The sequence below is a fragment of the Dreissena polymorpha genome, chromosome 6 (assembly GCF_020536995.1).
Source record: "Dreissena polymorpha isolate Duluth1 chromosome 6, UMN_Dpol_1.0, whole genome shotgun sequence".
Taxonomy (NCBI): domain Eukaryota; kingdom Metazoa; phylum Mollusca; class Bivalvia; order Myida; family Dreissenidae; genus Dreissena; species Dreissena polymorpha.
The window spans coordinates 61,547,661-61,619,749 of record NC_068360.1 but is presented as its reverse complement, the minus strand read 5'-3'; the positions used below and the strand labels follow the sequence as shown (position 1 = coordinate 61,619,749).

Here is a 72,089-nt window from a genome sequence, read left to right as displayed (position 1 = left end):
ATAATCACCCAAAACCGTTCGAAACCACAAAGTGCATTCGGATTGAATTTTCCCGGGGTGTCCAAATGTAATGTTAGCTTTCGTATTTTTACCTTTTTTAAATTGTGTCTTTAAAATAAGAACTTTTTACTCAAGTGTTCAATGATAATGCTAGTGAATGGTTTTCGAACCACATATAAGAAATCAACAAAATTGTTGTATTTTTAATAAACGTTCCGTCGAGATGACGGCCGTCTATGAATTTGTGTTTACATGTTTGTTCATTAAGTGTTTTTGTGTGATAAGTTGCATCGCTATAACATATGACAATTGTGACTTGTAATAGGGGGTGACCATTTTCTAAAGCAGCGTCAAGCATTTCAACCAACAATTGTGAACGATTCATAAAATATTGAACCAACTGCTACAATGTTTATCGCAACAATATATATATCTTTGGGGAATGCATTTAATGTTTGCGAAATATGTGACTGAGAATTATGGACATAGAAACATCAACTGAAAATATATATAAAGCACTCAATTTTCTAAGATAAAAAAAACAGTTTAAAACTTAAATACATATAGGACAAGTACAAGTGTTAGTAGTAGAAGAAAAATTAGTTTTAGTAGTAGAAGAAGTAGCAGTAGTAGTAGTAGTAGTAGTAGTAGTAGTAGTAGTAGTAGTAGTAGTAGTATTAGTAGTAGTAGTAGTAGTAGTAGTAGTAGCAGCAGTAGTAGTAGTAGTGGTAGAAGTAGTAGTAGTAGTAGTAGTAGTAGTAGTAGTATTAGTAGTAGTAGTAGTAGAAGTAGTACTAGAAGAAGTAGTAGTAGTAGTAGTAGTAGTAGTAGTAGTAGTAGTAGTAGTAGTAGTAGTAGTAGTAGTAGTAGTAGTAGTAGTAGTAGTAGTAGTAGCAGCAGCAGCAGCAGCAGCAGCAGCAGCAGCAGCAGCAGAAGCAGCAGCAGCAGTAGTAGTAGTAGTAGTAGTAGTAGTAGTAGTAGTAGTAGTAGTAGTAGTAGTAGTAGTAGTAGTAGTAGTAGTAATAGTAGTAGTAGTAGTAGTAGTAGTAGTAGTAGTAGTAGTAGTAGTAGTAGAAGAAGAAGTAGAAGAAGTAGTAGTAGAAGAAGTGGTAGTAATGGCAGTGGTAGTAGTAGTAGTAGTACTAGTAGTAGTAGTAGTAGTAGTAGTAGTAGTAGTAGTAGTAGTAGTAATAGTAGTAGAAGTAGCAGTAGTAGCAGTAGTTGTAGTAGTATTAGTTGTTGTTATTGTTGTTTTTGTTGTTGTTGCTGTTGTTTTTGTAGTAGTAGTAGTAGTAGTAGTAGTAGTAGTAGTAGTACTAGTAGTAGTAGTAGAACAAGTAGTAGTTGTTGTAGACCTTTCTACAGATAAACCGATCACTAGAGAGCTAAGGAATAAAAGCAGTCAACAATGTAGAACTAATTAATAAAGCCCGCCAGTTCACTTATATATGAAATACTAGCCTTCCCAGTCAGAAATTGAATCTCTTTTTACGACATTAAAAATTATTAACGCATCATCCCATTTTCCTATAGACTGTTTTGTATTTGAACTAATTTGGTTTTAGCATTAATTAGCCGCCATAAAATGACAGTTCGAAAAGAACGCTGCCAATTCAAGCAAGATTCTGTTTTTGAAAGACTAATCCGCTTACCGACAATTTAATAGGGTGCATGGGCCGCAACATTGTCGCATCAGACGCGACCCTGTTTGCGGAATGACAATATAAGATACTGATCACGCTTAGAGGGGATTTACCACCAGCCCGTGGAGCTAGTAGCTACGGATTTGGTTGTGGAAGACAGTGACCCTATACACCATACATTACGAGTTCGTGAACATACATCGATACCTATTTTAGAAGGAGCTTAAATTGCAACCAAATCGATAACAATCTTATTGAGCTGTCGTCGTCGATCAACCTAGCTTAATGCAATGTATCTGACTTCGTTGTTCTTTTCCTTTTAGTTCCTCCCTCTTTTTAGCATTAGTAATTTCTAAAAATGTTTCACTCGAAAAAAATTGGTTATCGTAAAAGTGTTTATCAGGGTACTTCTCATTCGGCGAAAGGTGAGAAAATAACCTCACTCATATTTATGAGTAAATTTACTATTCTGTATAAGCAACCGATTTGGAAAGCATCATCCTAATAATCATCCTAATCTTCGTCTTTACATCGCCAATTTACTTGTTAGTCAAGCCAGTTTTCTTTCTTATAAATAATGACACACAGACAAATTAAGCATGGGTGTTTGTACATGAGAGAACGTTCTACACAAAAACATGCAAAAACATTGCTCCACTCTAACGTCTTAACAGTTAAACGGTAATAAACCGTTATGGCCCTTCTCAGTCTGTGCGCAATCAAACGCTAGCATGGGAACACGATCGGGTTAGGTTTTAACAGTTTAAGTTCGTGTTATGCCAGTTAAAAAGCCACTTAAATTAAGTTTTGCTTTACTTATTAAAAATATAATCAACAGCACGCATACATTAATATACTCGGTCACCATTCACGCTGTTGTAACTGGATTAAATGTTTTAACGTGCAGAATAATGAACGTTATGTTATGTTATATAATAAAACATGAAAATGATAAACCTGTATCGATTAAATGGTAAAAATATTTGTCGAACTTTTGAATGACAGGAGACACGTTTGAAAAAAGAAAGACGACGTTCCCTTAAAAAATAAGCACGAGGAAATATTATATAAGGTACAATGGGCAACTTTATTTCGACAGGGTCTTTTAGAAGATATAATATCTATTATTATGTTGAAAAAGTGCGATTAATAGAATACGTTGAATAGGAATATTAAGTCATACTGTGTTGTTAATGCGTCTACAGGTATATGTGAAACAGTTTACCTAATTCCCCTCTAGTTATTTATAATGACAATACTACACTGGACATGATCCACAATACCGGACATACTGGTGCCTAATTTAACGTTTAAATAAAATCGTAAATAATGATCGAGTACCAGCACAACTGTTAATCATAACTTATGCATAAAACACTTGAAAACGCTAGACAGAAAGTTTCGTTCGTGAACGTTATAAATGCCACAAAAATCCTCCATTTATTATATACTTCCTATTTAATTTAATATTCAGTTTCGATAAAATCTTGTTGTAATTATCACCACACTTTTAAAAGCGTGGTGAAATTATATTGATCTCCGCTTTTCTGTCCGTCCGTTCGGCCACTATCTCCTCCTACACTATTAGTACTAGAACCTTGAAACATACCCACATGGTAGCTATGAGCATATGTGCGACGGTGACGGCGACGGAATTTAGATCTGACCCCTAGGTCAAAAGTTATGGGTAAATAAATGGGTAAAATGGGTTTTAAAAAACTCATTTTACTAACAACATGCGACGCACATGATTATAACTTTTGACCAAGGGGTCAGATCAAAATTCCAAATAGTGAACCGTCGCACATATGCTCATAGCTACCATGTGTGTAAGCTTCAAGGTTCTAGTGCTAATAGTGTAGGAGGAGAACCACGTCCACCCAAAACTGTAAAATGTGTAAAAAAAAACAATCTCATTTTTCTAACAACACGCGACGCACATGATAATTACTTTTGACCCAGAGGTCAGATCAAAATGTCAAATAGTGAACCGTCGCACATATGCTCATAGCTACAATGTGTGTAAGTTTCAAGGTTCTAGTGCTAATAGTGTAGGAGGAGATAGTGGACAACCACGCTCACTCACAATTTTGTTTTAACATAACTTCTTCATTTATTCACAAGTTGACTTCAAATTAATACGGAACTTCTCTTATGACAACACGGTCTATCTCGACCATCCATTTTTACATTACCTACCCCAGGGCCATTAATAAAGGTAAAGGCAGATTGGTTCCCGTCCTCTTTCAAATTTATCAAGAGGTCCACAGGTATTACTTCCCCGTATACCCACATTTTGTTTTGTACCTAAAAATTTTCGTACCCAAATTTTTTCGTACTAAATTTTTTGTTCATACCAACATTTTTTTTCGAACCTAATATTGTTCGTACCAAATTTTTTTTTCGTACCAAATTTTTTTTTCGTAACCAAATTTTATCGTACCCCAATATTTTTCGTTCCCAATTATTTTTCGATACCAAATTGTTTTCGTACCCAATTTTGTTCGTACCCGAATTTGTTCGTATCCCAATTAATTTTCGTACCCAACTTTTTTTCGTAACAATTTTTTTTTTCGTACCCATTTTTTTCATACCCAATTTTTTAACATAACTTTTTCATTTATTCACCAATTGACTTCAAATTAAGTCTTAACATCTCTTATGACAACACGGTCTATCTCGACCATCCATATCCACAATACCCATCCAACACAGGCAACTTATAACATCTTTGCGGCGTGGGGATACGCGTCGGCCTCTGCCGCGCCACTTCTAGTTTCATCTGTATTGGCAATTGTTATCAGAATAGCAATATAACATTAATAAGTAACTTATATTTCCTAGTGTGTTAAAACCATCTGAATTTTGCGTTTCTGTACATTTGCATACTTAGTAATTGTAATGCATTTTCTTTTACCAACAAATACTTAAAATACTTGGGGACGAAATGAAGCAATTTCCAATTTCCAAATAACTGGTTTATTCAAAATCGTTAATAAAAGACGACATCTACATATATAGTAATACAGACCAATATAAAACATAAAACTCATAGAACCTGAATTAATTTCATCTCCCTTTTTTACCATAAACTACTTTTGCAAAGTAAAAGCATTATCACACGGATAAATACGATCAACATATGAAACGAGAACTACTTTTTCTAAATGGTAGCCGTTTACTTATTTAAAAAAAATCTTATTGAATGACATCAAAACACTTAAGGGCACTGTTGTTCTACAATGTTTTATACTTTCCTGTATTATAGTCATAATTATGACACTCTATCATACTTATTATTTAAAAGTTGTTTTGCTTCTGGGGTTTTTTTGGGGGATGGGGGTAAAAATTGTCACTTTTGTTAAAATGAAGCCATTCTGGGAGGAAAAGTGTTCGTCACACAAACACTGAAACACAAGAACGTTTGGGTTATATGCATCTAGATTGTGAGATGTGTTTTTAGAATTTCTATACTAGATTCAGATATATGTACTTGTTCCACCTGATGTTCGATTTGCGCGTAAATCTTATCATTTTCATGACACAAAGCTGATAACAGTTAAAAGTCCTGATCACTGAACGTTCATAAAAACTCCTAACATACATCTAAAGTTACATTGCATATATACACTAAATACAGAAATATAAAGTAATTACACGCAACACTTAACATGAAGCACAAAATGTTGTGATTACATGTGATTAAACGCAACATTTTGCTATTGACCTCACACAAAGACTTCGGACGCATCAGTGAAGTTTTAATTGAATACATGTCGTACACAATGGGACATAGTTCTACTCTACTGTAGGTAAGCATCCTGGATCAAAGTCAGTGACATTAAGCTATAATACCAAACAAATGTGTGAATTATGAATTTGGATACTTGCAATAGAATCATTTACATAGGGATGTTGCACGCTCACCTTAACCCAAGCTTTTCACTGACGAAGAATTCGACGGCGACATGGGATAATTAGTGGTAAAATTTGGTAAATAGTAAGGCTCAAAACTCTGGAAACTTTCTTACGCACACCCGCTTTTATTTTATGACGTCGCTTTTATGAAGATGTGCCTAAAAATCATATGGCAATTATGTTTACCTTATTAACGAATACAATATTGCACTTCAAAAACAATTAGTTTAAACATCGGGTGGTGCATGATATGTCAAAATTCGGAAGTATGTTTTTGCTTCGATTCTTGTTTAAAAAAAAATTTATCGAATTTAATCAATGCAGTACAGGGAAGAAAATAAACGTGAATAGTGAAACTATCATAAGTTGATAAAACATCGTTAAAAACAAAAGATCAGTAAATCTTAAAATTATTCACTTTTAACATTTTAAGTGTGGATTGCATCAGTCATCAGTAATTAAGATATTACTTAAATTGTCACGAGAATAAACTCTGTATTAAATTGGTTCAATAACTAGGAAGGACTATGCCATGGATATAGCGTTTGTAAGTTCTGTGCATGCACGTGTAACTTCCAAAACAGGGAGACGGTGTTTCATTTGATCATTGTATTTATTCGCCATATGCATTGTACAGTTTAATACAAACATCGCTGAAATACTTAGAAATTAGAGTACACATGTTACAATAATGCATGCCATTGCTACAAAAATACAACACAAAAATACTAAATTAGTATTATAAAACGATTCGACCAATTTCAACGAGCTTTTATTTCTATTAGTTAAATGCGTTCTTTGGATAACTGCAGAGGCTATTTTGCAGCTACTTCGGAGACCATGAATTGTAGGGGTTACCATTCTACGTCTAAAGTTATAAATATATCGTTTTATTGTGAGACATAAAATGTTATACTTTTAAGATTGTTACCAACTGATCCCAATATAAATATTTTACAATAAAAATTGAAATTGTTATCAATGTTTTAATAGCAGATGTGATGTGATGTAAAGACATTTGTATGACATTGCAACTCCAAAATAAATGAACAAGAGTCTCTGTTTCTGTTTTACAGAAAGTAAATTTGTCAGAGTCACTAATTTTCATTTTCTTTAACATATTATTTGTGGCTAGTATGTTGTGAGTCAGTCTCATTTGAAACCATTGGTTATATGAATCTTTTGAGATTTTAAATACCCATGCATGAAGACTTGCCCATTCTGAGCTTTCTATTCTGAAAAGGCTGTTCGATTTTACTTGGCCTGTTTGATTGTCATTGTTCAAAGATTGTTCAGGGCTTTATTTTTTAAGTATAAGCATTCTCTAAAAAGCTTTCAATGTCAATATATTTGTATTTCTGCAGGATTAGCGTATAAGTTCTTATAAATAATTATGTTTCTTTTAAAATTTTTGATTGTTCATATATAACATTGCCTTCATGCGTTTCTAAGAACGGTATTGTTTTGTTTGTGCAGTTGTACTTTTCTAAATTGCAAAAAAAATGTGTTGGGTTTTCTCCATTTTCTATCCAATCAGCTCTTGAACGAATTATACTTCCTTTAGTTTTTTCTTAACTTTTATAAATTGTTGTTCATTTTGGAGATTTATCAATACCGTTTCATTATCCTGATTCAAATTATTCTCAAGATTTTTTTTTTTAATTAACTCATGTTCTCTATGAAATTGGCATTTTCTTAGATGAATAAGAAATTGTAGAGCCTCTGATTTCCACTAAAAGTGTTTCTAAGAAAAGCTGATCGTTAATTTGAAATTCTATATTCTCATTACAGACTGATAAAATATTTTCGAAATTATACACTGGTAGAGCATATTGTATTTTAAGTTGTTATATTTTATCATAAATGTAAGTAAGATAGTCTTGGTCTAAAAGATGAAAGTTGTTAAATGTCCAAAGCCCTTTACCATGTGGAATATTTTCAAAGTCCAAAGTTAAATTTATAACTGAATGGTCAGAACGATAACTAATACCAATTTTACAATCTCTGATATGGCGTACGTTATCATGCGTAACCAAGAAACAAGAGGGCCAAGATGGCCCTAATTCGCTCACCTGAGAGTATTCGGTTCATTCAATCTTTACCAAATTCAAACTTGACCTAGATATTGTCAAGACAAACATCCTGGTCAAGTTTCATCATTATTTCATCTGCGAGTCATCATCAATGTACCTATAAAGTTTCATTATCTTAGGCGTAAGTATTCTTGAGTTATCATCCGGAAACCATTTATCTAAGTTGAGTCACCGTGACCTTGATAGCCATTGTGTGAATACGTTTTTTGGCACTGTGACCTTGACCTTTGACCTAATGACTTGATAATCAATAGGGTTCATTTGCGAGTCATGATCAATATACCTATGAAGTTTCATGAACCTAGGCATAAGCGTTGATGAGTTATCATCCAGAAACCATTTTACTATTTCAGGTCACCGTGACCTTTACCTTTGACCTAGTGACTTGAAAATAAAAAGGGGGTTATCTTCGAGTCATGATCAATGTACCTATGAAGTTTTATAATCCTAGGCATAAGCGTTCTTGAGTTATCATCTGGAAACCATTTTACTATTTCGGGTCAGCGTGACCTTTACCTTTGACCTAGTGACCTGAAAATCAATAGGAATCATCTACGAGTCATGATTAATGTACCTCTGAAGTTTCATGATCCTAGGCCTAAGCGTTATTGAGTTATCATCCGGAAACCATTTTACTATTTCGGGTCATCATGACCTTGACCTTTGACCTAGTGAACTTGAAAATTATTTGCAAGTCATGATCAATGTATCTATGAATTTTCATGATCCTAGGCATAAGCGTTCTTGAGTTATCATCCGGAAACCATTTTACTGCTTTGGGTCACCGTGACCTTGACCTTTGACCTAGTGAACTGAAAATCAAAAGGGATCATCTGCGAGTCATAATCAATGTATCTATGAAGTTTCATGATCCTAGGCATAAGTGTTCTTGAGTTATCATCCGGAAACCATTTTACTATTTCGGGTCATCGTGATCTTGACCTTTGACCTAGTGACCTGAAAATCAATAGGTGTCATCTGGTAGTCATGATCAATGTACCTTTGAAGTTTCATGATCCTTGGCATAAGCGCTCTTGAGTTATCATCCGGAAACATCTGGTGGACGGACGGACCGACATGAGCAAAACAATATACCCCCTCTTCTTCGACAGCGGGGGGGGGGGCATAATGAGAAAACTTCCCCCCTCCCAGCAGCCATGTTATTCAACTGACCGGAACCATTTTTTAACTAAACTCTCGTATCAAGGAAACAAATGTTCTGAGCAAATTTCATGAAAATTGGGCGAAAAAAGTGACTTCTACTGTGTTCACATGTTTTCACTATATACATATAGTGAAAAATGCCCCGCCCACTGGCGGCCATGTTTTTCACCGATTCCGACCATTTTCAAACTCGTCCGAGATATCAATAAAACCAATGTTTTGACAAACTTTCATGATGATTGGGCACAAATTGTGACTTCTAGAGTGTTAACAAGGTTTCTCTATAGCCAAATAGGGAAAACTGCCACTATATACATGTAGAGAAAAATGCCTAGTTTTATTACCGATCTCGACCATTTTCGAACTCGTCCGAGACATCAATTGAACCAATGTTTTGACCAAATTTCATGATGATTGGGCAAAAATTGTGACTTCAAGAGTGTTTACAAGGTTTCTCTATAGCCATATTAGGAAAACTTCCCCGTCCACTGGCGGCCATGTTTTTCAACGGATCGGAACCACTTTTAGGATTAACCAAGATATGATTAAGACAAACATTTTGACAAAGTTACATGAAGATTGGACATGAAATGTGACTTCTACAGTGTTTACAAGGTTTTCTTTTTTTGACCTAGTGACCTAGTTTTTTCACCCGGCACAACCCAGTTTCGAACTCGGCCGAGATTTTATTGGGACAAAGCTTCTGACTTAGTTTCATGAAGATGGGACAACAAAAGTGGCCTCTAGAGTGTTTACGAGCAAATGTTAACGGACGGACGGACGGACATTCGACGGACAAAGACCGGTCACAAAAGCTCACCTGAGTAATCAGGTGAGCTAAAAAGATGCAATGATTATAATGCGCACATGTCAGATGGATAACAAAGTTATAAGGTGTTCAAAACATCTACATGATAAATTCCATTTTTGATTGTTTTAATAAGAAAATTATGTGACCTAGTGACCTGAAAATCAATAGGGGTCATCTGCAAGTCATGATCAATGTACCTATAAAGTATCATGATCCTAAGCATAAACGTTCTTGAGTTATCATCCAGAAACCATTTTACTATTTCGGGTCACCTTGACATTGACCTTTGACCTAGTGACTTGAAAATCAATAGGGGTCATCTGCAAGTCATGATCAATGTACCTATGAACTTTCATGATCTTAGGCATAAGCGTTCTTGAGCTTTCATCCGGAAACCATTTTACCGTTTCGGGTAACCGTGACCTTAAACTTTGATCTAGTGACCTGAAAATCAATAGGGATCATCTGTCACTCACAATCAATGTACCTATGAAGTTTCATGATCCTAGGCATAAGCGTTCTTGAGTTATCATCCAGAAACCATTTTACTCATTCGGGTAACCGTGACCTTGACCTTTGACCTAGTGACCTCAAAATCAATAAGGGTCATCTGTAAGTCATGATCAATGTACCTATGGGGTTTCATGATCCTAGGTGTAAGCGTTCTTGAGTAATCATCCGGAAACCATTTTACTATTTCGGGTAACCGTGACCTTAACCTTTGATCTAGTGACCTCAAAATCAATAGGGGTCATCTGCGAGTCATGATCAATGTACCTATGAAGTTTCATGATCCTAGGCCTAAGCGTTCTTGACTTATCATTCGGAAACTATCTGGTGGACAGACATACGGACCGACATGACAAAACAATATACCCCCTCTTCTTCGAAGGGGGGCATAAAAAAGTGACTTCCATAGTGTTCGATCACAAGGTTTGACCGAAACCATTTTTTAACTCAACTCTCGTATCAAAGAAACAAATGTTCTGACCAAATTTCATGAAAATTGGGCAAAAAATGTGACTTCTAGAGTGTTAACATGTTTTCAAAATATACATATAGAGAAAAATGTCCCGCCCACTGGCGGCCATGTTTTTTCACCGATCCGAACAATTGTCGAACTCGTCCAAGATATCAATAAAACCAATGTTTTGACCAACTTTCATGATGATTGGACACAAATTGTGACTTCTAGAGTGTTTACAATGTTTCTCTATAGCCAAATAGGGAAAACTGCCACTATGTACATAAAGAGAAAATTGCCCCGCCCACTGGCGGCCATGTTTTTTCACCGATCTAGACCATTTTCGAACTCGTCTGAGATATCAATTAAATCAATGTTTTGACCACCATTTATGATGATTGGGCAAAAATTGTGACTTCTAGAGTGTTTACAAAGTTTCTCTATAGCCAAATAAGGAAAACTTCCCGCCCACTGGCGGCCATGTTTTTCAACAGACAGGAACCACTTTTGAACTCAATCAAGATATCATTAAGACAAACATTTTGACAAAGTTACATGAAGATTGAACATAAAATGTGACTTCTACAGTGTTTACAAGGTTTTCCTTTTTTTGACCTAGTGACCTTGTTTTTTACCCGGCACAACCCAGTTTCGCACTCGGTCGAGATTTTATTGGGGCAAAGCTTTTGACCAAGTTTCATGAAGATGGGACAAGAAAAGTGGCCTCTAGAGAGTTTACAAGCAAATGTTAACGGACGGACGGACATAAGACGGACAAAGACCGGTCAGAAAAGCTCACCTGAGCAATCAGGTGAGCTAAAAATTAAGCATGGCCTGTTGCAAAGGATTCGCTCAACGCCAGGAAAATTGCTTTCGTTCCACATGTATATCTCTGTACGGATCATGTAATTTTTTATCATTGATAAAGTTTATTAACGTGTTTGTTGCGTTTACATTATTATTATTTGATTTGTAAGTACAATAATCAAGATTTGTATTAAACACTTAATTAACATCAACACACCAAATTAATGATTCGTTCCCAATATTTTAAATAAGAGAAAATATTTTTTTGAAAGAAAGTGGGGCTGTCATTATTTGGTCCATACACATTAATAAGAGTAAATTGTTTCCCCTGTAAATAAAGGTTTAAGATAATATAGTAACCAATCTCATATGAAAAAATTTGGTTGACCTTCACAGCTTATCCTTTTAAAACTAGAATCCCAACCACTCGAAAATTAGATTTCGAAAAACTGAGAAAGGCTTCTGCATTCCACATCGAATATAAAAAAATTTCCATGTCTGATGTGAAGTGCAAATATTGTAAACAAAATATATGCGCATTCGTTTCTTTAAAAAAATGAAAAACATCTGGTATTTTCTGGTGGAGAAGCCTCTGCTATTATATGAGATAATGTTTTAATTATTCATAATTGCTAATACTACACAATAAAACCACTTGTATAAGAAAATTAAAACTAACGATGTAGCACTAACATGTGCATAAGTTCGTAAAACCTTCATAAGCTTAACACACAGCATGGCAAACATACACAAATAAACAGAAAACAATATAAACAATGGCAAAATAGTGTGGAATATAACATATGTAGTGTAGAAACAGTGAAGGATAATATGCCCTAAATATAACATTAATATTTGGTATCGCAGGTTTTCAAAATTTATTTTAGAAATTTGTTGATATTCATCATAATTTGGAAACGTTTATATGTGTATTCTTTATTTGAGTTTAAGTAATAGAGTTTACTTAAGCATTATTACCTAATTGGTATATACAAATTAACACTATTTTCATGACAGAGAAATAAAAGCAATACAATTACATTTATTTTAAGAATTGTTACCTAAAATTAGTGTTCATATTTTGCTTACTATTATTGTTGAGAAACAACATATAAACAATACACAGACATAAAAAAGCACATTGTACATTTTGTATACATCAGAACTTTAAAAAATACAATGATATTATTTACATCTATTGGTGTGTCGAATGCTGTTTGACAAGTATATATACAACACAATATCAATGTAAGCTTTAATACTATCAAAACATTGAAAAGCTTTATTTTGTTTAGTGTGGTATTTTTTTTAAGTGCTCCGATAGTTTTAGCAAAGAGTAAACTATCACTGTAATTGTTTTCTTAAATAAATTAATTTACTCCACAATGGTAAACACATTTTCTAAACCATTTAAAATGACCTTTGTACTCAAGCCTATCTTTTTTGCGATAGCAAGGGGTGTGTCGGGGAGCATGCAACTTTGTTTTTGCCAGAAGCCTAAAATTTACGTCTTATACGTATATAATAAAACCATAGATTTCATTATATATGTATGGCATAAAATTCCAATGCTAAACCAACGTTTCAAACTTTAGATTCTATGATCACGAGTGAATTAAAATCGATAATCCACCAAATCCAACACATTTTCTTTTTATTTTATGCCTTTTTTCACAGTTTATATACATTGTTCAAGAGTTTTCTAAAGAATTTCGCTGGGATAATGACGTCATTTCGTCAAAAAATGACGTCATTTCACAGTAAACAGTGAAAATTATCGATAATTTTCACTGATAATTTTCACTGTTTGAAACAGTGAAATTATAAGTTTTAATCCACTGATATTTCTCTATAAACCACCGGAAAGCATAAAATAAATGACTTTATTTATAATCAACAAATCAATCTTGTACTAGTTTTTGCATCGTGGACTTTATGGCTTATTGAAAGCGTCAAAGAGCTTTCAAACCTTTAGTATTTGACATTTTGGCATAGTCAATGACACGAACACAATGAATAAGGTACAACGAAACTCATCAAGTTTATATTTGTAGCTGTTTTGGCATAATTCAGTGTTGATGTTTCGTCAGAAAGCTTTCACTAACCCCTCAATCAAATAAAATACACACCTCGTTTGATAGCAATTCATTTTTACGACTATATAATGTAATGAAGTTAACTGTTCAATCCTGTCTTGTAATCATCATAACATGTATCTGATGATTACGGGCAGGCTACATTACGAACGTTAAAAAGTAATTAAATCTTAAATGTGAAATGTGTATACACTTTTGAAAACGTTCATTATTTTATTGCGACTTGTCCCTTGTCTTGATGAAACACTGATAAAACATGTGGTCAATGTATGACCAAATTCGTTCTTGATCAATTGCATGTATTGTCCTTACCACTTTCAGCACGTGTTCGTCGGACATCTTTCAATTCTTCATTAATCAAATCAAGTCGTTTTTTCATTTCCTCAACATGCATCTTTATATTTGCATGTGTTTGGTGTGAATCTCCAAGTGAACTATATTCTTCTCCAGTGCGCAACTGTAAGTTAATAAAAAAAGGTAGTAAAAGTACATTAGTTTCATCGATATCAAATTCGGTAGGTTTGCGTGATTGCATAATTATCATAAGCTTAACAGCAATATAGAACTTAACTATAACATTAAAATATTAAAACTATACGATAATGTATGTGAAACGATAAAATAGTTCAAAGCAACTTCAGACATCAAATTTACTATGCTCCGCGCTAAAAGTATGAGATTTTTATAATGATACGCAATCGAACATACTCATACTTACCTCCAGCAGTGTCTTCTCTGCTTGTTCGATAACTGCATGAAAATATAATAAATTGTACTTATATATTATTATAATTTATGATAACCCCATGTAGCTACAAGAAGCTACTGTTGCTACAAGAATACTTTACAGAGGCATTATGCTCACACCGCATCGGTATGTAGTAATTATTTAAGTGTGAATACGATAAATAAGCCGTTGACAAAAAGCTATTTGTAATGGCTGCTTCTTGTCCTTCCAATTTGAAACAATTACTAGGGTCGACACGTGTACAAATTAAACCTGTCGAAATATGCGAGGGAAGATTTTTTGAACAGGATTAATGATAAATATTGTTTTCTTCTCTGTTTATTCCTACATATCAATGTAATTGGACTGACGATTCAATATAGAACATTTGATGGATGACACTTTAACACTTAGGCATTAAGATTAACATAAAAAATATTCTAAACTAAAAAAACATGTGTACCAAGATGACAAAATCTAATACGATTTGTTCACAAGTTCCCTAAAAATACTTGAACGAATTGATGACAATAAACAACCAGTGGGTTAACGATAGAAAGCTTTTTAAAATTTTATATTTTCAATTACTTGTTAGATGTAATTAATATATGTTAGCAGCAACTGTCCTTAAAATTTTCCCGATATATATATAAACACACACTGTATTCTTAAAATTTAATACATTTAAATCAAATTTAGAAAGTAAAAAAGCAGTCCCTAGTCAGGCTAATGAGATATAATTGGGACATATTTCACCAAAAATGTTCAATATCTCATCACTTAGCTTTAAACACAGAAATATAAATTTGAAGAGTTCAAACACAGAGTTCAATAACTATGATTACCTTTGCGCATCTCTCGTTCAGTCGACCCCGTTTCCTAGATCAAAGAACATCAAGAGTTGAAACTTAATCCAAAATAACGGTACATGTTATCCAGATCAGTGAAGCGTGTACTTATACAAACGTTAGCTGGAGCTTTAAGTTTGTGACCCGATCAAAACAATTTGCAACGAGTAAAGCTGAGGTATAGAGCGAATATGTTTACGATTTAAACTCTTATAACTTTCTTACTGATGTGGCTTGAAAATGTGCGGCATTTCAACAATTATACCCAGTAATAAAGTGTATAAAACGATAAAATGGCAACATTCTTCCAAATTAATATTTTGACACACTGTCTGTATTTGATTTCGTTACATTCCACATTGACGGCTGTAAAACAAACTTCATGAATTGTTTCGATATGACACTTAACGATGTTATTACATAATAATGAATCGATATTTGTTTTTACTCACCCTCGAACAAAAAGGTTTATATTGAATGTTCCCAGCTCGCTTTTTTTTTCAATAACTTATAATGTGGATAAGAGCAAGTATCAGTTTTCATTGATTATGTAATACCAAGTATAATCATAAATAAGCATACAAATTATATTGTTCAAAGACAATTACCTGTTGTAGGAAATGCGTGTGTGGTTCAGCATCTGAATTTTCCATGCCAGATGTGGTCTGGTACAACAGATGTTTGTAGATTCAAATGCTCGTTTTTATTATTGTTTTGCATATATATTCATACGACACATGAACACTAAAATGGTGTTCGTGTGTCGTATGAATAGATATAATCGCGGGAATTAATTGTGGCCACAAATAAATAAAAACGAGCATTTTGTATCTACAAAAATCTATGTAATCATACCTCATTTAGCGTTGAAAATTTGGCTTTTGCTATAAGGAACACTGATGTTTAAGGTGTTAACTTTATTTTACGAAATACTTACCGAAATTTTCGTAGATTTTGAGCGTTATAGAGACTTTAAAACAAGGGCGCGGTATAAATTGCAGCTTCTCAATCAACATGGATATTATTTTAAAGGGGCCTTTTCACGTTTCGGTAAATTGACAAAATTAAAAAGAAATGTTTTGGATTCGCAAATTTTCATTGTAGTTATGATATTTGTGAGGAAACAGTAATACTGAACATTAACCATGCTCTAAAATATCCATATTATACATCTTTTGGACGATTTAAAAACCTAAACATTATAAAGCGTTGCAACGCGAAACGATTGAATAACTTGGAGGGTTTTTTGTTGTCGTTATATTTTGTGATTCTACGAAATTTGCTTATATATAGTATACCATTCATCACTCATCGTATGAGCGCGGATGGCTGAGTGGTCAAAGCAAAAGGCTTTAACTCCATGGGTCAGTGGTTCGAGCCCAGTTGAGGGTTACTTTTTTCTTTATTTATTTTATTATTTTTTTACTGGAGCTTTTAAGATCCAATGTTTACATTTATCAATATAAAGCATTTAATGACAAACTTCAATATATTCCAAAATCTGTGAAAAGGCCCCTTTAAAACGCAGTCAATATAGAGGAAAAAGGACAAACGCATTAGGTTACACAGTTGTTTTAAGATTTGACATTCTCAATAGTTTGTGGACGCATTTGACCCAGATTACTCAGCCTATATTTTGGAAAGATAACCAAATTTCATCACAATTGAGTAATAAAAGTGGAGTCTGCAGACCTATTGTTTTTGACAAATGAGACCCAGAAAAGTCTGAGAATTTTTTTTTCAAGATTCTGTCATTAAAATTGCCTGTAGAGGGGAATAAGATCTTACCTGCTTACCTTGTTTACGCACGTCACCCAGATCCCAAGGTGGCCAAAATATGGTCTAAATAAGCAGTATGACCATGTTTTTGAAAGATTAATATGTCCTCTAAAGTGGGTACGAGCTTAAAATTGGCGACGCACACAGCGCACCGCACGGTGCACAATGACGTGCATAGGGCTATCATAATAGATCACATGCAGCATTTCGTCACTACGTGTTAAGGTTACTTCAGAATGATTATAATTAGCGTAAGCCTCTCATGTAACGATGCCACCTGTTGTCCGGAAAATACGGCACATTAAAGAAAATCAAAGTGACGCCGGAGAGCAGCCAATTTGAACTCAGAAGCATTATTTGAACAAACTTTGTAGATGAACACTTTGTTATGTTACATGCCACATATTAAATCACTAAGACTTGAATTTCAGAAGATTGTTTAAGTTTCCACTTTTTAAATGTATTATAATACTTGTGACCTTACACATCCAGCGAACCGGAACGATTTGAAAATCTTTGAAAAGGTTGCACCCAATGATCGTTCCTGTAAAATTTCGCTATGCATAACATTTAACATATGTAAAAAGGTTAACATGACCAAGTAGTAAGGGTAAAACGTTTGTGCACGCACGAACTCACACATTTAGATAGCGTGAACCAACAGGGGAGGCAACTCGTGACGTCACATTATGGGCAGTAAACAAAATGTCGCTCTTTATTAATTCGCTTTACATGCGTCTTAATTACGTTTAAGATCTATTTTCTGATTGGATTAAACAGTCCGAAATCACCCAACTAAAAAATCGAAACACTAATCTGCAAGAACATTTAATTTCATGTGGCATGCAAGCTATTTACAACACAAAAAAGTTTGGAATATTTGCACGGCCGTTAATCACGCGCGCCACCTCTTTTTTTGAGATGCATTAATAAATAAGCAAATGCTGCTTCCGAGGTGGCGCTCAGGCCCGTATGTTTTGTAATGTAACGGATTATTATTAAAAATCGGCCAATTCAGTGCGATCCAGCGATTATATATTCATCCAAAGATGTACAGAAACATACAGTCACAACCGACTTGGAAACATGAGGACTTTTATAGGTTTTGGCATGGTACAATTCGTAAAAGCATATCGATGTATTTTGCCTATGTGACGAGCAAATTCCCAGCCAATTAAACCGCTCATTACATGAAACGATTGCTTTGAGCCTGTGCAAGTTAATGCGTGCACAAAAACATCGCCTACCAGCCGATCTAATAGATAAATTTGCACTTTTCAAACAGAGATGGAGCCAATGCCAAGGAGGTGGCGCTCAGATTAGGCGGTGGCGCCAATGCACATTTATAGCTATTTTAAAGTGAAATACTTTATGTTATGGTTACTATGAGGTTTACATGACATACATTATTTTGTGTAATTTGACTTCTTTGGAACATTTGAGTCGCGTGCGTTTTTAATTAGAAAAAGTAGTTTTCTAATAATGTCTTGCTAGATTTAAACGTTCGTCCTTGTAAGATAAGAACATTTAACATGTATTATACAAAAATGTTAACGGAAAAAGACCGAGATATCTTCATTTGTTTTGGAATCGATAGGCGGAAAAACAACATATATGAGCCTAAATAAGATTCGTTGACGTTGCCCTTTTAGTAAATTAAGCATTTGGATTTAGGGACACATATCATCGTTTCAAAAAGAAGTATTTTTTTATTAAAATCCGTGAATTATCATATTGTTTACAAATATTTCTGTCGATGAATTATTTTCATAATGTTGAACATTAAGTTATTGGTTTTATTGAGTATTAAAATTGTTTGGTGTATATCGCACAATTTGTTTTATTCATGTTGGTGACTTCTTAATTGAGTTGAAGACTTATATATTTAAAATACATCTTATTTATAATAGAATGTGTTTATGTACTGTCGAGATATGGATCTTCGTATGTACGTTGAAAAATAAATTAAACATACCAAATAATATTATCTATCAAATGTACGTCATGTGATAATGTCATTGCGATACGACTGTACATCCTGCTTTAGCACCACCTCCTATCATTAGCGCCGTCTCTTATGCATTGGTTCCATCTCTTTTGGGAAAAATGCAAAATTATCTACTACGTCGGCAAGAAGCCAATATGTGTGTGCATGCAGCATCTAATGTATGTTGTACACAATCGATTGATGCCGTTAGCGATTTAATTGGGTGGAATTGTTCTTGTCACACAGGAAAAACTCATCGAACTGCTTTTTAAAACTCCACCATGCCACAACTTATATAAGTTCTCACTTTTTTATGGGTTGAGAATGTATGTTTCTGTACATTTTTTGGATGAATAAATCTTCGCTGAATCGCATTACATTGCCCGATTTTTAAAATAATGCAAAATATGTTGAAAACAAATATACAAAACCTTATCATCTTGTAAATATCCATGAAATTTCAAAACATCAAAGCCTGAGCGCCACTTCGGAAGTTGCATTTGCTCGTTCATAAATGCATCTCAAAAACGAGGTGGCTCGCGTGATTAACGGCCGTGATTTGTTTTCACGGTTAAAGACAGTGTTCCTGGCTGAAATCAATGCGCTATTACTTGAAACTCATATATTACGATGCATCGGTATGCCTCAGGAAAGCAGGAAAGTGGTATAATATTTGCGGAAAACATGATTTTTGATTAAATTTTGTGTCTGTCAAAATTTTCCGAGTGGTTACGGAAATTACTGATCGTACAGGCATATTAAGAGACAAAGGCCAAAGGACAGAATAGCTTTCATATTTCAAGTGTATCGGCCTTGAAATTATCAACCAGTAATAGTCAGTAAAATTAAAAGCTCTGGTGCAGTCATTTTGTTTTTCGGAAACCGTGTCATGCTTTTTTTTGAAAACCGACGATCGATAATTTCCGTAACCATTCGAAAAATTTCACCTTACAAGTTTTCATCAAAATTCTTATATTTTCCGAAAATAGTCTACCACTTTTTTGTTGTATACCAATACTTAAATGCTTTAAAAGAAATATTACTATTGAATTTGGTCAGGAACTCTCTATATAATTGCTAAAAAGACGCCTCAAATTTAGCGCATAAAATAGTGAAAAAACATATTTCAGTTTATCCTTCTTTTCGATAGTTTCATCAATTCCTATAACTTCGTCCATCCACTTATTTGGGGAATTATTACACATATCTGATAAATCTTGAGTAACATTTATATCTTTGTGTTTAAAACATTAATTCCCAAAAAAAATTGGGTAAACACAATATTGATATTATATATAGGCTGTAAATTATTAGTTAAATTTGCTACACATGTTAAACAAAATGCTAATAATTTTCAAAAATATTCAATTTAAAAAAGTATGTTTTTCTTCATTAGTCTAAAACAATATTAATTAATTGATATATTTAAACAATATTACAAACATAAAATGTTTTCCTAGAAAAATGATTACATAACAGATTGATAGGAAGATAGGAAGTTATCACTGGGTTGCTAGAGTGCCATCCTAGAATTGTCATGTTACCTAGCAAGTACTTGATATGTCAATTACTTTGCCTTCATTTTCTTGTAAAGATATGAACTGTTAAAATAAATATCTAACATTTGGTGAAAATAATTTCATGCAGTATAAAAAGTCAATAAACTCTTAAAAGTGGCTGAATATACTAGAAAATAGGCTATGTGCTTATTGAAATAAAAAACAAAACACTGACATTTTAACATCCTTCATTATGAATTTTCTTATCAAAAGTGTTATTTTTAGTTAAAAAAGTATAAACATTTTCAAGAATAAGCATCATAATTACAAATAATTTGTAGAGTTGTGCATTTTATCCTGTAATCTCAAAGTACCACTTTTTGATTAGTAAACCAATAACATTATTTAAAAGTTCTCGACCCCTTGTTCAGAAAAACAATCATACATTTTTTTCGGAGTTATTCGTTAAAGCAAACAGAAAATACTTTTTGAAACTCTAAATAGTATTCCTGCAATCATATGTCATCAATTATTAATGTTTTAAAAAATGAATGGTTCATGCTAACATTTTTTAGAGATTGAGCATAGACGTGTAGAGTGACCTACCAACAGACGGAGTGACCAACCCAGCGACATAAGCAAATCACTTAACCATGTCATCTTCAGTATGAGATTGGAGGTTAGGGTTGCCATATACTTCGAAAGTGACGTTCAAAAGCTACGTGAACAGTTGATTAGCCTCTAGTGTATACCTGTGCACCTATGATAGCTGCATGTACTGGGCCTGTACCATCTGCATTGCCTGCACAGCTCACAACAGAAAGCACCCCTGTTTGGTCACTGTCCTCGGAACCTCTGTGACCGCTGGCCCAACGGATTCGTCTTATCATCTGTAACACATTAAGATTAAATGACCCTTCCAGACGTGTTATAAATATTTAAAAATAATCATCATAAACATCACAATGAAACAAATGCAATATCCAACAAGCCGTTAAAGTAGACCTGTAAAGACAATATTTTGGTGACTTTATATCTTATTGTGAAAAAAACAGACAAAGGACCATTATTCTGGTAAAACTGGTCGCAGCAAAAATCCGTTTTATTTATAATTTGGATTTTTTTCTGATATCAGTTATTGAACAAAAAAATGAAAAATTTCTTTGTATATATTTCAATAATTTAATTATAAATGTTGTTTCCATGGTAACCAATATAACTTTTTTAATGTTTTCCTATTCTTGGGTAGTATTAACTATATTGTATTATACAACCATATGTTATTCATTTTTCCTTCACTTGTAGATTTAATAAAATATTTAAACTTATTTTATTGACATGAAAATAAATAAAGAAATTTTTTCGTGTTTCAATAGGAATTTTTGAAAGCAGCCTTTTTCACCTTAAATTGATAAATATTGCGAAAATCTTAGTTGTTCCGTGTTAAGCATACATGGGCGCTTCTGAAAATGTGAATAACTCAATTTCGTCAATGTACCCAGTTTCGACCAAAAATCTCAGAACAGGCCACATATCGTCAAATCATCACACAACTGGTAATTGTGTTAATGATTATTTCTAAACGTGTGTGGGGGACGTATTAACATACGCAAATACAATACTTAAGCCTTGCTATCCATATGTGCATATAAATGCATACAAGCAGCGTAAACGTTCGCTTTGATTTATCTGTAAAAATAATCCCGAAATCGACAGTAACATTTTTTAATTTTAGTTGTTGAAATCAATTTTCTGTAGCTTGCAGTATTAACATGGAGTGGGGTAGGGGTGGACGCCACTCAAAGTTGAAATGAAACACATTTAATATGTTTGAATACAGCAACTCAACATAGTAAGCTTTTTATCGATTTGACATTTTTAATCAATAAAAACGTGTTTGAAGTAAAACAATCTCTGCTATCGCCATATAACATTTTTATTATATAATGGTATATAGTTAAGTGTCAGGTCAAAGTTGAAACGCCATAATCATCAACTGTAGCAGTATAAAACTCAGGAATAACAAGGTGATGAATTCTTCGTCTGTATTAAATACGCTGGTAAAGATTGATCATCTAGCTATTAATATATAAAAAAAATTGTATACTTGACATGTTTGTATTAATTTTGGTTGAATACAAAATGTAAACATTAAAAAATAGGCCATAATGCGCCATTGTAGTTTTAAAGAAACGGCAATTTAAAAAGGGTAAAATATTTTAAATCATGTTTCAAAACCAATATTGACCTTAAACAGCCATGTTGAATATGTTTTCAGCCATGTTTTATGACGTGATTAATTTCCGATGAATTGCTGTTAATCTTTTGTACTTTATGATACCATATTTAATACTGTACCAATAACTGTTAATACTGGTCATACAAAATTACCATGGTCAAACTTATTTTATGAACGGATTGGTTTATACAGTAGTCAAAAATAGTTAAACCATGATTATTATGACCAGATTTATTTATGTTACATGGTCCTATACATCTCCATATTCAAACAAGTTAAATATTCTGCCCTGAATCATGATCTTAACCATGAGGATTGTACAACTGAAACAATCTTGTCATTATTATGAATTATTACATAAGAGGTAATTATGATGATGGTGGTGGTGGTGATAATGATGATGATGATGATGATGATGATGATGATGATGATGATGATGATGATGATGATGATGATGATGATGATGATGATGATGATGATGGTGGTGATGATGATGAAGATGATGATGGTTGTGGTGGTCGTGGTGGTGATGATGATGATGATGATTGGTGGTGATGATGATGATGATGATGATGATGATGATGATGATGATGATGATGATGATGATGATGATGATGATGATGATGATGATGATGATGATGATTGGTGGTGGTGGTGATGATGATGATGATGATGATGATGATGATGATGATGATGATGATGATGATGATGATGATGATGATGATGATGATGATGATGATGATGATGATGATGATTGGGGGTGGTGAAAAACTTTGCGAAACCGAAATTTCGCGAACTCAAGTACCCTTTTTCTTGAAGTTATGCCTCTTTGAGAAAAAGCATGCTATAGAAGTCTTATTTTTTTGTTAATAATTGATTATCTTTGCTTACAAAATAAGTTTGTTCACTATGACATTTCTAAGCAAAGTTGGTCTTCCCATGGGATTTTTGAATTTTCCCATGGGATTTATTTTCCTATGGGAATATTTTGGAACAATGGTGCTCAATATGATACAATTTTACGTTTATGCAAATTGATATAGTTTGTTTAGGCCGATGGTAGGGACCAGCGTGAATATTCCAGCGATGTATCAGTATAAATGAATCGCTTTTGTAAAAACATCGCTGTCATAATGTGCACACAACTGATTAATAATCTTGAGGTCAAAGGTACTATGTCATTAATAATATTGACGATGTATAAATCATTTTAAGTCATGTATACATTATAAGATCCAATGACCCGCGTTAAGCGAAAATGTGCCTTATGTCGTATACGGCCAGCGTAGCTCCGTCATAGCTAATCAGGAGCTACACTGTCCACTATGAAGTCACGCCAAGTTTTCTGGTTTCATGATCGGACGTTTTAGCTCCTGATCCATCGTCGGATACCCACGACTAATTCATTCGTGTATCCGACGATGCTCCTGATCAGACTGTGTAGATGTACAGGCTAGCCGAAGCTACGCTGGTATTATATGACATATTAATAATTTTCAAATATTGCGGACCATCTGACTTTGTCTATTAATATTGTATTTAAATTGTATTAACAATTCTATTACATTACCTTCCAGTAAGTGAAATGGATTTTTCGAAACCCGTGTTTCTGTTTGTGTGAATATGTAGCTAGGGTTTACAAAATGAAGTTTACGGTTGACTAAAATCAAAACAAAATGGCATTACTTCGTATGCATAAAGGTGACATAGGAAATATGTTATTAGGCGGTCTCTCCTACGTCCGCACGCTGTAGCTATGACGTGTGCACGCGATAGTTATGACGTGCACACGCGAAAACTATGACGCGCGCACGCCATAACTTGTCAACGATTATACGTATTATATTGGCCGTTTATTATAAACAAATAAAATAAGTTGAGGTTTGTTTAAAAACGGATTTAAAATCTGTAAAATTCAGAATGTACTAAGAATGGACTATGATGTTAAAAGCAGTATTCGCCGTTTGACCATATAAAAATAAATGAATAAGACTGAAAATATACTAACATTCTCCGTGCAGGCGCGTTCGAATTTCACGGCCCGATTTTAAACGATAATTTCCTATTTCTTTTCGAAAGTATTATTTAAAGAATCATCTGAAGAACGGCATGGATTTGCATTACAGTCTACACTTTCGTGACAAGCTACAGTTATAGTAAACACTGTAGATGATGATGATGTTCTTGTTTTTGTAGTAGCAAGTTCGTATAGGTGTTATCCGGATTTAGAAAATTGTAAAAACCTCAATCAAATTAAAAAAAAACTACCTCAAATTGTTCACTAATAATAAATTCATTCGAGTAATAAGGGTTGATAATTATGTGGTTTTTAAAGGATTTAAATAGAGGATATGTGTTTGATTCGGTGGATTATCGATTTTAATTCACGAGTGATCATAGAAAATAATATTTTCACGAGTGGCGCTGGACAAGCGCGATTATTTTCACACATACACACATACAAACATACCAGCATACATATCTACAGGATAAACACTTAACATGCACCTCTTTCTAACATTATGTGAAGAGCACAAGAACAATTCGTTTTTCCTTTGTGTTCTTTTCTTGTGTGAAACATATTTGTTTTAAGTGCAATGATGAGAAAAACCTTTACTAGTATTTTTCTTATGTCTAAATTGGGTTAATATTCATATGAGGTTTTTTGTTTAATTAAATTGATATAGGAAATCGGAAATTTACATGTGTAAAATAAATGTAATACAATACTTGTGAATATTTATAAACAACACGTTTGAACTCAAATGGGAACTATTTCCGATAAAAATGGGATTTGTTTTATATCAATGTTTTATATCAATAATGTTCAAACAAAATTTGCAAAAATAAATAATTCTGTCTAAACATAAGCAATCCTATTTTAAATATAAAATTCATATGTGTTTTCCCAAAGTATAAAAAAAAGAAAAAAAATCATAGAAAAACGAACAGTTCACTCTAACTAATGGAGTTATTAAATTGTATTATTTATTTCGAAGAGTGAACTCATCAGATTGTCATGAGAAGAAATTTTCCGCTCCGTTATCTTATAGCAAAATAATAAAATAAAAACCTGATATCTCACATTATATCCTAAATAGTCACATACATATAATGAAGATATTAAAAATACGCGGTAAAACAAAACAAAATATCACTGAATATTGTCCTATACTGCAAACTTGATATAAATGTATTCACCTGTCGAGACAGATAACCTTAAAGCCGGACGTGTAGTATCGTTATGCCATGGCTTCAATTACTAGGTTGGATTGATTTCACAAAATATGCGAGACTTCAAAGTATGTGTAGGAATAACAAGTTATATAACACTCAGATATATTTGATTTTCCCTTGAATTATGTTGTCTAAAAAACTTGTTGACCAGGCAAAATAGAACAAAACGATGCGTAGATATTCAATATTAATAAGTGAACTCAGTGTTGTGACCGTAAGAAAATTGTCTTCAGGGGCGTTTGATACGTTGACATCGATAACAGACGGCAATGAGCACTATATGAATTGGTTAATCACTTTTGTTCTTCGAACACATTTTCATCATTTGAATGGTGAACTTAAACCATGATCACTAAAACATATTATGCTGTGTTTAAAAAAAATGCGATGTTTTTTTATTATAATTTTTTTTCAAATTTAGGTTGCTTTTAATTATTAGAATGGTGCGTCAACATTTAATTTCAAACATGTATGCAAACTAATTTTGGAAAATGTTTGATGTTACCGTATGTATCCAAGGTCCTGCCCTCGGGTTACCTAAACATAAAACAAATCATTCTGCAAACAAAACGTATGTTTGGATATACAATAATAATATTTGTTTGCTATTGTCAGGATGGCCAGTTGATTAATTTTAACGGCATTTTTTATAGCTCGCCAACAATAATCTGATAATTTTGAACTATATTCACATAAATTAAACGCTTAAATTACGTTCTATACGCAAACTCGGTTTGTTCGTGTCTATGTTTCACGAGATAAATGACAACATATAGCCCATGGAGGTATTCTATTTAAGGCCGATTCAAAAGAGAAAATATATGTATTCATTATTAAGATACTTAAATACATAAATATATTCCTGCCTGCAGAGGGTCAGTGTCGGTTAATGTCGGTGCGCTATGCAAACAAAAGTTTCATGAAAGAACATTCGGATCAGCTTCGATAATGTGTGACAACACGAAAATAAACGCAAATCATTGTTTAATTGAATTGACACGCACATGCACGCACCATATTCGCTTTCGTATATTTATATAGTAACGGTATATACAACTATGTAGCATATAATGTTATACGATCGGTTTTATAGCATTCGTTGCATGTACATGTAGTCCATTCCATACTTACTAGTTTCTAGTAACTTAAACAATTTTACTTAATTAATCGGACTGACAGTGTATATATGATTAGTTAAATGCATTGTCTATATTATAAAAGGATGTTTGTCATACCTTTAATCCTTCTGATGAGCAGAATGCTGGAGATGTGCGAGATGAGCAGAATGTAAGAGATGACGCATAAGACGAGCGAAACATAGCCTAGACCAACAATTGGGGTGCAATCCGTTTCTAAAATATGGACATATTATTGTGCAATATCTTCATTCTAAACTAAGATTGAGCATTTATAATCAAATGATTTACTATATACATAAACATATGCACGGTAGTGTACGTTTAAAAGTGTTCAATTGTAAAGATTATATCTATGACATCCTAGGTATACCTGAAATAATATAACAAAAAAGTAATTTTCAGAATGACAGCAAAAACATACCTCTTTCCTCGTTTCTCTCACATCTAGTAATATTTGCATCTCCACCATCAATATAACGAGGATTAATGTCCACAGCTACATAATTGCTGGGGCAGTACGTTTCAAAACATTCGTATGTTCCATAAGTGTATTTAGCTCTATGATTGATATGAAGAATTCCCCCACGACCAGTGTAAGAAATATTATATATGTTTTCAATATCGCGTACAAGCATACGACATGTTGTAATCATTGCATCACATTCTGCGATGACAAAAGATGTATTCTCGACAGGGTTCTTAAATTTGAATGTGATGTCAGCGTTTGATGAACATTCGACGAAAGTTTCATTTCCATTCATAATCACGCCTTGACCTCCCCTAGGGACTGAAGTATAATATAAAACAGTTTCATGTTAACTTTAACTTAAATAAAACAAACGTTTAGTTTTGGTGCAGTTTGGTTAGAAAGGACTTAACAAAAACAGATTATTTGAGGCGGTTTTATTTTCTTTATCGTTAAAAAATCAAAATTACTTTAACTGTTGACATGCATGCTTAAGACCATGTTTATCATGTCTGGTTCAGATTTTCAACAAAAAAAAATATTACAACAATATCAATAAATATCTGCTTAAGAAACCATTGTAATCATTACGCATTTGTCAGTATGCAATTTTAACAATCAACGTTTGTCATTGACCGCTAATAGTTTATTGCAGTCATTCAAAATGTAAAACAAATATATCATGCGATATATATATTGACATTATAATTAGTCAATGCAGACATAACCATACCTTGCAAAATGAAGCAACTAATTCCATAGTAAAATAGAAACCGCATTTTCTGAAATAAGAGAAACATGACAATAATTATGCAACATTATTGATGATGTATATTGGAGATAAAACATACAATACAACAATATTTATAACAAACAATAAATTATATATACGGATTTGTGTTAGCTTTCAGTGTAATAACTCTCAAATATTTGTGTCCTTATGCAAAAGTATGTCACTGTATATATTTTCGTTTCATTAAATGCCTGTTTGCATAATTTTCAAAATACTAACTTTTTTCTTATTGATGTGTCGTAATTGAGTTTCAAACCTAATGGAATGGATACTTGTCGTGGATTTCCCCTGAACTGCATTATAGCTTCTGCTGATCATACCAATACGCGTAACGACTGTGACCGTTTTGGTTTCTATATGTCTTGACTTGGGAAGAAACAATAAATCAACTTTTACAATTTTGATATCTTTGCACAAGGTTAACAACAACTGTCACAAATATCTTGGTCAAACTATGGTAACGAAGAAAATGTTTTGTAAACAATAGGTAAATAGATTTAAAATCGTTTGACCATTCTTTCGGCTTGAGATAATTGTGACTCTTGTGCTCTTTTGCGTTCTGCTGAGATGGCCTGGTGTCGTTCATCTAATAGCGAAGTAGTTGGCAGTGGCTGGTTGGTAGTAGCAGTGATAGTTGGCAGTTGTTGGTTGGTAGCGGTAGCTGGCGTTGGCTGGTTGGTGGTAGTAGTTGGCAGTGGCTGGTCGGTAGTAATAGCAGTCGGCGGTGGCTGGTTGATGGTAGTAGTTGTTGGTGGCTGGTTGGTAGTAGTAGTTATTGGCAGTGGCTGGTTGGGTGAAGTAGTTGGCGGTGACTGGTTGGTAGTAGTAGCAGTTGACAGTGGCTGGTTGGTAGTAGTAGCCGTTGGCGGTGGCTGGTTGGTAGTAGTAGTAGTTGGCAGTGACTGGTTGGTAGTAGTAGCAGTTGGCAGTGACTGGTTTGTAGTAGTAGTAGTTGGCAGTGGCTGGTTGGGTGAAGAAGTTGGCGGTGACTGGTTGGTATTAGTAGCAGTTGGCAGTGACTGGTTGGTAGTAGTAGTAGTTGGCAGTGACTGGTTGGGTGAAGTAGTTGGCGATGCCTGGTTGATAGTAGTAGCAGTTGGCGTCGACTGGTTGGTAGTAGAAGCAGTTGGCGGTGGCTGGTTAGTAGTAGTGGCAGTTGGCGGGGACTGGTTGGTAGTAGTAGCAGTTGGCGGTAACTGGTTGGTAGTAGTAGCAGTTGGCGGTGGCTGGTTGGTAGTAGTAGCAGTTGGCGGTGACTGGTTGGTAGTAGTAGCAGTTGGCGGTGACTGGTTGGTAATAGTAGCAGTTGGAAGTAACTGGTTGGTAGTAGTAGCAGTTGGCGGTGACTGGTTGGTAGTAGAAGCAGTTGGCGGTGACTGGTTGGTAGTAGTAGCAGTTGGCGGTGGCTGGTTAGTGGAAGTAGTTGGTGGTGACTGGTTGGTAGTAGTAGCAGTTGACAGTGACTAGTTGGGTAAAGTAGTTGGCGGTGACTGGTTGGTAGTAGTAGCAGTTGGCAGTGGCTGGTTGGGTGAAGCAGTTGGCGGTGACTGGTTGGTAGTAGTAGCAGTTGGCGGTAACTGGTTGGTAGTAGTAGCAGTTGGCGGTGGCTGGTTGGTAGTAGTAGCAGTTGGTGGTGACTGGTTGGTAGTAGTAGCAGTTGGCGGTGACTGATTGGTAGTAGAAGCAGTTGGCGGTGGCTGGTGGGTAGTAGTAGCAGTTGGCTGTGACTGGTTGGTAGAAGTAGCAGTTGGCGGTGACTGGTTGGTAGTAGTAGCAGTTGGCGGTGACTGGTTGGTAGTAGTAGTAGTTGGCAGTGACTGGTTGGGTGAAGTAGTTGGTGTGACTGGTTGGTAGTAGTAGCAGTTGGCGGTGACTGGTTGGTAGTAGCAGCAGTTGGCGGTGACTGGTTGGTAGTAGTAGCAGTTGGCGGTGACTGTTTGGTAGTAGTAGCAGTTGGCGGTGACTGGTTGGTAGTAGTAGCAGTTGGCGGTGGCTGGTTGGTGGAAGTAGTTGTCGGTGACTTGTTGGTAGTAGTAGCAGTTCGCGATGACTTAGTAAACGTCTTTCGGGATAAGATGTTTCTCAGGTGTAAAATACCTCTTCAATAGAGCTTCTCTGAATTCTCAACGTTTATTTGATCCATGTTGTTGGTTTCAAATCATATTAAGTAATGAATTTTTTCATTTAGCTAAGGTTTTATAATCCAGATGTGTGCACACTTTGCGCATTTTCTGTCCCATCTGCCAAAACGCCCGTGGTCTTCCCCATTATGACAGCTTGTTTATTGAAATAAAAACATGCCCCAGTCGGTATAATATCTTGGCCTATAATTGAAAGGGGTCCACGTCTATTAGAAATTGCTCAATTATAAGTAGACCGGAGACAAGTGTATCACATACTGTCATACACCATTTAGTTTATTGAATAACGTCTTAAAATAACGATTCACATTGGGTACGCGAATTCTTCACTAAATTTTTCAACTTATTATTTCTTAAATTAACGTTACCAAACATGTATACAAACATAAGATCTTTTTCCCCCTGTACCACAATGCTTTTTAATTCAATTAACAACGCCCACATTTTCATGCGGAGAACGCGATTTTTTACTTGTCAGCAATGTATTTGTATTTGAACACTCATTTCCTACTTGGTTTTTTTTTATCTGCGCGATTGAAACTAAACAACAATTAACATTTGGTTTTGTTTTGCAATTCAAATAGAATATTTAAAATCCAAAGATACCACTTAATTAATGTTAACATTGAAAAAGACATTTTGAGATATACGAACCCCTGTACATGGATGGATGAAGTGTTCCCTGACAATTGACTAATGGTAAATTCGGTAAATATTTACGGAGGTCATAAATTCGTTAAGAGTGTTGTCAATAAAGGTGATGATACTTTTATTTTTCTTGGTTGATAATTTTAGGCAATTTTCATTGACATATGAACTCATATTATGAGCCTAAAGGATTACTTTCATATACTTGTAACGAAAATGTAGTTTTGTAAGTGAACGCAAGCAAACCTACAAATTATAATAACTTTGTAAATTGTTTAAATAAAATGTCTTCCGTTTTCACACTTAACAGATTTTAATAGCCCAGAATATCAATTTGTATTGTTATCAAGTCACATATACACTCTAAACAATATGACCCGCTTCATGCAAAAATGGGTCTTATGCCATTATGCGGCCAGATTAGCACCAGACGAGCATGAGCATCCGCGCAGTCTGGTAAGGAGCTACCCTGTTCGCCAAGGAAACCACGAAACCTTGCCTGACTTTATAGCGAACAGCATAGCTCCTGACCAGACTGCTCGATTGCACAGGCAATTACTTTGCGCGGCTGCATTTCAACTTTGCATTCATCCTATGTTTATACACATTTTAAATTGAATACTGCCTATCCAAAAGTAAAGCCTCGGCATTTCTGAGGATGACAGAGTGAGGCATATGTAAAACACAACCGTGAACGAATTATTTTGTCGATGTCGAATGAACAAAACATATTGTTTTCAATGATATTTTAATTATGTTTAGTATGTGTGATTTGTTTATGCAAAAATAGCGAAAATACACATTTTCTCGGACATGATCATCTGCGGATGCTCTCAAAATTCTGTCCTTCCCGAGTGCGCAGACAGATTTTTCGAGCGCCCGCAGATGATCATGCCCTCGATAACGTGTATTAACCCTATATTAGATCATATAAAAACGTCAAAAACAAAACAAAAACAAACAAATCAATATGTGTTTACAACGGCATCATTTTGACTACTAACTACACTCTTAAACAAAAAGCAATATAATTATGTAAAAATTAAAATCAAAAAAGGAAATTTCACACATTTCCTGAATCTTCTTAAAGGCCTCTAGTAAAACTGTGTAAAATTGTGTCACTATTTTCAGTCATTTCGCGAAATTCCTTAGAAAATTGGGCATTTCGTGACGTCCCTAAGTGAAACAGTTATATATATATCCATGTATTTATATAATAAAACGCTTTGATTACATTTGCCGTAGCTTTCGACCTCACGGTCTTCTTTAGATTGGTTACCTCCACTTATCTATCGCATACTCTCTATATAGGGATCGGTACAAGCTAATTTTACCGGTCAAAAATTTGACCGGTTATTTTTAGAAACATATTGCGAAATTATTCAAGGTTCAGGGGAAGTAATCCGTGTACCATTTCCGGTTTATTTTCCCGAACTTATTGACAGCTGACAGGTAATAATTAAAGCTCGTTCTAGAAAAAAAAGATTCATGAGACATATGAAACTTTAATACTTAATGATACATAATATCATCGCGTATACTTAAAAGTGGAAATTCTTGATTTGTGAGCATGTGAACATTTAAGCACAATGACGTGACGTCACAATGTTTATGTTCGCGCGTGGTCTTTCCCCGAAATAATAATATTATTATAAACCACGCTCCGATTGGTCTTTGCGTTATCAAATTAAAATAGACGATACATTAGCCTTTACCTGTTGTATATTATAGTCAACGGAGTCAACGGTTATATTCAACGGGGGACCAGTTTAGGTCTTCTTAAGCGGTATTTATTTGTGAAGCATTTCATGTTTAGCGGAAGTGACGTTATATTGTTGAACGTTGCATTGCGCGCCAATTTTATTAGTCTTTTGTGTTCAGTCCATATTGTTTGAACGTCCACAGTTTGCGCTTCCAAAGTTGTTCAATGGTCTACCGGTACTCGTCGGATCCATTTATTTTTTTCTAGCCCCATGACCCGGAAGTCCGCGACGCTGTGTCCGTTTGTGTAAAGGTGCTCGGCAAATGGGTCATTGTGTCGAGTCCGTATCCGGGACAGGTTAAGGAGATGTTCAGGGTGTCTCCCGTTTCCCCACGTATACAAAGGTCTCAAGCAAGAGGCACTCAAATATCTCGATTTCGAATCGTTCTAACGCAGTCTTAACTTTTCATATGAAATATAAGGTATATTTGCCTACTCGGTATATTGCATTCATGCGCAATGGCTGTTTGATATTTTAAAATCTGTACTGTTAACCTATTGTCTATCGGTTAAAAATTGTTATGTATGTTTATTACTACGTGAATAACTTGACTCAACAACACAATGTCTATCGTCGATGTCTGCGGATGTCCTTTTTTGGTACCCGTTTTTTTTCCAAGTGTGTGCGTAGATTGCTTAAATAGTACACGAATATCTATATCAAATTTCTCGGTTATAAACGCTATTTACAAAATTTGCAAAAATGAAAATGACGTATTGCAATAGAATGTATGGTGGGTCTATCAAATAAATATGAATACCGGAATAAGCCCCCTTCGGAAGAAACTCCCTTCCCTTAAAACGGCATAGCGGAACTAACACACTTTCTCATTTTGCATACACGGAAGAAACACCCTTCCATAGCGGAACAAACCCCCTTCCAGTTTTCAGACAGGCGGAATAAACCCCATTCCTAGCTGTTATCCAAAATCCATTATTAAATGAAGGTGCGAAAATCTGTTTAAAGAAGTATACCGGCCGTTTGTTCAAAAGTTGTTAATGATACACATTATATATTCAAGCTGTTAATCTCAAACATCGTTATCGAGATTTCATCTGACAATTAATTCGCTTAAATTTCGTTTGGTACTGACGTCTAAGCAGGTCAAATCACAAATGCAAGTACTTTTATAGATGAATAATAATGCTAGTTATGCGTTAGTGTTTGGAACAAACTATATACTTTACTGTATTATACAACATAGATAATGGATTTAACAGTAGTTCCAAATATACAAACGCTTTGCATGTACGTAAATTTTCTAACATGTAGATATAATTATTTATTGTGTTACTATTCTTTAAATAGTATGACGTGTTCCTTTTTATCGCCAGACATTACCATTTACGAACTGATTATGTACGTTCTGTGTATACTAACATCATTTGCCCGCTTATTCTTGAGGATAAGCCTAGACAGTAGATGGTTGGAAAACAAATATGATAACTTATATGTGTGTGTTTGTACTTTGTGTTAGTGGAATGTATAAACGAATGCAACATATTATATCACTTTACGTTTGTTCGTTTATAATTCGTTGCAATCCATCTACCAACTTAGTGAAGGTATTGTAGATAATCATTAAATCATGGCTACAAAACAGCTTTTTGCGCTACATTAAGATTTAAAACTGCCGATACTTGTTTTCAATTGATAAATGAAAACATCGCAACGTAAGATCTCCGGTACAAAACATGATGAGTATTAAAAAAGATAAATGTTATCACCGCCAGTGTTCGAAACACTGGCCCTTGGAGTAAAATTCTAGCGACCAAACCACCGAGTCGTCGTTGCAACTATGGAATTCAGCGTAGGTTAAACGTTATAACAGCAATCAACAAATTGTCACAAAATATAACGATAACAACTTAACTCTATTTATTATTCAATCGTTCCGCGTTTGTTACGCTTTAACATTTTATCAATTGCTATTCGTAATCGAAAAAGTATTTTCAGTATGAGTCTTCGTCATTAGTGTTATGCCGCTCGCATTAACATTATTCATTTACTTTTTCAATCCGTTACAAAAATTCTTATTTTGAAAAATCCCTTAAAACCTAGGGATTGTTAACATGTTTAACCACTAACTGATTAGATGTAGTGCGACGATCAGTATTACGTCTAATAATGCATCGTCTGGTTTATACGGAATACCGTTAGGGCCATCGTAGTTACACATTAAAATCCAGAGGGCGACAATGCGATAGTGCGATAATACGATGGCGACAATGCGATAATACGATGACGATAGTACGCCAACGCAATAGTACGATGGTGACAGTGCGATAGTACTATGAAGACAGCGGGACAATACGATGGCGTCAGTGCGATAGTACGATGGCGACAATGCGATAGTGCGATAATACGATGACAACAGTGCGACAATACGATGGCTTCAGTGCGATAGTACGATGGCGACAATGCGATAGTGCGATAATACGATGACGACAGTGCGACAATACGATGGCGACAGTGTGATAGTACTATGGCGACATTGCGATAATACGTGGACGACAGTACGACAACGCGATAGTAGGATGGCGATAATGCGATAGTACGATGGCGACAATGCGATGATACGACAGTTTGATATGACTATCGCATTGTCGCCATCGTACTATCGCGTTGTCGCATTGTCGCTATCGTACTATCGCGTTTTCGTACTGTCGTCATCGTTTTATTGCATTGTCGCCATCGTACTATCGCACTGTCGCCATCGTATTGTCGCACTGTCGTCATCGTATTATCGCACTATCGCATTGTCGACTTTGGATTTTAATGTGTAACCACGATGGCCCCAACGGTATTCCGTAGGTTTACCAATTCAGTTTGTCCTTGCTGAAAGCTTTGCTTATAACATTAACAACATTAAAGCTGTCAAATAAAGACCACTATAAACATTTCTTAACCGGTAATTAAATGCAGTGTAAACGATAAAAATAAACTCTTTTATGATATTTATTTTCATAGAAGTTAACCAATTACGCGGTGAACGTATTCACATAAAACAAAAATGCGTCATTACTTACACATAATCTATTTTAAGAGCCTAAGTCCCCCCATACAAATATTGATATATATATATATATAAATATTTGGTGTCATATGTAAACAATTTATTCAAACCTAAAGTCGGTTTCAAGTTAGATATGTTTATGCTTTTCAATCAATAATAAATGGAACATATCAACCTACATTGTGCTACAAAATTTGCGGAAAATCTGTTTAGTTTCGATTTCAAAATGTTTAAAAAAATGTTAATTCAGGCGCTGCTTTAATAAGTATTGTTCTTTATCGTGTTGAAACGATATTTATATTTATAGTAATAATTACTCACCAGATTGTATTATTTAATCCACTCCTAAAGTACCCAAATTCACATTTTAACAAGAAAATATGAAGGACAGGTAAACAATGCTAGGTGAAATATTTCAGTAGTGAGTTGTCGTTCTTTCCCCTCACCGCACATTTTTGCAATCAGATAATAGCATGAATTATGGAACGCCAAAACTGCCTTTTGTAAAAAGAGACTGATATGTTGGGTTAAGTTGACATGATGGGTTCATTTGACATTACATGTTGGGTTCGTTTGACATTGTGTTGGGTTAAGGCGACTTTATGTTGGGTTAAGTTCACATCATGTTGGTTTCAATTGAGATTATATTAGGTTAAGGGGACATTATGTTCGGTTAATTTGACATTATGTTGGGTCAATGCAGCATTATGTTGGGTAAAGTTGAAAATATGTTGGGTTAAGTTGACATTGTGCTGGGTTAAGTTCGCAATGTGTTGGGTTAAGTTCACATTTTGTTGGGTTAAGTTGGCATTATGTTGGGTAACGGTTACATTATGTTGGGTTAAGTTGTTATATGCTCAGTTAAGTTGTCATTATGTTGGTTTAAATCGGCTTATGTTCGGTTAAGTTGACATTATGTTGGGTTAAGTAGGCATTAATTATAATGTTCGGTTAAGCTTGCATTATGTTCGGTTAAGTTGACATTATGTTGGGTTCAGTTGACATTATGTTGGGTTCAGTTGACATTATGTTGGGTTAAGTTTACATCATGTTCGGTTAAGTTGCCATCATGCTCTGTTGTCAATACGTTATGTTCGGTTCATTCGGATCTCAGTTTAAAATTGCGGATCGACTCACAAAGAGCGCTAAAAGAGAGGGCTTTCTTTTCTAATTGCAAATTTCTGCAATGAAATAATTGATGACGAAACAGTATCAAAACTTAGCGACACCGAACTTAACCGTCTTGGGTTGAATACGATTGGAGATAGACACGGATTTCGTTAAAAACTACGATCTGCCACAGTCATGTGCATTTTAGACTATGGCCCGGATGTGTTCGGAAGGCCTACATCACACTCACCGGTATGATACTTTATGGTCTTGTCATCATTCTGCTAATCCTAGAGCCTGTAACTGTTATTCTATTACATATCTGTGGATGTCTGCTTTTTCATAAGCGCTGGTATGACCATTACCGCTATTAGGTAAGTCACATTAAATTTAGCAGACTTAAAAAATTATACTGTGTCAATTTGTCGCCTCAAATATTTGTATCGAGAGATTAATACTGTTCTCATGTGCATATTGCCAGAATTGAATTTAGTTCTAGGTTGTATTTTCCGATTTATTATCAGTTTGTTCAACGGTTGCTTACTACTGTGTAACTTTTAACCGCGAGTTCTTTATTATCTCTTTTCATTGATTAAATTATTTTAATAGCAATTGTTAGCGTTTGTACTTGCATTTGTTAAAACCGTACGGCGATTGCGGAGATTTATCGTATATGCGTTTAAATAATTTTGCTTACAAAAGTCTGACAGTGGTAACATGATCATTTGCTACCAAAATTAACAGAGTAATATATAATCAGTCTTCTGAAAGCATTGCATAATTCAATTCGAATGGTTCTAATAAATAAATAATATAAGTTTACTCTTTTGTATAGCTTATATAACAAATAATTCAACAACAGAAACTAAATCAGCAGATAATTTCTTGTTATTATACCTTAATTGTGTAACCGATCACCAGCTATAAACATAAAATAATTAAAACTGGGATCACTGCTTTGGAACGGTCATTGCAATACATTGTGGTTTGAAAACGCTTTAAGGGCAAGCTACACCTAAAACTTACTTCATCACTAATCACATATCAAATGCGATTTCAAAACGAATTTTATAAAATGTACCATAGTATGCATAAATTCCACAAGGTAAAGCGTTTTGTACCTTACACGCATCCCCTTAGGGTTCTAATATCGTAAGTATTAGAAATCTCTTAAATCGATTAGGGTTGTTTTTTTTAAATAAAGACCTCATGGCCCATTTGTTAAATATATTAACCTTTTCAATCAGCGATGTATATGAAATTTAGAAAAACATACGAGGAGTTCGAAAGATCGTTAATATTTTTCGTCAACCTAACACAAATAGCTTGATTGCTTAAAGCCTGAGAAGAATTACGCATTCCAAAATTAACAACACCTTAGACTTATAACAAAAGTCACAGTATTGCTATTTATGCTTAATGACTAATAATTGAACATTCGTAAATGAAAGTTGCATTAAATGCACAATTCGAACAATAAAAATCAGTAACTACTGCTACCGTACTACGTGTAAATATATATTACGGTGAAACAACTCGGTTTTACCAGTTACTAATATGTTGAGACATACTATTCCCAAAACCATATTAAGTTACTTTTACACTATTTCCGATTTTATTGTCTTACCAAATACTGATAAGAAGTGTCAATTTGCAATCTAAACACTCGAAATTTATGACCACAATTGTATCCAGCATTAATCGAAAACGATGATGCTGAAGATGGTGATGATTACGATCATGATTATGACGAAGATTACACATAATAATAAGAAACAATTTACAAAGGGAAAGATAAACAAGATTTTTTAAAAAACGAATTGATTATGAGGATAATTATTATTTTGGAAGCTTAACACAATGATGATGTTGTTGATAATGATGATATTTAGTGTAATTTGACGGTAAATTTTTCATATATTGTATAAACCCAATACACCCCAAACTGGAATATGTTTGTATGTCTAAGATTTTGCGGTCCTTTACCTAATGAAGTTTGATTATGTGAGAGCAATATCTATGTCCCAACACTTGCAGCTAATTAACTGTCTAGACTCTAGACGCTTTATTTGGTAGTAATTTTGTGATACACTCCGCTACTCAGGAACAGAAGATTCTCAATAACTGCTACATGCACTCGGGACTTAAAGCGTGCATTCTATTATACGCTGTAGTGGAAGCGACGTCACACAGGTGTACACACATGGATTTTTACTCTCCAGAAATGTTGTGAAATAATATAGATTTAACGCGAATATCAGAAAAAAATTGGACTAAAATGTTGCCAGTAAAATAATCTAGATGTCAACAAAGAAAAAAAAAAGGAATAAACATTAACAAAAGTACTAAATCAAGCAGAAAAAGTAAAACAATATCTGCAATTGAGCCCGCCAAAATTAGCACGGGGCTCTCGCATAAAAAAGCCGGCAGAACCAGATTAGATGTTAACACTGCTCAAAGTACATGTAGCTAACAATGTAGGTGCGTGAAGTAGGCACTGACATCGACAATCGACATTCGATATTCGAATATGTCAAGACAAATGTCGAGCCAGATCTGACATCGACATTCGGCAAAGTCCCGAATATCGAGCCGGGTTGAATGTTGAGCTAGATCTGACATCGACATTCTGCACTTGTCCCGAACATAGAGCTGGAGCGAATGTCGATCCAGCTCTGAGATCAACATTCGGGACATTTGCTCATTATTGAGCTGGCGCTTATGTGTCTAGCCAGCTCTGACATCAAAATACGGCACTAGTCTCGAATATCGAGCTGGGGCAAGTGTCGAGCCAGCTCTGACATCAACATTCGACACAAGTCCCAAATATCGAGATGGGGCGAAAGTCGAACAAATTCTGATATCGACATTCGGCACAAGTCCCGAATATCGAGCTGGAGAAAATGTCAAGCCAGCTCTGACGTCGACATTCGGCACTTGTCCCGAATATCGAGCTGGGGCTTATGTCGAGCTAACTCTGACATAGACATTCGGCACTTGTGCCGAATAACGTGCCGGGGCTAATGTTGAGCCAGCTCTGCCATAGACATTCGGCACTTGTCTCGAATATCGAGCTGGGGCTAATGTCGAGCCAGCACTGACATCGACTTTCGGCACTAGTCCCGATTAACGAGCTTGGGATAATCTAGAGCCAGCTCTGACATATCTGGAATATCTAGCTGGGGCGAATGTCGTTACAGCTTTGACATCGACATTCGGAAAACATCCCGAATATCGAGCTGGGACGAATGTCGAGTCAGCTCTGACATCGACATTCGGCAAAAGTCCCTAATATCGAGCTGGAGCGAATGTCAAGCCAGCTCTGACATTGACATTCGGCGAAAGTCCCGAATATCGAGCTGGGACGCATGTCGAGCCAGCTCTTACATCGATATTCGACAAAAGTCCCGAATATCGAGTTGGGGTGAGTGTCAATCCAGCTCTGACATCGACATTCGGCACTAGTCCCGAATATCGAGCTAGGGCGAATGTTGAGCAGGCTCTGATATCGACAATCGGCAAAAGTCCCGAATATCGAGCTGGGGCGAAAGTCGAGCCAGCTCTGACATTGACATTCGGCAAAAGTCCCGAATATCGAGTTGGGACGCATGTCGAGCCAGCTCTGACATCGATATTTGGCACTAGTCCCGAATATCGAGGTGGGACGAATATTTAGCCAACTCTGACATCGACATTCGGTACTAGTCCAGAATATCGAGCTGGGGCGAATGTCGAGTCAGCTCTGACATCGACATTCGGCACTTGTTCCGAATATCGAGCTGGCGCAAATGTCGAATACGTCCTGAATATCAAGCTTTGAAGAATGTCTATGTCAGAGCTGGCTCGACATTCGCTCGAGCTCGATATTCTGAACTAATCACGAATATCGATGTCAGAGCTGGCTCGACATTCGCCCCAGCTCGATATTCGGGACTTTTGCCGAATGTCGATGTCAGAGCTGGCTCGACATTCTCTCAAGCTGTATATTGGGGACTTTTACCGAAAGTCGATGTAAGAGCTGACTCGACATGTGCCCCAGCTCGTTAGTCGGGACTAGTGCCGAATGTCGATGTCAGAGCTGGCTCGACATTCGCCCCAGCTCGATATTCGGGACTTTTGCCGAATGTCAATGTCAGAGCTTGCTCGACATTCGTTCCAGCTCGATATTCGTAACTTTTGCCAAATATCGGTGTAAGAGCTGGCTCGTTATTTGCCACAGCTCGATATTCGAGACTGGTGCCGTATGTAAAAGTCAGAGCTGACTCGACATTCACTCCAGCTCGATATTCGGGACTAGTGCCGAATGTCGATGTCAGAGCTGACATCGACATTCGCCAAAGCTAGATTTTCTTGACTTTTGCCGAATGTCGATGTCAGAGCTTGCTCGACATTCGTCGCAGTCCGATATTTGGGATTATTGCATAATGTCGATGTCAGAGCTGGCTCAACATTTGCACCAGCTCGATATTCGGGACTTTTTGCCGAATGTCGATGTCAGAGCTTGCTCGACATTCGCCCCAGCTCGATATTCGGGACTTTTACCGAATGTCGATGTCAGAGCTGTCTCGACATTCGCCCAGCTCGATATTCGGGAATAGTGCCGAATGTCGATGTCGGTGCTCGCTCGACATTTGCCCCAGCTGGATATTCTTGACTTTTGCCGAATGTCGATGCCAGAGCTGGCTCAATATTCGGGAATTTTGCCGAATGTCGATGTCAGAGCTGGCTCGACATTCGCCCCAGCTCGATATTTGGGACTTTTGCCGGATGTCCATTTCAGAGCTGGCTCGACATTCGTCCCAGCTCGATATTCTGGACTTTTGCCGAATGTCTATGTCAGATCTGGCTCGACATTCGCTTAAGCTCGATATGCGAATGTCGAATGACGATTGTCGATCTCAGTGCCAGCTTCACGCACCTGAACAATGTTAGCAATGAATCGCAACCATTAAACTTGACCACAACACCAACGGCTTTCGCTTTCAATAATTGTGCATCAGACGCCTTTTGGACGCTGGAACACCATATTTTAATCAGTTCGGGGTCTCTTCTCCACCATGTAATCAATGTGGAGGCGTCAACTAATCGTATCAAAATAACATGAACCCATCACCTTGAGCCGCGGGCTTGATAGAGGATATCAAAAACATAAAACAATAAGTATCGAAAATTGATAAGATTGAAGACTCAGTAAACACAGTTACACAAAAAGTGGAACAGTTGGAATTACAAGTTAAAGGCATGGAAACCAGATGCAAATTCATCAATGAGCAATTCGAAGAAACAAAACATAAACTTGAAAAATCAGAAGATAAAATTAAATTGTTTAACGAAAACTCAAACAAGATCGAAAAAAGCTTTAAAAGCTTCCTGACAAAACTAACTCAAATTGAAGATGCCAACGACAATCTGGAATTCCATAGCCTACGAGAGAATCTGCTTTTCCATGGCATTAAAGAATCGCCTAATCAAGAAAATTGTGAAGAGCTAATCAAGACACTAATTCAAGATGTATTACATATCGAAAAAAACATCGAACTCGATAGGGTCTATCGAATAGGCAAGGAAACACCGGGGAAAACAAGACCAATAAGGGCGAAGTTTATTCATCATTATTTCCGACCGGGAACTTGTTCGCAAAGCCTCAATCGAAAAGAATCCAGATTTAAGGGCACTACACCGAGGCGTTGGGATACAGCAGACGAAGGCTTCCCTGGAAAAGCGACGAAATAAACAACACATAGTTGACCGGGAACGAATTGCAGGCAGAACAACCAGATGGGCATGATCAAAACTTCTAGTGAAAGGACAAAACAGCGGCTATCATGAACTAAACAATTAGGGCAATGGACATTTAAAATATTTTCGTGGAATATAAATGAATTGATGCGAAAATTAAAGGATATTGACTTTTTAGAATGCATTAATCAATATGATATCATATTGTTAAGTGAAACCTGGATCAATAAAAAAGAGTGCACAATTTAAACATCCAAAACTTTGAAAGCACACATAATTATGGTTATAAATCTTATGGAGTTAAAAAAGGCCGACAAGCCGGAGGTATTTCTGTTTATTTTAAAACCTCATTAAAGGGACTGTCCAATGGATTAGTTTACTGAATTTAGAAGGCTATTATTTTGAGATTAATTAATAACATTCGTTAATTTGAACCATATCCAACTCAACCTTTTGCTAAAAACTACAAAACTAAAGAGCAACAGCCAAATTGTATTAGGACGTTTGCGTATACCTTGGGAAATCCCTTTCTATTTGTATTTCGCGCTTCGTGTCACGTGATTCAGACACAAACAAACAAAATGGCGGAGGCCTCGAAATCTACAATGAGCGAACCAGTAAGAAAATATGGTTTTATTGATTTAATAAAATATAATTTATTAAGATTCCGATCTGATTTTATTTGATTCAACAAGATGAGTTTATCTGCCGTTGAATGGTAGCGAATTATTGGTCTTTACCTTGCAATTCGATGCTAAATGTCGCTGGTTTACAAATTAGACGATAGTAGACGACTCCAATGCATGAACATGAGAATCAATTTAACGTATTTTGATTTTATGATTTTCTCGTTTTGACTTTCGAATTTTGTGTAGTTTATTTTGCAATGTACGTTTTTCATTTACTTTTAAATTTTGCTATTAAATAGAAGCCAGTGGATTCTTCCACAGTAAATTTGTACCCAGATCCTTAAGCACAAATAAGTCGGTGTATTTGTGTTTATGTTTTTTTATTTAGGCCAAAACAGAGGGAGAGATGAGAAGAAGTAAACGCGTGAGACAGCCATCTAAGAAAATGTTGTTGTATTTTCAGGACACAGATTCAGTAAGTTCATTTTAATGCTGTTGTGTGTACACATTTTAATTATATGCCAGTTATTTGATAAATTCTCCCACCTGGTCAACCGGAGGGGTATAGTGAATTATGTATATCTATTTGTGACCAGCCGAACTAAGAAGAAATAATAATATCACCCTTGTCCGCTCTGTGTTGATAAATGCAGGTTTGACTATAACCCATTATGATTTACAAGTTAGAACTATTATTGTAAAGGCCTGAGAGTTGAACAGCAACCTTGGCTTAGTATAGTAGGACTTTTTGCTTTTCTTCACAATATTTAGGTCCGAAATCTGTGGATGTAGGCTGTGGTTGCAAATAACATGTAGTAAATCGAGAAATGCACTATAACTCATGTGATTAGGTCATGACATTGACATCATGTTTTTGTCATTTTAGGGTTACTCTTTTTGCTCTTATTTATTAGATTTTCTGCATTACTTGGTTTTTATCAAATGCATGATGTTTTATTTGTTACACTCAGGATTCAAGTCTACAGCAGGGTAAAGGAAAACGTCCTGCCAGAAAGTTGATACATTAGCAACAACAACTAAGGGGACACTGGAACACCATAGCACGTCTGACGATGTAAGACTTGCTTTTATTTGATGATTAAGTGCAGTTAGTGAGTTATATTTTATACTTCTCATTCTAACATTTAACCTCATCTTTTAAGTGATTCACCTGGAACTAAGTGGGTGCTTAGATTAAATTTTTGTTTATTTCAACATAACACTTTTATAAATGATCACAGCAGAATATTTGCACTAATTATACTTCATATCTTTATAAGGTTTTCTTGGATATACAAACTTGTAACAAACTTCTACATCTTTTTCTGATGAGGTGTTATTTATTTATATCTTATTACTTGGCTATTTATATTTGTTGCATTGCAATATGTAACTCCTTGATGTTTATTTAGGAACCTGTACTGGCTTTTGTTCCTTCAAGTTCTGATGAGTCTGAAGGAGAACCACTCAGTGAGAGAGAGGTAACTTAAATTATTTGAATTACAATTATTTATAAAATCATAATTTTACTGTTTCCTCTCTGTGTTTTAGAGAAACATATATGCATAGTACTGAAAATGTTTCTTGTTGAATAATCAATAGAGTGGTATGGCTGTTTTATATCCTAAAAAGTCAGTTCATGCATAATCATAAGTGTCAGTGCTGTTTAAAATGCATCTTTCTTTTTTTTTCGCTCCTTCGTTTGTCCGTTCATTCATTTACAGTATTATATGAAAACACATTCTATGCAGTCCATATGATATGAAGTTACTCGTAAGATAAACTTGAAACAACAACATACCTGAAATGCATACCTTACATCTTTGTATATGTTTGGACATGCTTATTGAATTTAATCATGTATTTTTTTCAAACATGTCATGTTAAATCTTTTATTCTTGATATTTTGTTAGATTAGGTTTCTTAAAATACATTTCAAACTATGACATATGCTAATGCATGATTAAACATTTCAAAATCAATAAAAAAGCAACAAGTTGCTGTTGAAAATTTGAAAAATAGTATCTTATTATTGTTCAACCATGTTTTGTTTCTTGTGTGCTTTCTTTATGTAGTAACCTGTGCAGACCGTCTACATTTTAGCTCGGCCGAGTCTTTCATATCTATTAAATTGATATAGATCTACAATTGAGGTATTTTATTCAGTGTGATAAGAACTTGTTGGCCCATGCATGGAAGTTTGATTTTTTTTTACAAATTTTGTATTATATTCATCTGGTGTCAGAAAATGGATCGAACTCAATACATGCATATAGAAATGTGACAGGAGTTGGTTTGAGTGTATGATGCTGGCATTTAATTATTTAGGTGATTTGCCTTTCAAATGAGTATGGCCATTAAAAAGTATTAAATGTTAATGTGTAAATAGAACACTGAGGCATATCTGGATACACTATCACATTCATAGTATCGATAATTTAAGAAGAAAAACTACTCTCGAGGTCAATTATAAGAGGCTAATAGACATTGACTACAATGGTTTATTAAATACAGGCTATAAAGAAGACAATGAAAAACACATATCAATAATCAAATAAAAAACGAAACTTTTTGTAAGAAAAATTGTGTTCTTTATATGTGTAAAAAATGTATTGATAAAAATTGCACAAAATATATTAAAAATAAACAAGATGTGTTTGTTAAACACAATGTCCCCCTATTATGACGTTTGACCTTGAAGGATGACCATGACCTTGACCCTTCAACACTCAAAATGTGCAGCTCCTTGAGATACACATGCATTTCAAATATAAAATTGCTAGCTTCAATATTGCAGAAGTGACATTACATGAGCAATTTTGACCCATATATTTGACCTTGAAGGATGACCTTGATCTTTCACCACTCAAAATGTGCAGCTCCATGAGATACACACGCATGCCAAATATCAAGTTGCTATCTTCAATATTGCAAAAGTATTCATAAAATAAGCGATTTGGGCCACATATATTTGACCTCTGACCTTGAAGGATGACCTTGACCTTTCACCACTAAAAATGTGCAGCTTCATGAGATACACATGCATGCCAAATATGAAGTTGCTATCTTCAATATAGCAAAAGTTATTGCAAAATGTTAAAATTGGCGCAAACCAACCAACAGACCAACCAACAGACAGGGCAAAAACAATATGTCTCTCACTACTATAGTGGGGGACATAAAAAAATATTTTATGCTAAATTCAATATTAAAACTTCCTGAAAAATGTCATTGCATTGTACAACCAAGAGCATTCATTATTTACAACATAATGTAAGATTGTACATTTTCAAAACACTTCTAAAATTATATTAACACTAAAGATGTTAAACTTAATAGTTATCTAACAAAGATAACTTCTGCTTCAACTTCAAATGAATATCAAACACGTCTTGGGCAACTATTCATTTTTTTCGCTTTTCTCAATCTAGAGACATGCTGATCACTAAGTATCGATGTAGGTGGAGGGGTGACAGGGGCTATAGTTGACCTAATTCTTTCTGGGTCTTCAGACAGCTGTTCACATTTGCCACTTATTCTTCTCTTGCCTATGGTGAATTAATTTGTAACTTCAGTGATCAAACCTGTTATGTATGAATACTCCTTGGGTTTTTTCATAGGTCTTGTGCTCCAATTACCAGCAGCTTTTGAGTGCACTCTTTCCCCTGAAAGATTGTTTAATAACTGACATGATGTTTGGAAAAATGAAATGACAATTGCTAAATCAAAACCGAGAATTAAGATCTATAGACAATATATATGCCATAATATAAATTTACTGATTCAGTGCATACTACAGTAGTTATTTTATTCCAGGAGCATTGTTTGCAAAATGTATACTTATTATTCATATCACATGAATGTGTCAAATTTGAGCTTAAATACATCATGTTTGTAAATTCAGTTGAATTGTTAATAATAAAAACTTTCAATAAGTAAACATAAATCTGTAAATTGATCCTTACAATTCAAAATTTAATAAAAACAGGAAATGTGTTTCTGACAAAAACTATCTCCCCTAGTGCGCCACTTTGATTTTTTTTTTTATCATTTGATAGGTTCATATGAGCTCTTGAAAGCTTATTACTTCTCTTAAATTTGTTTTTTTTTTACCTTTGACCTTGAAGGATGATCTTGACCTTGACCTTTCACCACTCAAAATGTGCAGCTCTATGAGATACACATGCATGCCAAATATGAAGTTACTATCTTCAATATTGCAAAATTTATGGCAAAATGTTAAAGTTTGACGCAAAAAAACACACAAACAAACAAACAAACCAACATACAGGGCAAAAACAATAATATAAATACCTCTAATTTCCTTCTTTGTCCAACAAAACAGGACGATTCAAGTGTTATGAATAATCTATTGCTGCTAACTGACACCTGCATCTATAAACAGCATAGCTGAAAAAAAATAATTTTAGAAATGAAACTCAGAAAATATAACGCAACTCATGTGAAAATCTGCCTTTAGGACTTTGATGATGTTACACTAGCTATGAACTAATTCAACACCAATGACTTGAAATATTCATAATCAGAATTCCTTTCTTGATTAACTACTAGTTGTTTAAACATCCTGTGAACAAATACAAAAATCCTGTTCACAAATAATTTTACTATCACATGATGAAACAAGAGCACCGCATAATGGGTGCCATGCTGAGCTTCGAAAGCTTGTCAGATATTTTTTTTTTAGAGGCCACAGTGACATTAACCTAGTGACCCAAAAATGGGTGTGGCATGTAGAACTCATCAAGGTGCATCTACATATGAAGTTTCAAAGTTGTAGGTGGAAGCACTTTGATTGTAGAGCAAAATGTCAAAGTTTTAGCACTACGTAGGCGGACGACACGACAACGACGAGCTGGCAATGACAATACCTCAGGTTTTCTCCGAAAACAGCCGAGCTAAAAATATTCATATTTTAGTCATTCAGGCAGTTTATTACGAGACTTGTCACAAAGGGTACATCATTTTTACATTATTAAAATGTAAATTCTCAAAAAGAAAGAGCATAAATTCCTTTGTTCAATGAGCATGTGTTCATGAAATAAAAAAGACACACTTTAAACATAGAACTTTTTATTTACCTGAAAGCATTTCGCTTTGGAGCATACATCAAAAGATGATTGTTGAAGCTCTCTAGTTCAGAAGTAGTTCTGAAATTTAAAAGCATATTACATTTCTAAAACAAATCTTTTATACTTAAAGGGTTTGTGTGTGTGTTTAAGTCAAATCGTGTTCATTATGTAGCAAAATAATTACGGGAATTTATAGAAAAGTTGCTATGGCACACAAACTGAAAATGAAGAAGACTTACGCATCGATCAATATTTCCATCATTTTCTCGTCCGTTTCAATCCCAGTCTTCTCCATCGATCACACTGAATACCAATGTCTAGTATCCTTTCCCTTTTATTACACATGTACCTTGCATCTCTTGTTTTTTAGTCTTTTCTTAGCGCTTGCACTTGTTTATGTCTGAACCATCTTGAATTCTGATCGCTTTCAGTTTTCGACCGCATATTCGTATTTGTGAAAAGTGATTTTCCAATAAAAATATTGATTTAAATATGAAGTATATTTTATCGGTTGATCAAAAATATTCAATGAAAATTAATTATTTGCTCAACAAGCTAAATCTCTTTTTTAGGAATAATTTAATTTCTATGCCAAAAATAAATGACGGTACCATGTACCACGTGACTTGTCAGCTGATTTTTCAGCTACATTTATTTTTAGGTCAAAAACGTCGAGCGGCGTTTTTGAAATATAATATGGAATTCCCAGCCGCTTGGGCTTATGTGTTGGTTTGTGTTATACTTCCTTTTGTCTGCTTTGAGCTTTTATATCCTTAAATGAAAGGCGATACTCGTTTTTAATATCTAAAACAATAATTTTATGTTTTGTTCAAACCATAATCCATTGGACAGTCCCTTTAAAAGATAAAATATCAATTGTAAAAGTAAATGATTTTGGCATAATATGGTTAAAATAGATATAAAACTGTTAAATTTAATACAGATGTTTATATTTGTTGTACTTACATTCCACCACCCAATTCGAAAATCGTAAGAGCTGTCGATTTTGAATTTTTCGAGGATATAGAGAATTATATAGAACAGTATTGTACCTTGGGATATACTTTTATTGTAGGAGATTTAAATTCTATAACTGGAGCATTATCCGATATATAAGAATACAATAAACATTTAGATGATACATACAACTTTAATATAAATTCAAATGAACCAATTTTAGGACACATTCCGAAACGAATGAATGAAGATCATACAACTGACTGTCAAGGCCGATCCTTAATCTCTCAATGCAAATCAACCAACCATATCATAGTTCACGGTCGCATGCCCGGAGATAGAACAGGTAATTACACTTTCACCTCACTACGTGGTCTTAGCGTAACCGATTATTTACTAACACACAACGACATATTCCTCGGGAATGTCACTCATGAATTTGAAATACTCAGAGACCTACCTATACAAGGTTTTGTTTTGTTTGTATACGTCCCTGGGTTTTAAATGTCTCAATCTCTTAAGTTATTAATAGTGCATACATTTAGGTGTTTAATCCTTATTTCAAGCAATATAACATCAACATAAACAAGGCGAGTAATGTTAAGCAAAAATTATTCCGTACAAATTTGATTACCTGACTATATATATCAGGCCTTTTTCTGCCTATCTCACGGGTCCGATAGTTGGATCCATTCCAAATGCCAAATATGCATATTTTTCCCAATTCTCTGTTTGTATAGGCCCCTGAAATACTTAATTGGAGCGAATTCTCTGATCATGTTGCACTTTATTTTAGTTTTCAAACAGTTAACAATATTAACTTACAAAGCAATAAAAAGGAAACAAAACAACAAGAATTAAAATGATATTTGATAATGATAAGTCACAAGAATTTACTTTGTTAAAAGATGAAAAAATACATTTCTTAAATACAATTTTAACTGAAATTAATGTTAACAATCGAATTAACATTCTAACGCAATATTTACACGAAAATAGCGTTCAGATATTTGGAAGAGTATTTACAATTGCTAACAATAAACAATCGCTTAAAAAAGCGCCAAAATGGTTTGATAACACTTGTAAAACTGCAAAATGCAACTTCCGTAACGCAAAAAATAACTTTAATAAGAATAAATCCAACTCAAATAGACGACTATTTGTACAGTATAGAACAGAAAATAACACTATTCGTAGAAAAACAAAATATAGATATAAGATGAATGAAAGCACGCGGTTATGTAAAATTGCAAAAACACAACCAAAAACGTTTTAGAAAACACTTAAAAATGCCATAAACCTAATAATAAAAATGCTGATCAAACAAATATTAACGAAATGTTCAATCATTTTAATGACTTAATCGGAAACGATGCAGGCGATAATACAGATTTTGAAATGAATGATCAAAATTTAAACTCACCACAAACCGAGACTGAACAACTCGATTCGCCAATTACAGAGTCAGAAATATATCAAGCAGTTTTCAAGCAAAACAACGGCAAATCAAGTGGACCTGATAAAATGTCAGCTGAAATAATTAAAACAGCATACAATTCTATTAAAATGTACCTTACAACTATAGTCAATAATATTTTTGATACTGCACAATATCCTGAAAGCTGTGAAATGGGTTACATCACACCAATATTTAAAGGCGGTGATCCGAGCGATGCGAACAGTTATCGCGGAATAACATTAAATAATATTTTATCAAAGATATATTCCCAAGTACTATTAATATCAAATCCAGAGGGATGCCCTGTTTTGAAGTCAATACAAAGATTGCCAAAGATTAATATTTAAGAATAGAATAAATAAAAAAATATATATTATATTATTCAATATTAAGGTGTTAAGTAAATATAATAACATGAATATAATTTTTTTAAAGTTAAATATTAAGAAAAACGTTTGCCGTTATCGGGGCTTGAACCATTGTATTTCATTACCTTGATTAAACAGTAATTGCTGTTACCACTCTGCAATCCGGACTGCTATACAAAGTCTGCTTGTGAAACTTTATTTATATAAGTGATGTACGTGTTGTTACACAATTTAAAGGAATTATCAGACACTAGCTACTCTACAAATTTTAACGGAATTAACAGAAACATGCTATTCCAACATATTAAATCGTTTCGAGTGTGTAACACTCGTTTCGAGTGTGTAACACTTTATAATTTTATCAATTTCAAGTGCATTACTTTATAATTTTATCAATTGCAAATGATCACTATTGATAAACTAAACTGTATTTCCATCATCGGTCTACGCCATGTAGTGTCATTTTGACAATCTGTGAACAATGCCCGTCAAAGCTTTCCTTTCTTTAGCCAATTTTGCATCGATATATATTATACAATCTTGTAACTTTTGCTATTTTATGATAATGGGTTTTAATGAAGAAAATGATGAAGCCAAATATAAATTTCTTAAACAAAATGTTTCGACTTGCAGTCGTTGGCTTAATTTGGTGAATTGCAGAGTTAGCCCTGCCCTTTTAGACTTATATTGTTCCAAATAGGTAGTTGAGATTAGATTGTAGATTAAAAGTGCATTTTTATACTAATTATGTACATGAATTAAAATTAATTGTCCTTAGTTTCTGTTTCATGCATGCTTTGCGTTATACTTGGTTACATACAGTCGCCTTTATCCATTTTATACATCAGTACGTTTGATAGGTTACTTTTAAACTGCTTAAAATAAATATTTTAATATATATGCAGGATTGTTTTTGTTTCTTTTAGTTGCCTAAAGAAAGCACATTGTGTCAACATATCGCTGTTTTTGAATTTCAACCGTACCCGAATATTTTTCATGTAAAAAAGTTTCGATTAAGTTAATTAAAAGTATGCATTTTATCATAATAGATTAAATATTGAGACAGGTAGATGGCTAGACAGGTTATTTCATTAGATCAAAGACAGTGTATTTATTTGTTATAAACTCGAAAATGAGTTTAATTTTATCCTTGAATGTAAATTATATACGGAACTGAGATCAAAATTACTATACCCCCAATAAACAAAGTTTAGGGGGTATATAGGAGTGAGCTTGTCTGTCGGTCGGTCGGTCCGCTCTTGTCCGCTCTCTAATTCAAGTAGTTTTGATCCGATCTTCACCAAACTTGGTCAGAAGTTGTATCTTTATGATGTCTAGGCCAAGTTCGAACATGGGCCTTGCCGGGTCAAAAACTAGGTCACAGTGTCACTTAGTGCGTTTTAAACATTCAGCATGTTGTCCGCTCTCTAATTCAAGTAGTTTTCATCAGAGCTTCACCAAACTTGGTGGGCAGTTGTATCTAGATTATGTCTAGGCCAATTTCGAACATGGGTCATGGAAGGTAAAAAACTAGGTCACGGGGGTCACTTAGAGTGCGTTTTAATGATTGAGCATGGTGTCCACTCTTTTATTTAACTAGTTTTCATCCGATTTTCACCAAACATGGTCGGAAGTTGTATCTAGATGATTTCTAGGTCAAGTTCGAATATGGGTCTAAAGGATCAAAAACTAGGTCACGGGGTCACTTAGTACGTTTTACACATTCACCATGGTGTCTGCTCTCTATATCAAGTAGTTTTCATCCGATCTTCACCACACTTGGTCAGAAGTTGTATCTAGATGATGTGTAGGTCAAGTTCGAACATGGGCCATGTAGGGTCAAAAACCAGGTCACGGGGTCACTTAGTGCGTTTTAAACATTAAGCATGGTGTCCGCTGTTTTTTGTGAAGACAACATGCAAAATATTCTGTGCCAATGCGGCATGTGGGGGTATTCGTCACGTCTGTGACAAAGCTCTATTTTTTTTAAATATATTCAATTGTATTAAAGACAAAGACCAAATATGTACACATTTATCGAGCTAATTACATCAATTAATAGACTATTAATAAAATCAAGATGGCCATGATGGTCCTGTATCGCTCTACTGTTTTTTTATGCGAAAAAAACCGTGCAATGCGCATTGGTTGAAATGTACTCAAGCATGTGACTTTCTCTTTCTATCCCTCGTCTCACTGGGCCCTTTAAGTTGGAAGGGTGAGCATTTTTATATATGGAAAACGTTGCTACGGTGTTAACTAAACAGACTAAAAATCCCGGGAATTGTCGCAGAGGTCCTTTGCTTATAACGTAGGTACATTTATCTCTGCAAAAGATATTGTTGTTCTTTCTATTTCACATATTTTTAGATGCTGAGATCAAAGTTACGCATGTTCTACAAGATGAATGAAAGTTCCTTCATTCAATCATGAATCTTTTTCCAAAATTCCAAAAAATGCTTGTAGGTTTCAAAGTTTCTGTTACTTATATAGTTCATGACATATGCAAAATAACTAATGACGTAGATCACCTGAACTTTACTTCATTCTTGAGGCATAAGTGAGTGTAGCAGGATTGTTAACGTGGTGAAGAAATTGTTTATTGTGCAAAGAAGATGTTTGCATTAGGAAACATAAATTTACGAGTTTTTTCAGGTTCGTGAGGTGCCTAAAGGCAGTAGGAATGATAACTTTGTAGAGGTTGTTTGTCAAACAAAGTAAATGTTTATGAGACAAAAAGTTCAACGACTTCCTGTGCCATTTTTTTGACGAATCAAATTTTCTTGAACAACTTTTTAATTGGAGCCTTCAAAGGATAAATTTTGCCCCAGGGGTATAATGTGAAAAAACTTGAAAGAGAACTATTAAGATGTCACTTCATACCAAATAGTAGAGGACTATTAGATGTTATTGCATACCAAATGTAGTCGCCCTAGGCTCTATAATAATGAACAAGAAGATTTTTAAAGTTTGCACAAAATAGGCCTTATTTTAGCGTATGTTCATTTTTTGACCCTCGGGGCAGGGTCAAATTTGACCTCAGGGACATAATTTGAACAAACTAAGTAGAGAACTATTAGATGTCACTACATACCGAATTTGGTAGCCCTAGACCCTACGGTTATGGACAAGAAGATTTTTAAAGTTTGCACAAAATAGGCTTTATATAAGCATATGTTCAATTTATTAACCACCGGGGCGGGGTCATATTTGACCCCAGGGAAATAGTTTGAACAAATTTGAAAGAGGTTCACCCTAGGAACATTTGTAAGAAGTTTAATCAGAATTGGACTTGTAGTTTAGGATAAGAAGATGTGTTAAGAAAAAGTTAACGCACGGACGCACGCACGCACGCACGACGGACACAGGACCATGGCATAAGCCCCACTGGCCTCTGGCCAGTGGAGCTAAAAAATTGGGATGTTATATTTATTACTCTTCAGTTTCAATCACATTATACCTTTGTACCATCAACTTAATGTATTCTGATGTGTTTGTACCGCATGTATCTTATTGTTACTGTAATTGTATTTGTAATGTATCACATTCATAATAATGTTACTTACACATTATAAAGAGGGACCCAACGCGGACTTTATGGATTGTTTGCTATTTTAAAACTTTAAAAACACACTTGCTGTCAATTGACTAAAACACCTGTATCAATAAGGATGTTATATAATCTTTGTTCTAATCTTTTTCTTCTGAATTGCAGTGTAGTAAGCCTCAAGACTGTTCATTGTTTCGTTAAGAATAGACAATCTAAACGTGGTGATAAAAGACTACAAATAGACTAAATGGTTGCGATTATTTTATTTATTGGATATGACCATATATTTTTATGCATTACCACTGTCGATTGTATAGAATAGATAGTCTAGAATTTGGCGTTAACATCAGTTTATAAACATGTAATTGCTATAAAGTATAATATGATACATGTTCTGTATATTGTTTTACCCCTTAAATATTATGGTACAGAATAAGTAACATTTCTTTATCTAGGTATTTCTATTAAGACTCTTTGAAATGACATATAATTTAAGAAAACAATAAACCTGTGATTACATTGAAATGTATATAAAATATAAAAAACAATTGATCTCCTAAAATTATCAAATTGTAATACTCCACTTTCAATTGTTTGTCCATAGTACATTCTGAGACTATTTTAGATTTTTATTTGGTTAAGATTTTAGTTGCCATATTTAAATTGTAAACGCAAATGTATGATATATGTGTATTCATATGTTTTCTATTTGTAAACACTGATGTAAAACTTTGTCCACTTGGGTTATTGGCCTTCTGGATAGAATTTGTAACAAACCATAAACCTTATATGGTAAAGAAAAACTTCATTGTTATAAAAATAATCATGTAAGTGAGTAACTCTTCATTGTCCTTATAAATGCATGTTTTCAGAACAAAACTGTTGGAATTATAAAAATTTGTTTGTGATTATTAAAAGTATGAGGAAATATAATTTTGTTTTATTATAATTTATCTATTCAGGCGATGCTAGCATCACCTATAACCAATGACGAGCCGACGGCGAACCGATATATAATCTCGCTGATATCGGGCCGAGCAAATGCCGATAGGCAAAACGATAACGGCCCGCTGTCGTTGCCGATATCGGGCCGATATAAGAGTGAGATCGGACCGATAGCGGCCCGATATATGTTTGCTAGCTGGGAAGGTTGTGGGTGTGACTTAACAAACCAGACATCAGCTACATTTACATACATATATACTTTAAAACAAAAAGATAAATACTTTTATTAAAGTACCATTAATAAAATAAGAAAACTGCCCTTTCAAATTGTTCAATTTTTAAAGTGTGTCTAGGTGCTGGTTCTGGTTAGTACAATACGAAATATTGTCAGCCAGACCATCCGTAATACCGCATACGTATTCGCCATTCTATAAAAATATTATAAAGAACGCCGAAATTAAATTAAAATCGACAAACCGTACCGTATCCGAAAACGGCTTTCCGAAAACATGTCGAGATACCTCTTTTGCACATGAAATAAAATATGCATATCGTTTGACTGCAGAAAATAAAACCTTGTAACCTTGCAAATAAGCAATCAATATTGTATAAAATATTGTTTTAAAATGTGAGATTGCAGTACTTTACGTTACTCATAGATACATAATTAAAAATTGCGAGATGGAGGATATTTGCAACATCCGTAGAATGGTACGTTTTTCAGAAAGTAGCGAAAACGTAAATAATTGCAACATTTCAAAACTCAAGTTTTTATACTACTTGCCTTTGAGAAGTGTCGAATGTTTTAAACGTGTATAAGTATTTTGAGCAACAAAAACACATTTATTATAGAAAATAACACTTGACTTATGGGGTTGTTTACCCTCGGGACTTCGGTTAATAAACCATTGCCCGAGCACACTGCTTAACATATAACACTCTGCATCAAAAGGTCGAAAACGGCCATAAAATGGACAGCCCGATTTTACTGGGCTGTACCAATGATACAAATAGTAAACTTTGCAGTGTTGGTGCGGTGCTTTAATAAAAATATATTGGTTTAAAAATATCTACCCTTCACTTATTCTAAAAGCGTTAAAAACGCAGTACTCAAAAATTACTTAAAATTAACAAGCAATGTCTTGCCTAGAGCTGTTAGAAAGCGGTGTTTTCATTGGCTGACAGTATTTAAAAGCATGGCTCTGGTTGGTTATCTCTGTCACGTCCGCGCAAACGCAAGTAGGTCAATCCGTTTTTGGATGAAAAATTCGCACAAAGAACGACCTTGACATGGCGTCTGCTCTTGCACGGACGTGACAGAGATAACCAATCATACTGTTTGCGTCTTCTTTTTTGCACTTTTAAAATGTAAACAAAGCATATGAAATAAGAAGGAGTAATTACATCTATTACTACTTGAATCTGTTTGAATTTAATAAGATTGGTATATGTTATTTAATCTATTATGATGAAGTTATATTAATATTATTGTTACTCTTGTTAATATTTTTATTATTATATGTATGTTGTTTGTGTTGAAAAGAGAGAGAAGGAGGAGAATAGCCAATTTTTTTAAGTATTGATGGTAAAAACACATACTATTATATGCGGTATCATCATTACTAGACCCATTGTTCAGTATTTACTGCAATGGGTTGTTGGAGTCTTTAAACTTTGTGATCTGTGTTTTAAATGTTAAAATCCAAATAGGATTACTTTTTGTATAATGCCTATAGAAAAGAAAAGGAATACACGGATGTGTAATAAAAGCAAAAACAAAATAATAATATTTAAGGATTTCCAGATCACAAAGTGGTTTAACATTGCCACTATTTATTTACATACATAGTAAAGTACCAGAATTATGTGTATATTTAAGTTTTAAACGAGATGTCATACAAAAAGATCTAATCGGTGGAAAAATATGCTTATTTACGAACATTAATTAATAGGAATGTTAGTGCCTGATTTAATAGCTCTCATATGTAAAGTGAATTTGCATGTAGACATGCTATTATATGGAGAAAAAAATGTGTTATTTAAGATAACATATAATAACACACAGGGAGTATAACTCTCAAATTTATATTAATGTTGCAATTGAGTTTTTAAAGTTATTAAGAATTGTGATGTGTATAAATTTATGTATGTGGCTCAATGTTAAACACTTGCAGACAGGGAATATAGCCGTAATACTCCAAAGTAATACCCTGTCTGTATGGAACTTAAAGAGGATTGGGCTAGGGAGAAGAGAAGTCCCCCAGAGTGGCGTTAAAACAATATTTAAAAGTGAGATTAGTAAAAAAAAAACTTATATAATAAGGGTAATGACTTACGTGTCTCCAAACGGTCACCTTTATAGGGCCACATAAAAATAATGAGTACAACAATGTGCTTTACAGTTAAAAATTAAACAAAACAACTAAATTTGTACAAAAAGTACATTATTTACAATATGTACAGTACCATATGAGTTTACATATTTTAAATAAAAGTTGCCACCCTGGAGGGTTGAAAGAAGAAGAGATTTTGGAAGTGTAGGCCGGTGTGAGTGGGGGACAAGCCAGCAGGGGTTATGTCACTCGGTTGAACTAAGGTTATTGTGGGGATGGAGTCTACAATGGTTGTTTCCCCAGGACCAGAGGGAGTGCACGGTAGATGAAAAATAGTTTGAATACAATTAAAGGAAAATTGAAAAAAGTATGATGTAAAATGGTAAAAAGGACCAGATATTACCTAAATGCAGTAAAAGAAACCCAAAAATCTCTAAACGAACCAATATTATTTTATATTTGGGATAACGATGAAGGAAATAGTACGAAAGTACCTTGTCTGGTATGTAAAATGGCAATTAAACAGAAAAACCGAGGCAATTTGCTATATAAGATAGCAATTTAACATAAAATTAAGGAAATTGCTATATAAAATAGCAATTTTAACAAGAATTAGTGTAATACATAGTATAAAGTTTGCTATGATGTAGGAATAGCAGTGTAAAGAAAATAATTAAGGCAATTTGATATATTAGATAGCAGTTTCACACACAAAAAAGGAAATTTGCTACACAAAATAGCAGTTTTAACAAGATTTAGTGAAATACAAGGGACAAAATTTGCTATGATCGAAGATTAGCAATATCAACAAAATCGACAATAATACCGAGAAATTGGTATTACCCTGGATAGGGCTAAATAAGGGTTTTCCATGGTTTTAGGCCCTGCACCGTGCACTCCAGTCCGACATGGCTCTTCGAGTTTGAAGGACAAAGGTTGGGGTGTCAAAGGGGAAGAGAGGGGGTGCAATGCAGCCAACAATCCCAGTTTACTGGACAGCCTCGTCCTTTCTTATAATAAGAAATGCCATAAAATATGAATATATTTAGATACTGAGACATGTAAATGGTGGACTAACGTCATACTCTCATAAAAAAAATGTTTTAAAATAAAGAACACCAGGTCAATTCCATTGGCCTGATTTAGAAAGGGCGGGGTGGAACAAACCCATTAATAACTAAAACAAAATTGTGTAAAAGTGACACAAATCTAACACAATTACTAGATTACGTCATATTTGTGCAAACATTACACAGTTTAAAAGAAAACAGTCACAAGACTGAATAATTGGGTGGGTATTGGCTGCTCTCCCTCCCCCAATGACCTAGAAGTTGTCAGTTATCTGACAATCCAGAAGGTATTTGGCGAGGGCAAAGAAGACCGGGCCCTAGCTGCTCCCTTGCGGACTAGCACGTTGGAGAGGTTTAAAACTAGTCCATGGGAGTGCAATGCAGCTTCGAGGTGGTCCCTCTGCGCCTTATAGTTGGGACAGTGCAGCAGCATGTGGGGCGCAGTGAGGGGTTCCTGGCACCCAGGACATGCAGGGTCTACACCGAGGACATACTTTCCCGCGCCACCGGGTAACAGGGTGGTTCCCATCCTCAGGCGCGTGATGGCTCTGTCAAGCACAATGCTTGCTGAGTATCTGTCAGGCGGCCTGAGGGTTTTCGCGGGTCTGGTAAAAGTATGTCGACGGGAAGACAAATTGTCGGTCCGGAGATTCCACTCACCCACGAAGAAAGTAACAAAATCTGCTTCTTTATTATAAAGAAAAATTAAAGCAGACGACAATTAGCGCCCGCTGACTTTAAAGCAATTACGGTATCATTTGAGCAACGTAAACAAAATAATTCCAAAACAATTGAAATTACTATCACACATCAAGAAATGTTGAAGCAGACGACAGATAGCGGTAATGACGGGGATAATTGGTTGATGGCAATTAAATAATTATTTAATCAAGAAATGTTCAATGTGATCTAATTGCAGAAAAAACGGCATGAAAAACTGAACCACCCGACAATTGTGGCGATTTTCAATAATGACGCTTAAATAATAATTGGCGAAAATATAACGAAAATCTAACAGTTACCGATAATTGGTAAAGCACTGGGAGATTAAAGACGTTTTTCCGAAATATATCACTTCTGTCGGACACTGCGAGCCGTTTCATCAACGATTTACGACTAGTTGTAAATTACGTTTTACATAAATTACGACGTTTCAGTGAAATAGCGTTTCATCAAGCAAATCGTAAATTTATCTTACATAAATTTCATACATAAATATACGACTGGGTAAGGGCAACCGTAAATTAACGTAAAAATGGCGGTCGTTTTCCTCGTCGACGATGAAAGAAGACGCAAAGTACCGATTCCAAGGCTGTTTAGAGAGAGAATAGTTCTCGAAAACTTAAGAGATGAGGACATTGTATCCAGATATCGTTTAAGTAGGGGCGGTATAGAGCGTTTGGTGGTTTTGATTGGGGAAGAAATAGCACCAACTTGCCGGCGATCTCATGCCATTGATCCCGTCACACAGGTATGTAAAAAGTGCGAAGAAACTTTTGATTTACGCAATTATAGTTATAAAATTGTATTTATTTTCAACCAACAAAGTAGAATTTAACCTTACAACTTTAGAGTAGTTGCTCTTTACAAGTTTGTTTACATAGCAATTGACAACACACATTTAATCGCAAAACAATCAAACGATGACTTTTGTATCTTTAATGAATAAAAGCTTATATTGATAATTAGGTTTATCTTAAATTGTTGTGGTGCTTAATCATAATTAATGTTTTACTCATTTTATATTCGTCGATGTGAATTTATCGAAGAAAATAAATGAAGACTTATTTACCCCACCCGCTAATGATGACCTTGTAATACTTCTACAAGTTGTGATTGAAAAATACTTACCAAAACAACAAATGTCTTTAAAATCATACGGTTATCCAAAGAGTCTCTTAAAATAAATTGAATGGTGATAATACCATCATGATTAAGAAAATTACTATGCACATAATTATGATGACATCAAAATACTGTTTGTGTTTGTTTCTATATTGTTTTCATTTGCTAACAATTTATTTATAAGATAATTCAATACTGCACCCAAGTCTGCAGTGCCCAATTATGCCATATAACTCTACAATCCCATTAAGATCTACTCTAAAGCCATTTAAAGTATTTATTTTTATCATATTCCCTTTTTGTGCATTTGTTCCCTTTGTTTGTTTTGGTAATGTGAAAATGAAAAATCATATATATAATTAATTCTTTTATTTATAGATTTTAGCATCATTGAGGTACCTTGCTAAGGGAGATTTTTACTCGGAAGTGGGTGATATCCACGGAATAAGCAAGTCGAGCTTCTGTCGGATTTTACAGAAGTTCATCTCAGCTGTAAATCAAAAGTTGAAAAATATCAGGTAATTGCCTTAATATTCCAGACCCATTCCAAAAATGTACTTAATGTATCATTTATTTTTGTATGCGTATAACTGTAGGCTCACAATATATGGATGATAAAGTTGTTTGTGCTATGCATAATGAAGATTCATTTATTTTAGGATAAACCCAGAGTATATTATATTTTCCATTTTCTGATGTTTTCTTCCTGATATATATATCTTGCGCTTATTTGAATCATTTTTACTTGCATGTTTGAGTTTGTATGCCCCCAGATCGCATGATCAGGGTATATTGTTTTTGGCTTGTCTGTCACTGTTTGTGTCTGTCACAAAACTTAAACCTTGGTAATAACTTTTGCAATATTCAAGATAGCAACTTGATATTTGGCATGCATGTGTATCTCATGGAGCTGCACATTTTGGGTGGTGAAAGGTCTGTGTTATCCTTCAAGGTCAAAGATATGGCTTCAAAGCGGGCAGTCGGGGGCATTGTGTTTCACAAACACAGCTCTTGTTAGTTATATCATAGCAATTCAAGTCAATTCATTCTCATCGGATCATTTAAATTATTTAGAATTGAAAATGATCAAGCCTCATTAAAACCTTAACCTAAGCTTATACAAAATAATGTAATAGACTTTCATTTAAGAGCTACAACCTGTAGCTACAATATGATGATCGTAAATTGTAATAAAACTATTTTAATAATGCTCACTTAATTATTTTTATTTTCAATTTTATACTCAGTTATATAAAAATATATTTATATTTTTAGATTTCCACAAGGACCAGCTGTTCTGCTTGTCAAGCAAGAATTTTTCAGAAAATGTCAGCTGCCAAATGTAGTTGGGGCAGTCGACGGGACCCTTGTACCCATTATCAAACCTGCTGAGGCTGAAGAGGCCTATGTGTGCAGGAAGGGGTTCCATGCCATTAATGTACAGGCTGTCTTTGACGCCAACATGAGGTAAATGTAAATATAGTATTATGATTTTTTATCATCAAATAATATATAAAAGAGACATACCATAAATTGAATCAAGCGCAATTGTCATCATCAAATAGTGTTTATTTATGTACATGCCCAAAAAACATTATGGCCCCTTTTATACTTAGATAATTGAATATTAAATTAAATGACACACCCCCAAAGTATACCCTCCTCTCCATGATGGCTTACGTTATACTGTCAAGCACTCGAATAGTCGAGCACGCTGTCATCTGACAGTTCTTGTTATATTCAACTGGTGGCAAGATGAATTATAGCAGATAAATGGTCTGTTACAACATTTTAACTAACTCTTTTGACCTGTTTATTCTTTTCAGCTCAATTCAACAGTAAAAAATGCCCATAATATCTTAAAAGAAAAAAAAACATGCTGCATCTTGAGAAAGGAGAGTCAATTTTAACTTGTGTTCACAGAAGTGCCTTCATATTATTTTTCAGGACCTCCGCCATTATCAGATAAAGACATTGGCAGAGTCAATGCAAAGTATGTACTGTGGTTATCTTTAAAACCTGGTTCAAACTTACACAATCATGTACTATTCTTTAAGGTTCACAGATGTCGTGTCAAGATGGCCTGGTGCGACTCATGATGCTGCGGTGTTTGATAGCAATGGCGTAAAGGTAACCTAGTTGCATTTATTTAATTTACCATAAAATAAAATATACTTAAGCTAGGTTGGTGAAACTTATTAAGATGCTATATCATAGACAAAGTGACTGTTCAATAAAATAGTTTAATTTACAGGAATATCTGAGCACCAATGATGTGGGTCATCTGCTAGGGGATAGCGGATATCCATTAAGGACCTACCTCATGACCCCTGTACCTCATCCCTCCAATGATGGTGAGCAAGCCTACAACGACCATTTATGTAGAGGACGGATAGTCGTAGAACGAGCATTTGGTGTTTTGAAATCACGATTTAGGTAATTTATTATATAAGCAGCGAAGTATAAGTCTCATCGCGACAGTTGTCAACTTCTATATAATCATTAGTTTCAGCTTAACTACTAAAATGTTTGAATTCATGACTTCATTAAGCTTTTTTTTAATGAATGAGGATTTTTGCAATAATGTATATTTGTTCAAAAAACAACATTGTGCATACCAGTAACTTGTGGATTTTGGGGTTAAAATAAAATGATATTCTTATTCATTTTATTTAAACTCTTCAATATTATCTTCACTCTGTGAAAAGGGGGTTTAATGCATGTGCGCAAAGTGTCATCCCAGATAAGACTGTGCAGTCTGCACAGGCCAATCAAGGGTGACACACTCTGTTTTTATTGTATTTTTATGCCCCCTGTAGGGTGGCATATAGCATTTGAACTGTCTGGTCATCCTTCAAGGTCAAAAGTAAAAAAGTACATTCTGAGGAATCTAATAAAAGGGAAATAATTTTTAAACCTGCCAAATTATAAATTGAAATTTTATTTCAAAGCCAGCATCGTGTTTCTGACAAACATCTCTTGTTCGTTTAAAGGGAGACTCATCATGACAAAAATCCAGTTAAGGCGGAACGTGTCTGCCCTGATTAGCCTTAACGGATTACACAGGATAATCTGGGATGACAATTTACGCACATGCATTAAACCACCTTTTTCACAGATCGTGGCCCATAAACATTATGTGTATCCTCTTTTTATATGAAAGCGATTGTTCCAGTGTATTTAAATTAAATTGGGCATAAATGGTGAATACAGAAACAAATAACATGTTTTCATAAGCTATTGACAATTTGTTTCATAGAGAAACATACTGTATTTCTTTATATGGACATCAAATGGATCTCATTGAAAACCGCAAATTTTAGTCATATAAAATGTCGAAAATTTTGGTGCAGATTTTTTAACGAGGAGTGCCCCCTGCATCTTTGAGTATCTAATTGCTATGTTAAATAAAGATTTGGGTTAATTTTTAGATGTCTGCATCGCACTGGTGGATGCTTGCCTTTCCAGCCTAATAAGTGCTGCGAAATTGCAACAGTTTGCATGCACCTGCACAACCTGTGCTTGGAATTAAACGTCCCTCTGATAGACGAAGAAGTTGGGGACGAGATTGAGCAGGAGGTTCCAAACAATGCACCAGTGCAGGGAGCAGCAGTCAACAAGAGGCAGCAGCTGATTGAACTGTTTCGTTAAATGTTAGTTCTTTTATGCCCCCCCCCCCCCCCCCCCCCCCCCCCCCCCCTTCAAAGAAGAAGGGATATATTGTGACGCGCTCTGAGACATAGACAAAACAAGTCTTAAAAATGTGTGTTAATTAACATCTGATAAAGACAAAACAAGTCTTAAAAATGTGTGTTCATTTAAATCTGATAAAGACAAAACAAGTCTTAAAAATGTGTGTTCATTTACATCTGATAAAGACAAAACAAGTCTTAAAAATGTGTGTTCATTTACATCTGATAAAGACAAAACAAGTCTTAAAAATGTGTGTTCATTTAAATCTGATTAAGACAAAACAAGTCTTAAAAATGTGTGTTCATTTACAGCTGATAAAGACAAAACAAGTCTATACAAGGGACAAAATTGTCACAAAACCAGGTTTTTATTGTGAAAAAAAAATCTGATAAAGGGAGAAAACTCAAACTGAACTTTTGAAATGAACAAACAAAATTAACCCCCTTTGTAAGTTTGTTTAAAAAAAAAAAAATCTATTTTTAGTCGTGGCGACCTTGACATTGGAGATATTGACGTGATTCTTTCGTGCGACACACCGTCCCATGATGGTGAACAAATGTGCCAAATGATTTTAAAATCTCACAATGAATGACATAGTTATGGCCAGGACAAGCTCATTTATGGCCATTTTTAGCTCATCTATTTTTTGAAAAAAAATTATGAGCTATTGTCATCACCTTCGGCGTCCGGTTAAGTTTTGCGTTTAGGTCCACTTTTCTCAGAAAGTATCAATGCTATTGCATTCAAACTTGGTACACTTACTTACTATCATGAGGGGACTGGGCAGGCAAAGTTAGATAACTCTGGCGTGCATTTTGACAGAATTATGTGCCCTTTTTATACTTAGAAAATTGAAAATTTGATTAAGTTTTGTGTTTAGGTCTACTTTATTCCTACAGTATCAAAGCTATTGCTTTCATACTTGCAAGATTTATGAACTATCATAAGGGGACGGTGCAGGCAAAGTTATGTAACTCTGACTGGCATTTGGACGGAATTATGGGCCCTTTATACTTAGAAAATTGAAAATTTGGTTAAGATTTATGTTTTGGTCCACTTTACCCCTAAAGTATCATAGATATTGCTTTCATACTTGGAACACTCACAAACTATCATAAGGGTACAGTAAAAGGACAAGTTGCATAACTCTGGTTGTCATTGTTACGGAATTATGGCCCTTTTTTTACTTAGTAACTTTTAATATATGGTTAAATTTTGTGTTTCGATCCACTCGAAGTATCAAGGCTATTGCTTTCAAACTTCAAATACTTACATGCTATCATGAGGTTACTGTACCTGGCAACTTGAATTTTACTTTGACCTTTGAATGACCTTGACTCTCAAGGTCAAATTATTAAATTTTGCTAAAATTGCCATAACTTCTTTATTTATGATTAGATTTGATTGATACTTTGATGAAACTACTCTTACCTGACATACCACAATAGACTTCACCCAAACCATCCCCCGTGCCCTCCCCCCCCCCTCCCCCCTCCCCCCCCCTAATTTTTATTTTTTTTTTTTTTTTTTAAGATCATCTCACAAATGACCACCCCCCCCTCACACTATACCCCCACCCCCCCCCCCACCCCACCCCCCCCCCCAATTTTTTTTTTTGATTTTTTTTTTTTTTTTTTTTTTTTAAGATCATCTCACAAATTATCACCACACCCTCACACTATACCCCCCCCCCACATTTTTTTTTTAAAACGGTTATGTTTGAAATACCGTCCAACCATCGCACCCAAACCCCCCCCCCCCCCCCCACCATTTTTTTTTTTTTTTTTTTTTTTTCGCTTTTTTGGAAGATAATGTAATAAATGTCCACAACCCCACACAATACACCCCTCTTCACTCCACTCCTCCCTCCTTTGTGATTGAAAATGAGAGTCCCTTCACCTTTAAAAAGAAAATAGATGAGCGGTCTGCACCCGCAAGGCGGTGCTCTTGTTGACCTTTGAACTCAAAGTGTGACCTTGGAGATATCGACGTAATTATTTCGCGCGACACACCTACCAATGATGGTGAACAAATGTGCCAAATGATTTTTAAATCTGACCATGAACGACATAGTTATGGCCCGGACAAGCTTGTTCCGCCCGCCCGCCAGCCAGCCAGCCAGCCAGCCAGCCCGCATTCGCCAATCTAATAACCAGTTTTTTCCTTCGGAAAATCTGGTGAAAAAATTTGTGCTGAATGATTTCTCAGAGAAAAAGGGTTAAATGCATATGCGTCAAGTGTCGTTCAAGATTTCAAATGGGCGCAATAGGGGGCAATGTGTTTCTGACAAACACATCTCTTGTTATACTTATAAAATTGAAAATTTGTTAAAGTTTTGTGTTTAGGTTCTTTTTATTCCTAAAGTATCAAAGCTATTGCTTTCATACTTGCAACACTTACTAACTATCATAAGGGGACTGTGCAGGCAGTTATGTAACTCTGACTAGCATTTTGACAGAATTATGGCCCATTATATACTTAGATAATTTAACTTTTTTCAGTTGATAATTAACCCTTTCAGTGCGGGAACCGAATTTAAAAGGCCTTTGCAAACAGTTTGGATCCAGATGAGACGCTACAGAACGTGGCGTCTCATATGGATCCAAACTGTTTGCTATTCTGATAGTTTTCTTTGAAAAAAAATGAAGAAAATGCTTATTTTACAAATTCAGCAGACGACATTTTAGCAGACGACAAATTTCCCAGCATGCAAAGGGTTACTGTAAGTTTATCCTAAATCGTTGTGTTGCTTTATAAATGATTTATGTTTAACTCATTAAAATCTTTGTTGACGTGTACTTATTGATGGCAAAAATGATGACTTATTTACACCACCCGCCAATGTTGAACGTGTAATACATCTACAAGTTGTGATCGAACAGTTCTTAATCTCAAAGATGTTGAAAATCACACGTTTATTTAGCGGGTTTCTAAAAAAAAATTGAATGGTGATTATACCATCATCATGAAAATCAATATGGCATCAAAATACTGTTTGTGTTTGGTATTTTCAATATTAAAGGCTTGATTGGTCTTTGTCGGCTAGGGTACTATTTGCATGTACCCCGGGTACTCTTAAGTTTCCAGATGATAACTCAAGAATTCTTACGGCTAGGATCATTAAACTTAAAAGTTACATTGATCATGACTGCCAGATGACCCCTATAGATTTTTAGATCACTAGGTCAAAGTTCAAGGTCACAGTGACTCGAAGCAGTAAATTGTTTTCCAGATGATAACGCAAGAATGCTTAGGGTTAGGAAAGTTCATAGGGACATTGGTCATGACCGACAGATGACGCCTATTGATTTTCAGGACTCTAGGTCAAAGTTGAAGGTCACAGGTATTATAACGTATTCACAAAATAGGTATGAAAATCGTTTCAGATCAATAACTCGTCAAAGAATTGACAGATTGGCTTGATACTGAACATTTGCATTGGCCTTGGTATGATGCTCTGTTAAAGGTTTTTAGCTACTGTTATAAACTGTTATATATAGTTTAATCTCTAATTTAACAATGGAATTTTTTAGTATTTGTATAGACATTTTTAGCATAATAATGTGTACGGTTTTTGATAACAGTTCCAATTACACTTGTATTCAATAAATAAAACAGAAGAACATTCACATTTATTTAGAGTTTTTTCTAATATTTTTATTTAGTTTTATTATAAATTGTCAGATGAATTACAACACCATGCGGAGTTGGTATATTGTACTTCCTAAATTATTAATCTACCTGTGCAAGTTTTTAGTAATTTTATAGGCATTTTTATCCTAATGATATGTATGGTTTTTGATAACAATTGCAACTATACTTGTATTCAATTAATAAAACATAAAGAACATTCACATGTATTTATTATTATTTAGAAATTACAATATACCAACTGGGCACAGTGTAATAACTCGTCTGACAATTAATAATAAAATTACATCATTTAGTTTATACGGTTCATAGAAACACTTAACACTTAACATCATCACAGTTAAAACCAATTTACAATTCGGGAAACAATTGCGCATTTAAGAATTTCATTTTCTTTAAAGAAACCAGTTCCTCGAGATTTTTGTTAATGTCTTTCAGTATGGTATTTCTTTCTCTTGATGCAATCAGCATCTCCTCCTGGGTTTTCGTCACACTGCTCCTACATGCTTGACATGTGGCTGCAAGTAAATAAATAAAATACATTATACTTTATTCATTCAACAAAATTATATTTTAAACAAAACATATGGCACATTCATGTATCATTTGTGGTTAACACAATAATAAGACACAAAAATAAGTCTACATGACCTGGTATTGATTCTGAAAGTTATTTTATGTATTTTGAAATTTATATAGATTTATGAATTTAAACTTAACATTTGTGTGCGACACTAATGCCCAAATTACACCCTTCAGTTTAATGATGTAGAAAAATAATTTTTTTAAATACACAGACCCACAAGTTCATACCCTGGTTAAAAGGTTTATGTAATAAAGTGTAATTAAAAATACAGCAATACTTTATCTCCATATAACCAAGAGTAAAATGACAAATGAAGAAAAAATAGAAAACACAAATTGCTATATTTTAACTGTTGGAAATTATAAGTAGCCAGCTTCACAATAATTAATAGAAACAACTAATAATTACTATTTGTTGTGTCTGTCTTCCGTTTTTTGTTTTCTAATTTATCACAGCTGCTTGATGCAACTTCTGTTTGAGTTTTTAAATTTTCAGTCAATTGAAGTGGTGCAACATTTTCAGCCAGTGAAACCATTTTGTTTTCTGGAAAAGAAAGAAATCAAAACTGCATTTGTGATTGTAACACAGTTTTGCAGCAACAATTGTAATAAATCTATGTTGATTTACAATACGTATCATAAATTATTGTGGACAATTGATATATAATACAGAAAGGCAAAAAGCATTCCTACTGAAAAGGCTTTTTAAAGTAATATATAATGACATTGGCGAATATGGCAAACGACAGCAGAAGCCCTAAATAATGTTATATTGATAACTAAAACACATATAATATTGATCACTAGAGAAAAAATGAAATAAACATATGTTCAATAACTGAAGTTTTAATTGATTTTCTTGAAAAGGCTGACACAATGACCTAAACAATGAACACAATGAACACAAAATATTACCATTGTGTGTACATTGCACTTCTTCAGTCTCAAATTTCTCCTCAATGGAGGATTCTGAAAATAAAGTCAAAATGGAATCAATAAGGCAATGCAAACCTACTTCAACTATTCATATATTAATAATCCTACCATTCAATTGTGCTCAAGGAAATGCTAGTACGTTTTCTTTTTTTTATCTTGTTCATTTCCTTGTACTCAATTAGGAGTGATATTGTATTAAAAACTACAGATTAATTTGTAAATAGTAACATATTTATGCTATTTCATAAGCTCAATTTTATAAAAGAGGGTTCACAACATTTTCATGTTGTCATTGTGTCTCTTAGATTAACAAGAGCACCGCAAATGGGATGCAAACACTCGGCTGTGGGGGCAGTTTTTTTTTTTACCTTAACCCTTGACCTTAGGGATTACATTCACTTTAACTTTTCACCACTCAAAATGTGTAGCTCCATGAATTATACATGCATGCCAAATATCAAGTTGCTATCTTCAATATTGCAAAAGTTATTAGCCAATGTCAAAGTTTTTGGATGATGCAGACGGCGGACGACGAGCTGGCTATGACAATACCTCGGGTTGTCTTCATAAACAGCCGAGCTAAAAATAAAACATGGATTTTCGCTTTTCTTAGACAATATGCTATTTTTGCTAATAGCTAACATCTCATGAGGATTTTTATTATATGCTGGTTGTTTATGTATATTAATTATTCAGATTACCTTTAAGATTGTCTAAAAAAACATCCCCCTCTGCAGTGACACCCTCAATGGACGCTTTCGGAATGACAGTCAGCACCTGAAATTGTCGTTGATCCATTTAAAAAGTTCCCTTCATAAAAGATGTAAACTTAAAACAAAAATTGATATGGGATCTAGTTAGAGTCAAAAAGATAAAACAACAGACCTACATATTTACCTCATGGCCTGAACAAGGCTGATAGATTGTGGTCAGTTAAATGTTCAAGAACTTAATCCATAATTATAGTAATATAACTAAAAAAATTCTACTGTCAATGTTGATCTACAGAAATTTGCAATACAGTCTGGAATCAAAATTAATGAATAGGAATTATTGTCTAGAGTGAAATTCTTTGTTTAATGTTCACAAATTAAATTTATAACTACCTTTTCTTCAAGTGGTGACAACTTGTCTGGCGCAGGTCCACCACCTGTTTTTCCCACTTCCTTTTTAATTTTTTTTTCTTTGGCCTTTGTGGAACTCTAACAAATATAACATTTATTTTAACTACACTTACAATAAAATGTATTTGTATCAATAAATATATAGAGGATATTTGTTGGATTTGGTGGAATATCGATTTTATTTCACGAGTGATCATAGAAAACAATATTTTCACGAGTGGCGCAGTCACGAGTGAAAATATATATTTTCTATGATCTCGAGTGAAATAAAATCGATATTCCATCAATCGAACAAATTTTCTTTTTATTTTATGTTTTTTTCACTGTTTATTTACATTGTTAATGAGTTCAACTGGATACTTTCGCTGGATTTATGACGTCATTTTGTTGAAAAAATGACGTCATATCACAGTAAAACTGTGACAAATTTCGATATTTGTCACTGTTATTTTTCACTGTTTAAAACAGTGGAATACCAGTTTTATTTCACTAATATTTTTCTATAAACCACCGGAAAGCATAATATAAACATCAATATACAACAGAATTGTCAACATCATAGAAGCAATTACAAGTTATTAAGACACATGAACCGGGTCCAACTGCATTTATCCTGCATGGAATTAAATAACATTGAAAACTTTTATCTGAGAAATCAATTATTTATACCATGAGACAGTAAGTAGGCACAAAAAAACTTATTACAACATCTTTAAAATTTTGGTTGCTCAGCTATAGAGAAACGAGCCCAGAACCATGTACTGTACATGTTTTTGGCATGTGTATCTTATACATTCTTGAAATAAAATATAAGATAATTGAACAACAACATTACTGACATGACATGACAATGCATTACGTATGTCTCATTCAAGTTATTGTGAGCCAGAATTTAATAATTTCCTAGGCCTAAATAAATCGATATGAAACTGCTAATTGAGCTTCAATCGCCTTTCTGCATAGAAAGAACAAAAACGACTACTCTAAGCAATATAGTTTAACTCATGAATATGAAAATATGCGATAAATTTAACTTCAACTTAAAGATCAACAAAATGAACAAGTTGTCAACTCACATTTCAATTGTTTCCTTCCAAAACAAATCCTTTTCCCCTTCCGTTACCGAAGGCGAATGACATCCAAACAGAAGGCTATACCCTTCAACACACCGTTCGACAAGAATTGTCGTTTCCGATGCGTTCCAGTTTTTAGCATAGGTGCTTGCAC

The 72,089-nt window shown here is 34.6% G+C and overlaps 2 protein-coding genes and 3 long non-coding RNA genes across 5 annotated transcripts; 2 read left to right on the top strand and 3 right to left on the bottom strand.

Moving 5' to 3' along the window:
* Positions 1-13,244: 13,244 nt before the first annotated feature.
* On the bottom strand, positions 13,245-26,345 carry LOC127833901 (uncharacterized). Its single transcript, XM_052359416.1, has 5 exons — positions 26,318-26,345; positions 21,089-21,226; positions 15,069-15,102; positions 14,215-14,246; positions 13,245-13,953 (listed from the first exon to the last, which is right to left on the bottom strand). The coding sequence occupies exons 2-5, from the start codon at positions 21,224-21,226 to the stop codon at positions 13,786-13,788; spliced, it is 372 nt and encodes a 123-aa protein (XP_052215376.1). The 5' UTR covers positions 26,318-26,345; the 3' UTR covers positions 13,245-13,785.
* Positions 26,346-27,417: 1,072 nt separating this feature from the next.
* On the bottom strand, positions 27,418-36,210 carry LOC127833908 (uncharacterized). The gene is made up of 3 exons (XR_008027669.1): positions 36,100-36,210; positions 28,151-28,199; positions 27,418-27,738 (listed from the first exon to the last, which is right to left on the bottom strand). It is a non-coding gene; the product is annotated as an uncharacterized LOC127833908 (long non-coding RNA).
* Positions 36,211-43,644: 7,434 nt separating this feature from the next.
* Positions 43,645-44,738, top strand: LOC127833913 (uncharacterized). The gene is made up of 3 exons (XR_008027675.1): positions 43,645-43,731; positions 44,228-44,331; positions 44,669-44,738. It is a non-coding gene; the product is annotated as an uncharacterized LOC127833913 (long non-coding RNA).
* A 1,005-nt stretch (positions 44,739-45,743) lies between these two features.
* LOC127833907 (uncharacterized) lies at positions 45,744-48,758 on the bottom strand. The gene is made up of 4 exons (XR_008027668.1): positions 48,586-48,758; positions 48,356-48,424; positions 47,571-47,666; positions 45,744-46,921 (listed from the first exon to the last, which is right to left on the bottom strand). It is a non-coding gene; the product is annotated as an uncharacterized LOC127833907 (long non-coding RNA).
* Positions 48,759-60,182: 11,424 nt separating this feature from the next.
* Positions 60,183-64,572, top strand: LOC127833898 (putative nuclease HARBI1). The gene is made up of 6 exons (XM_052359413.1): positions 60,183-60,499; positions 61,252-61,391; positions 62,149-62,340; positions 62,931-63,003; positions 63,128-63,309; positions 64,305-64,572. Exons 1-6 carry the CDS (start codon positions 60,284-60,286, stop codon positions 64,522-64,524), a joined length of 1,023 nt encoding a protein of 340 aa, XP_052215373.1. The 5' UTR covers positions 60,183-60,283; the 3' UTR covers positions 64,525-64,572.
* Positions 64,573-72,089: the final 7,517 nt, after the last annotated feature.

What these genes read in the sequence shown, in the direction of transcription:
- LOC127833898 (XM_052359413.1), top strand. Translation starts at nt 60,284, where the DNA reads ATGGCGGTCGTTTTCCTCGTCGACGATGAAAGAAGACGCAAAGTACCG. An exon ending in CCATTGATCCCGTCACACAG is followed by an intron (nt 60,500 to 61,251) that starts GTATGTAAAAAG and finishes TTTTATTTATAG; the next exon opens with ATTTTAGCATCATTGAGGTA. An exon ending in TTGATAGCAATGGCGTAAAG is followed by an intron (nt 63,004 to 63,127) that starts GTAACCTAGTTG and finishes TTTAATTTACAG; the next exon opens with GAATATCTGAGCACCAATGA.
- LOC127833901 (XM_052359416.1), bottom strand. Translation starts at nt 21,226, where the DNA reads ATGATAAGACGAATCCGTTGGGCCAGCGGTCACAGAGGTTCCGAGGAC. An exon ending in CAGCTATCATAGGTGCACAG is followed by an intron (nt 15,103 to 21,088) that starts GTATACACTAGA and finishes TCTTTGATCTAG; the next exon opens with GAAACGGGGTCGACTGAACG. An exon ending in TGAACGAGAGATGCGCAAAG is followed by an intron (nt 14,247 to 15,068) that starts GTAATCATAGTT and finishes ATTTTCATGCAG; the next exon opens with TTATCGAACAAGCAGAGAAG.